We start from the raw sequence: 72,089 nt of genomic DNA, 5'->3' as shown, positions 1-72,089 counted from the left end.
CAAAACGCGTCTTTTGACACCTCTCTCGATATTTTTGGTCGGGTTTTAGCAGTTGTGAGATAAAGTAAACAATTACCTTTTTTTCATATGTATAAAATATATATATATATATATTTTTTTTTTCAAAAATTGTTATCGCCAACGTTTTTAGCGGACATTTTTGGGTCGGACAGGGTATACATGAAAATTGTACAATGAAATGAAAATTTTTTTGTAGGTCATGAAAAAAACCCTTAAAAATCAAAGTTGAAAAAAACTCAAAAAAAATTAAATTTCGCGAGCTCGAGAATTAATTTTTTGGGTATGCGTAGTGCAACTTTTTTCCTGAGCCTAAACCCTATCGAAAAACCGATGGCTCGATATCAGTTAATAAATCGACCCAGTCTAATGTATATGCCTTAGCATATAGGCGTTTTCTAGTGATATGTATAACGTGTGTCCGTGACCGTGCATTGTTCTCAAAGCATACAGCACGCATTAACTGTAAATCCATAGGATTCGCTTGCTTGGTGTGCTCAGTGGGGGATCTGAAGGGAGATAGAAGGGCATGTTTTAAACAAAAGTTATAAACAAATAACAGTTTTCAAATAAAACTATTAGGCCTTTTGAAAAAATAGTTTCGTTTTACCTCGCAGCTATGTTCAAAAGATTTCGGGTCATTCCGCCAGAAAAGACACCATGAATAACAAGTAAGGAAGGCTAAGTTCGGGTGTAACCGAACATAACATACTCAGTTGAGAGCTATGGAGACAAAATAAGGAAAATCAATCTGGGGTAACCCTGGAATGTGGTTGTATAACATGTGTATCAAATGAAAGGTATTAAAGAGTATTTTAAGAGAGAGTAGGCCATAGTTCTATGGATGAACGCCATTTAGGGATATCGCCATAAAGGTAGACCAGGGCTGACTCTAGAATTTGTTTGTACGATATGGGTATCAAATGAAAGGTGTTACTGAGCATTTTAAGAGGGAGTGGGCCTTAGGTCTATCGGTGGACGCCTTTTCGAGATGTCCCCATTAAGGTGGACCAGGGGTGATTCTATAATGTGTTTGTACGATATGGGTATCAAATGAAAGCTGTTAATGAGTATTTTGAAAAGGAGTGATCCTTAGTTCCATAGGTGGACGCCGTTTCGAGATATCGCCATAAAGGTGGACCAGGGGTGTCTGTACGATATGTGCATCAAACGAAAGGTGTTACTGAGCATTTTAAGAGGGAGTGGGCATTAGGTCTATAGGTGGACGCCCTTTCGAGATATCGCCATTAGGGTGGGCCAGGGGTGACTCTAGAATGTTTGTACGATATGGGTATCAAACGAAAGGTGTTACTGAGCATTTTAAGAGGGAGTGGGCATTAGGTCTATAGGTGGACGCCTTTTCGAGATATCGCCATTAGGGTGGGCCAGGGGTGACTCTAGAATGTGTTTGTACGATATGGGTATCAAATGAAAGGTGGTAATGAGTATTTTAAAAGGGAGTAATCCTTAGTTCTATAGGTGGACGCCTTTTCGAGATATCGCCATAAAGCTGGACCAAGGGTGACTCTAGAATGTTTGTACGGTATGGGTATCAAACGAAAGGTGTTACTGAACATTTTAAGAGGGAGTGGACATTAGGTCTATAGGTGGACGCCTTTTCGAGATATCGCCATTAGGGTGGGCCAGGGTGACTCTAGAATGTGTTTGTACGATATGGGTATCAAATGAAAGGTGGCAATGAGTATTTTAAAAGGGAGTAATCCTTAGTTCTATAGGTGGACGCCTTTTCGAAATATCGCCATTAGGGTGGGCCAGGTGTGACTCTAGAATGTTTGTACGATATGGGTATCAAACGAAAGCTGTTACTGAGCATTTTAAGAGGGAGTGGGCATTAGGTCTATAGGTGGACGCCTTTTCGAGATATCGCCATTAGGGTGGGCCAGGGGTGACTCTAGAATGTTTGTACGATATGGGTATCAAACGAAAGGTGTTACTGAGCATTTTAAGAGGGAGTGGACACTAGGTCTATAGGTGGACGCCTTTTCGAGATATCGCCATTAGGGTGGGCCAGGGGTGACTCTAGAATGTTTGTACGATATGGGTATCAAACGAAAGGTGTTACTGAGCATTTTAAGAGGGAGGGGGCATTAGGTCTATAGGTGGACGCCTTTTCGAGATATCGCCATTAGGGTGGGACAGGGGTGACTCTGGTATGTTTTTGTACGATATGGATATCAAATTAAAGGTATTAATGAGGGTTTTAAAAGCGAGTGGCCCTTAGATGTATATGTGAAGGCGTTCTCGCGATATCGACCAAAATGTGGACCAGGTGATCCAGAAAATCATCTGTCGGGTACTGCTAATTTATTTATATATGCAATACCACTAACAGTATTCCTGCCAAGATTCCAAGGGCTGTTGATTTCGCCTTGTAGAAAGTTTTCATTTTCTTCTACTTAATATGGTAGGTGTCACACCCATTTTACAAAGGTTTTTCCAAAGTTATATTTTGCGTCAATAAACCAATCCAATTACCATGTTTCATCCCTTTTTTCGTGTTTGGTATAGAATTATGGCATTTTTTTCATTTTTCGTAATTTTCGATATCGATAAAGTGGGCGTGGTTATGGTCAGATTTCGCCCATTTTTTATACCAAGAAAAAGTGAGCTCAGGTAAGTACGTGGGCTAAGTTTAGTAAAGATATATCGGATTTTGCTCAAGTTATTGTGTTAATGGCCGAGCGGAAGGACAGACGGTGGACTGTGTATAAAAACTGGGCGTGGCTTCCACCGATTTCGCCCATTTTCACAGAGAACAGTTACCGTCATAGAATCTATGCTCCTACCAAATTTGAGAAGGATTGGTAAATTTTTGTTCGACTTATGGCAATAAAAGTATTCTAGACAAACTAAATGAAAATGGGCGGAGCCACGCCCATTTTGAAATTTTCTTTTATTTTTGTATTTTGTTGCATCATATCATTACTGGAGTTGAATTTTGACTTAATTTACTTATATACATTAAAGATATTAAATTTTTTGTTAAAATTTGAATTTCAAAAATGTTTTTTTTAAAAAGTGGGCGTGTTCTTCATCCAATTTTGCTAATTTTTATTTAGCACATATAGAGTAATAGTAGTAACGTTCCTGCCAAATTTCATCATGATATCTTCAACGACTACCAAATTACAGCTTGCAAAACTTTTAAATTACCTTCTTGTAAAAGTGGGCGGTGCCACGCCCATTGTCCAAAGTCTTACTAATTTTCTATTCTGCGTCATAAGTTCAACCCATCTACCAAGTTTCGTCGCTTTATCTGTCTTTTGTAATGAGTTATCGCACTTTTTCGGTTTTTCGAAATTTTCGATATCGAAAAAGTGGGCGTGGTTATAGTCCGATATCGTTCATTTTAAATAGCGATCTGAGATGAGTGCTCAGGAACCTACATACCAAATTTCATCAAGATACCTCGAAATTTACTCAAGTTATCGTGTTAACGGACGGACGGACGGACATGGCTCAATCAAATTTTTTTTCGATCCTGATTATTTTGATATATGGAAGTCTATATCTATCTCGATTCCTTTATATATGTACAACCAACCGTTATCCAATCAAACTTAATATACTCTGTGAGCTCTGCTCAACTGAGTATAAAAACTGGAATAAGTTGATTGTCTATCAATGCATGTAAAAAAGGTTAAGCGGTCAAATACCTACATTCTCTAGAGACCCCATTCAGTTGAAGTTTATTTACATATATATATGTGCTGTAGTTCCACTTGTCCCGCACGTCACAAACTAAAATGATGTTTTTCTTCTTCTTTGTGAAACATACAAGTCACATTAAGATACAAATTGGATGTTGGTTACTCATAAAAACATTTGGATTAGACAATTTTGAAAAAATGTCGATAGTTTGTCTAAAATTGTAACGTGACGTCATCTACTTACATGGACGAATGATTTCATAGTCTACCGTCACTATTAGACAGTAGCAGAGAACGAAAATCGACGCTTATGATGGCACAACGCCGAAACCGGTTTGTCTCGAAAACAAATTTGACAGGGATGACGGAAAATCGTTCCAATATACATCATTTATCCACCCTGTCCGAAAATCAACAAAATAAAATAAGTCAGAAAGTATCAACTTTTTTTAAGTGTATTATACGTCTAAGTAGTATATTTAATTAGCTTTGTACCGAATAATTTAAGCGATAAAGTTTCAAAACTGCTATAATTACCAGTAAAAAAAATAATTTGAAGTTTGAGTCAAAGTGGAGTCAAAAGGGCACATCTGTCACTAGGGAATACCCTTCACTTAGATGACAAAACAGTACTAAGGAAATATGAGCCCATAAGTGAAAAATCATACATTTATCTAAAAAAAGAACGGTATTATTAAGTTAATCCTACCTTTAAAAATAAAGAGAAGACGGTCAATGGTACTGAGAAAAAAAGTCGTACCTAACATGGGGGAAACACTTGCTTAAATTGGGGAAAGTTTCTATAGAATCAGAAAAAAAATTTTATTTTTACTTCCATTGTATTAGTTTCGTTTGAATTTTTTCCTCCAATTTCCATTCAAACTTCCTGGAGAGCTTGAAACTGGAACCCTCATGGCGGCCCGATGAAAATTAAACATGAGGAAACAAATTTTGCTAGGTGGTCCAGTCGTTGGGAAAAAACGTCCGAACTTAGAAATTTTGCTTTCGAATTTTAAGGAACTTCCCGATAACTCAGAGATGAGATCCGAAACTTTGAACGAAAATTTGGGTATTACGAGGTTTCAGTATTTAGGATAAAATGGTTTTCTAGATGGGACAGCGATCGAGATATTAAGAGAAATTTGTATCAATTAAGCGGGGATTATCATCATTGCTTTTAGATGTATGAAAACATTTATTTGGAGCAATTTTAAGGAAGAAGAATGCCCCTCAAACGACGACATATTGCGGTTAGCTGAGGCCCAAAATGTCGGTTTGAGTACCAGGAACTGGAGAATCCTCAACCGGATACGAAATTCCACGGTGGCGGAAGTTACAGTAGCCGTCGATCCGCTGTCTTCCGAGCTAATAAAGCAACGCAACTACTTGATTTTCTGTGGGTTTGACAGAGTCAAGTTGGGGCCCAAAAACAAGCCATCCCTGCCCCTGGTAAATATAAATACCAGCGGCAGTGACAATAAGTGTGAATCCCACTCACGGTTGGCGATGACAAACCCTACTGTTCGAAGAACCTAAAGGTATCTAGTAGGCATTTACCTACTGAACAGCAGGATTTGCCGAGTCAATCGGACACCCCCAAAAAACCTTCACAAGAAGAGCCCAGACATTCTGGGTCTACTGTTGGCCCACAAAGGCTAAACGAGGCAGCGACAGTCCGCCAGCCTGTCCCCCAAAACCTGAGAACAAGACAACAGGAGAGGGAACAATAAAGGACGAGGACGAATGGCGGAAGAAGCAGTAATGTCGCGTAGCAATAGGGAAAGGCCGCACCGACCATAACTAGTGTCTCCCCTCCCTACAAAGTGCAAAAGCAAAGACTTCTGAAATGTCTTCAGGTGAATCTTCACCACGCCAAGGCAGCTTCAGACGTCCTAATTAAAAAAATCGCAGAGGAAGGTCTGGGAATAGTCTTCATCCAGGAGCCCTGGATTCAACATGGTGCCGTAAAAGGCCTGAACAGAACTGATGGTAAGTTAATGTATGCCACCAGTTCCCGCCCATTCCAACCCCAAGAGGCGAACAATAGGCAATTTTGGCGAATTTGGACAATAGCCCTCATCAAATACTCTCAGCAGAGTGGCACACCATGGTGTCGGTTACAATTAAAATAATTTTTTATACTCATCGTGCTTTGCACACAGAGTGAATTAACTTTGATTGGATAACGGTTGGTTATACAGGTATAAAGCAATCGGGATATATATATCAAAATTATCAGTATCGAAAAAAATTTGACTGAGCCATGTCCGTCCGTCCGTCCGTCTGACCGTTAAGTTGGTAAATTGAGCAAATTTTGAGCTATCTTGATGAAATATGGTATGTAGGTTCCTGAGTACTGCCCTCAGATCGCTATTTAAAATGAACGATATCGGACTATAACCACGCCCACTTTTTCGATATCGAAAATTCATTACCAAAGACGGATAAAGCGATGATGACCTTATGACGCAGAATAGAAAGTTAGTAAAATTTTGGACAAGGGGCGTGGCACCGCCCACTTTTAAAAGAAGGTAATTTAAAAGATTTGCAAGCTGTAATTTGGCAGTCGTTGAATATATCATGATGAAATTTGGCAGGAGCGTTACTACTATTACTATATATATGTGCTAAATAAAAATTAGCAGAATCGGATGAAGAACACGCCCACTTAAAAAAAATATAATTTAAAAGTCAAATTTCAACAAAAAATTTAATATCTTTATAATATATAAGTAAATTATGTCAACATTCAACTCCAGTAATGATATGGTGCTACAAAATACAAAAATAAAATAAAATTTCAAAATGGGCGTGGCTCCGCCCTTTTTCATTTAATTTGTCTAGAATAACTTTAATGCCATAAGTCGAACAAAAATTTACCAATCCCTATGAAATTTGGTAGGGGCATACACGATAACTGTTTTCTGTGAGAATGGGCGAAATCCGTTATAAGCCACGCCCAGTTTTTATACACAGTGGACCGTCTGTCCTTCCGCTCGGCCGTTAACACGATAACTTGAGCAAAAACGGATATATCTTTACTAAACTTAGTTCACGTATGACCACGCCCACTTTTTCAATATCGAAAATTACGAAAATGAAAAAAAAAATGCCATAATTCTATACCAAATACGAAAAAAGGGATGAAACATGGTAATTGGATTGGTTTATTGACGCTAAATATAACTTTAGAAATACTTCGTAAAATGGGTGTGACACCTACCATATTAGGTAGAAGAAAATAAAAAAGTTCTGCAGGGCGAGATTAAATGCCCTTGGAATTTTGACAGGAATACTGTTCGTTGTATTATATATATAAATAAATTAGCGGTACACGACAGATGATGTTCTGGGTCACCCTGGTCCACATTTTTGTCGATATCTCGAAAACGCCTTCACATATACTCCCTTTTAAAACCCTCGTTATTACCTTTAGTTTGATACCCATATCATACAAACACATTATAGAGTCACCCCTGGTCCACCTTTATGGCGTTATCTCGAAAGGGGCGTCCACCTATAGAACTAAGGCCCACTGCCTTTTAAATAAACATTAACACCTTTCATTTGATACCCATCGTACAAACGCATTCTAGAGTCGTCACTGGTCCACTTTTATAGCGATATCTCGAAAAGGCATCCACCTATATAACTAAGTCCTAATCCCTTTTAAAATACTCATTAACACCTTTCATTTGATACCCATATCGTACTAACACATTCTAGAGTCACCTCTGGCCCACCTTTGTGACGATATCTCGAAAAGGCGTCCATCTATAGAACTAAGGACCACTCCCTTTTAAAATACTAATTTACACCTTTCATTTGATACCCATATCGTGCAAACGCATTCTAGAGTCACCCCTGTTCTACCTTTATGGCGATATCTCAAAAAGGCGTCCACCTATAGAACTTAGAATTACTCCCTTTTAAAATACTCATTAACACCTATCATTTGATACCCATATCGTACAAACACATTCTAGAGTCACCCCTGGTCCACCTTTATGGCGATATCCCGAAATGGCATCCAACTATAGAACTATGGCCCACTCCCTTTTAAAATACTCATTAAAACCTTTCCTATGATACCCATATCGCACAAACACATTCCTGAGTCACCCCTGCCCACCTTTAATGCGATATCCCGAAATGGCGTCCACATATAGAACTAAGGCCCACTCCCTTTTAAATAATCATTAGCACCTTTCGTTTGATACACATTTCGTACAAACGCATTCTAGAGTCACCCCTGGTCCACCTTTATGGCGATATCACGAAAAGGCGTCCACCTATAGAACTAAGAATCACTCCCTTTTAAAATACTCATTACCACCCTTCATTTGATACCTTTATAATACAACCACATTCTAGAGTCACCCCTGGTTCACCTTTATGGCGATATCCTGAAATGGCTTCCACTTATATAACTAACCACCCCCTTTTAAAATACTCTTTAAACCTTCCATTTGATACCCATGTCATACAAACACATTCCAGGGTTACCCTAGGATCATTTTCCGACATGGTGGTTTTCCCGTATTTTGTCTCCAAAGCTCTCAGCTGAGTATGTAATGTTCGGTTACACCCGAACTTAGCCTTCCTTACTTGTTTTTAATTGTATTTCGGTATAGTTTATTTAAAGTCTTTCAAATCTCTTTGTTTTAACAAATTTCAAAGAATGAAAATTTTTGATTCAATGTTCAACATTGAAAAATAATATTTAGATACATATTGAAAATTAGAAAAATTCAAAGTAATAAATTTACAAAATTAAATTAAATTAACACAATTCATCTATTACTAACACCCCACAATACTCCACCTTCCAGAGATTTATAGTTAAATAAATTAAAAGTAACTCTCTTTTTTGTTTTTGTGTCATTAAAATATGTAATATCAACCATAGTTGGTGTCAATGGATTAATGGGAAAACTATTAATTTCATTATTTATTTCTACTTTAAAATTTTTAACATCTTTTTCAATAACTCTATATGGTCCATCTTATGGATCTTGTAAGGAGCGTTTGCTTAAAACTCGAAAAAAAGACAAATTTACAATCTTTTGCATCAAAAATACCTGTAGAATTTTTATGATGTTGTAGATTTGATTTAACATTGTTAAAATGCTCACGTAAACTACTTAAAACCTCTGATGAAGTGGTATTCTCAGAAGTTGAGACAACAAGTTCACCAGGTATCCTCAAATTGTGTCCAAAAACCATTTCTGTTGGATTAGCTGAAATATCTTCTTTTAAAATTGATCACAAACCTAAAAGTAGTATCCCTAACTCTTCGTACCAATCTCTGCTACCATTTCTAGCCATTATTGAAGACTTAATTTGCCTATGAAAACGTTCTACCATTCTATTAGCTTGAGGATAGTAAGAAGACGTTGATATTTGATGGCTTCCAAGCAGTTTAGTTAATTCTGAAAAAAATTCGACGTAAATTGAGCACCTTGATCTGTAGTTATTTTCAATGGAACCCCGAAAATTTAAATGTATTCATTAAAAAAATTTCTGGCAATCGTTCCCGCAGAAATATCCCTTAATGCATATGCCTCTGGCCAGCGTGTAAACCTATAAATTATACTAAAAATATAAAGATATCCTTTTGAAACAGGTATTGCAATTTTTGTAATTGGTAATTTTGTATGACGATAAATTTTTGACTTCTTACAACTTATGCACTCAGACCATAAATTAATTTGTTTATTCACATTTGGTCAAAAATATTTCTTAACTATTAATCTACGCGTAGGTTTTGTACCGGGATGTGTGATTCCATGTGATGTATCAAAAATTGTTTTCCGCAGGACTTTCTCCTGAAATTTCACACCATATGCTAATAATTAACAAAGGAATTTCTATCAATTTAAGATTTCGGAAAGTTTAACCAGATATTAATTCTTTAAGTTCGTTATCTTGTTGCTCTCTTTGTAAAACTTTAAAATTTAGATCAGCATTTTTGATTGCATCTACCTCAAAAGCTCGTGGCAAAGTGTCAGCTACTATTTTATATTTTCCTTTAATGTACTGAATATTGTTAGTGAACTGTGCAATAAACTCAAGGTGTCTCGTTTGCCTAGGGATGCGTTCTGTTTTCTAATTTAAAGCAAAAGTTAATGGTTTGTGGTCCGTGTAAATCGTTAATTGTCGCCCTTCTAAAAGGTATTTAAAATGCTCGATATTTAAATAAATGGCTAATAGTTCTCGATCGAATGCGCTATACTTCGTCTCTGATGGAGAAAGCTTTTTCGAATAAAAACCTTACGGCTTAGATATAACATTAAAGTGTTGTTTTATAACACCACCAATTACCGTGTTCGATGCATCAACATTTAAAGAAGGCTTTGCATCTTCATTAAAATGATTTAGTAATACCTTAGATGCAAACTTTTCTTTAATAAATTCAAAGGTTTTAGTTGATGTGTCGTCCCATATTAATGGTTAATCAAGTTTTTTTGTTTGTTCTATTAATTAAAATATATATTATATTCGTGTACTCAGCAAGAGTTGGAATATACCTATAGGTAATAATTTACCATTCCTATAAATTTTTGTGCCTGTTTAATAGTTTTCGGACGTTCAAAATTACATATGGCTGCTGTTTCCTCATCGGATCGCCTAATTTCAGAACTAGAAATATTGTGCCCTAAAAAGTCAAAATTGTTCACACCAAAAATACATTTACTAGGCTTAATATTTAACCCATATTCGGGTAGTCGTTCGAAAAGTACGCGTAAATAAGTAAGTCATAAATGTATGCAAATACGAAATCTAGACCGTTAACAATCTCGTTAATAAACCTCTGGAAGGTTTGTGATGAATTTCTTTATTCAAAAGGCATACGTAACAAGTAAGGAAGGCTAAGTTCGGTTGTAACCGGACATTACATACTCAGCTGAGAACTTTGGAGACAAAATAAGGGGAAAATAGGGTAACCCTGGAATGTGTTTGTATGACATGGGTATCAAATGGGAGGTATTAAAGAGTATTTTAAAAGGGAGTGTGCCATAGTTATTATAGGTGGACGACATTTCGGGATATCGCCGTAAAGGTGGGAACGGGTGACTCTAGAATGCGTTTGTACGATATGGGTATCAAATGACAGGCGTTAATGATTATTTAAAAGGGAGTGGACCTTAGTTCTCTAGGTGGACGCCTTTTTTGAGATATCGCCATAAAGGTGGACCAGGGGTGGCTCTAGAATGTGTTTGCACGATATGGGAATCAAATGAAAGGTGTTAATAAGTATTTTAAAAGGGAGTGGGCCTTAGTTCTATAGGTGGACGCCTTTTTGAGATATCGCTATAGAGGTGGACCAGGGGCGACTCTAGAATTTGTTTGTACGATATGGGTATCAAATGAAAGGTGTTAATAAGTGTTTTAAAAGGAGCGGGCCTTAGTTTTATAGGTGGACGCCTTTTCGAGATATCGCCATAAAGGTGGGCCAGGGGTGACTCTAGAATGTGTTTGTACGATATGGATATCAAATGAAAGGTGTTAATGAGTATTTTAAAAGGAAGTGGGCCTTAGTTCTATAGGTGGACGCCTTTTTGAGATATCGCCATAAAGGTGGACCAGGGGTGACTCTAGAATGCGTTTGTACGATATCGGTATCAAATGAAAGGTGTTAATGATTATTTAAAAGGGAGTGGGCCTTAGTTGCATTGGTGGACGCCTTTTCGAGATATCGCCATAAAGGTTGGCCAGGGGTGACTCTAGAACGTGTTTGTACGATATGGGTATCAAATGAAAGGTGTTAATGATTATTTTAAAAGGAAGTGGGCCTTATTTTTATAGGTGGACGCCTTTTCGAGATATCGCCATAAAGGTGGACAAGGGGTGACTCTAGAATACGTTTGTACGATATGGGTACCAAATGAAAGTTGTTAATGATTATTTAAAAGACAGTGGGCCTTAGTTCTATAGGTGGACGCCTTTTCGAGAGTTCGCCATAAAGGTGGACCAGGGGTGACCCTAAAATGTATCAAATTAAAAGTATTAATGAGGGTTTTAAAAGGGAGTGGCCCTTAGTTGTATATGTGAAGGCATTTGCGAGATATCGACCAAAATGTGGAGAAGGGTGACCCAGAACATCATCTGTCGGGTATTGCTAATTTATTTATATATGTAATACCACGAACAGTATTCCTGCCAAAATTCCAAGGGCTTTTGATTTCGCCCTGCAGAACTTTTTCGTTTTCTTCTACTTAATATGGTAGGTGTAACAACCATTTTACAAAGTTTTTTCTAAAGTTATATTTTGCGTCAATAAACAGGTACAATTACTATGTTTCATCCCTTTTTTCGTATTTGTTATAGAATTATGGCATTTTTTCATTTTTCGTAATTTTCGATATCAAGAAAGTGGACGTGGTTATAGTCGGATTTCGGCCATTTTTTATACCAAGGTAAAGTGAGTTCAGATAAATACGTGAACTAAGTTTAGTAAAGATATATCGATTTTTGCTCAAGTTATCGTGTTAGCGTCCAATTCAATTCAATTTATTTCTAAAATATTAGTACAGTAATATTTACATCCCTTTTTGCACAATAGGAAAATAACACTCAGGTCCAGAAAATAGTTAGAAATAGTTGACGATAAATTAACGATAAATTAAATTAAATCAATCAATAAGTATATTAAAACAAGTAACAAAAGATAAGAACAAAGTACATTATGTAAATGGTTCAATTTGTGAAAAGGTATTTATATAGGATATCCTTGAAGTTACTTCCGTTCAATTTGCTTTTTATGCCAGCAGGTATTGAATTCCAAATTCTAACAGCATTGATGAAAAACATTCTAGTAGAGTTCGTAAGGTTAAAATATGGCAACATGAGATAAGATAATTTGGAGTCCTCGTATACATTAAACGAAATAGAAATATACAGTTCCTGGCTTTTAAATAGGGAGCGGTGTCACATCCCAGTAGCGATGTTCTCCATGCAGGTGTTCTCCAGCAGGTCAAATCTACTCTCCGCGACAAAACATTAGCGCACTACACATTTTTTATTACAACTTTTAATAAAGAAATTTTTTTAGCTTTTATATTCTACAGTTAAACAGTGTGAACAGTTAACAGAGTGAAAGTATTCATCAAAATAGTAGCAAGAGACAGGTATTGTTTACGAATAGGGTCCGCGTAAAATCGTGGCGCCCGAACGACGCCACAAAACTATAGCACACATTTAGTTTGTGAATGTCTAGCAAACGGTTAATACGTGTTATTTTCGTTTTGTGAATACTATACGTACTGTAAAGTATTTCGTATTTAAAATATCAATTTATTTTTTCATCATGCCTCGCGGTAAAAAAAACTTAGTATAGTTGAAATAAACACTATCAAGAATTTAAAAAAACAAAAATTTAATATGTTACAAATAGCAAATACAATAATTAGATCTAGAAAAGTCATCATGAATTACTTAAAAGATCTAGAAAATTACATTAAAAATACAGGAGGGCGGCCACGAGCTATAAGTGATAGAGATAGACGAGCAATTTTGCGAGTTGTTTCAAATTCTACGTTAACAACGAATCAAATCGCTTCTGCAGCTGGTGTAAAGACGAATGTAAGGAATGTTCAAAGTCTCCTACATGATGCTAAGCATTTAAGCAGAAAGAAAATATTGCAGAAACCGCCTTTAAGTGAAGAACACAAGAAAGAACGATACAATTTGCCGAATAACAAATCGCATGGAAAAAAAGTGGCGTCATGTAATACTTTCGGATGAAAAGAAATTCAATTTAGATGGCCCTGATGGGTATAAGTATTACTATCATGATTTAAGAAAAAAATTTTAGTCGCAGGCAGTTTGGTGGAGGAAGTGTTATGTGTTGGGTTGCTATAGGCTTTGACGGAAAGACTGAAATAAAATTTATCTCTGGGAAAATAAATAGTAAGGGTTACATTAAATTGATCGACGAACAATTAGCCAAATATGGAACACAAATTGGTGGTCAAAATTATATTTTTCAGCGAGATAATGCTGCAGTTCATACTGCAAAACTCGCAAGAGACTATTTTTCAGAACGTAATATTCAAAATTTAAAGTGGCCAGCGCACTCCCCTGATTTAAATATTATTGAAAATTGTTGGGGTAAACTAGTACGTGCTGTGTACTTAAATGGTAAATAATATAACAATGGTGAACATTTAAAAAATGCTATCCAAGATGAGTGGGAAAAGTTAGATCAAGATTATATTAAAAGCCTATATGAGACGCTGCCAAAGAGACTTATTGAAGTTGTAAAAAATAACGGGGGATACACCCATTTGCTAAAATAAAAATAAAAAAATATAATCAGTTTTTTGTTTATTTTTACCTAATTGTGCTATAGTTTTGTCGCGTCGTTCGGGCGCCGCGATTTTACGCGGACCCTACACGTACGCAATAGCTGTCTGTTACTACTATTTACATGAATACCTTCACTCACCGTCTTTAATTGTAGAATATAAAAGCTAAAAAATTTTTTTATTAAAAGTTGTCATAAAAAATGTGTGGTGTGCTAAAGTTTTGTCGCGGAGTGTACGTATTCCATATACATAACGCGTAATGTCATTAAATGCAATATCAACTTTATACGCCGACTGAGAGTCAATCTTGCTATATACCAGTTCAGAGTAGGTTAGGGTAGGCAAAATAATTTGACGGCAATCCTCTTTCGAATATGAATTGAAGTAAATGGTGCTGACTGCCTCAGGTTACGTAGAGTAACATACACTTTGCCTACAGCTGAACTTATGTGGTTTACAAAACTTAAATTTGTGTTATTAACGAAGCCCACGTTGATGATTTTTCAACTATTTCAAGAGAGTTTTTGTTTAAATCAGGCATGCTTAACCAACGAAACGATATCATTTCGTTACGATAATCAACGTTAATAAACGAAACGAAGTCATTTCGTTTCGTTTATTAACGTTAAGATCGTCAAATTAACGAAATGATTTCGTTTCGTTTTCTGCCATATCAAAACGAAATCAAATCGTTTATGTTGATTATTAATTTCAAACTATGCTGGCAAAGCTGATTGATGGCGGAGTCATTAAAGGTGAAAGCATTATCCAAGCTGATTGCAACTTTTCTCATGAATTTTGACAGTACGAACATTTCTCAGAGTATTTTTGACATTACCACCAACGAATTACACAAACAAATTACATAGAGTTTGTGTGTGTATGTGCGCTCGTTGTTGCCACCTTACGGCTTCACCATGGCTATAGCATTGCCAGCACAATTCAAACATAAAGTATCACGTTTTCGTTAACGTTTTTAACGTTAACGAAAGCTTTTCGTTTCGGTTAAAAACGAGATACAATTTATCTTGATAATTTCTTTATCGATAATATTTCGAAGTGTTTCAACGGAAACGGTGGACATTTTTTGATAAACGATTAGCTTAACGTTAAGGTGCATCCCTGGTTTAAATTAATATTAGGGATACTAGTAAGATTTATTTTATTTTTGAAAACTGGTAAGACATACGACTTATTTCAGTTAAGTTGAAGGCCATTTCGTGTAGATAGCTAGTAAATCCTCATTCAGCTTTACCGTTATTGCATTAATATTATCAAAACGACCAGATAGCTGGACGTCATCAGCATATGCATGCATACTTACATGCCGACAGGCTAAAAATATATCGTTTATAAATACACTAAAAAGTAGTGGACCTAGAATAGACCCTTGAGGAACGCCACAAGGTATGGTTTTGACCGTTGATGAAAGTTCGCAAATCTTGACTCTTTGACACCTATCCGTTAAGTAACTCCTCATAAGAAAAATATCAGCTTTACCAAATCCATAATAGTACGTAAGCTTAGAGCAAAGTAATAAATGATCAACAGAGTCGAACGCTTTAGAGAAGTCAAGTAAACATAGGAGGAATATTCCACCTTTTTCATAAGCCATACGCAATCGTCCAATATTTTTAACCATACCTGTTGAACAACCACGACCTGCCCTAAGCCCAGATTGATAAGGGGAAAGTAGACTTTTTGCTGTAATGTTAGCCGTAATTTGTTCAGCCATTATTGACTCAAGAACTTTCGACAAGGCGGGAAGAACACTAATTGGACGAAAGTCACCCGGAGAACAGGCGCGCTTATTTTTTGCAATGGGACGTACGTAGGCAATTTTCCACGAATTAGGGAAGCAAGATGTTGTAATACAATGATTAATAATGTGCGTCAGCGTGCTGACGATATTGGGCATAATCAACTTCAAAAATGTAATAGGTAAGCCACCTTCGCCAACAGTGTTAGATTTTATATTATTGAGGCATTTAGCGACATGGAGCTCCGATAGAATTGAGAATGCGAAAGGTACGTCAAAGTATTTGATAGAAGGATACGGAACAAACTGAGGTGTGGAACTATTATTCGAAGCACTAGATAAAAACACCTCATTCAAACTATCAGCGTTTAACGTAGATTCTTTTGTATACTTACATCTTATTCGAAGACTCTTAATGTTGTTGTTGTAGCAGTGTTTCGCCCCACTTAACAGCCGCGACCGATCACAAATTGTCATCAATATCCTCTAACGGGAGTCCAAGGAAACTTGCTGTTTCAACAGGGGTGGGCCATAAGGAAAGGGGTGTTAGAGGCGTTGGTTCCACATTACAATTAAAGAGATGGTTGGTGTCATGTGGGGACACATTGCAAGCGGGGCATATATTTTGTATGTCGGGGTTGATTCTGGTTAGGTAAGGGTTTAACCTGTTACAGTATCCAGAACGAAGTTGAGTAAGAGTGACACGCGTTTCCCTGGGGAGTATGCGTACCTCTTCCGTGAGTTTTGGGTACTTTTCTTTGAGTACTGGATTCACCGGGCAATTCCCGGCATAAAGGTCCTACGCCTGTTTGTGGAGTTCACCAAGGACCTGCTTGTGTTTTTTCGCTTCATACGGCTGGGTTCTCAGGTGCCGTATTTCCTCAAAATGCTTACGGCGATGACTCCTTAAGCCCCTAGGCGGTGCTGGTTCATCAATCAGATGTCTGTTGGGATGCTCAGGTTTCTGGGTATTAAACAGGAACTGTTTGGTCAGCATCTCATTTCTCTTCCTGATGGGGAGTATTCTCACCTCATTATGCAGATGGTGTTCTGGTGACATAAGAAGACAACCCGTGGCAATTCTGAGAGCAGTACTTTGGCAGGCCTGTAGCTTCTTCCAGTGGGTAACTTTTAGGCTTGGCGACCATATGGGTGATGCGTAGCACGTAATCGGCTGGCTAATTGCTTTGTATGTAGTCATGAGCGTTTCTTTATCTTTTCCCCAGGTACTGCCAGCGAGGGATTTGAGGATTTTGTTACGGCTCTGAATTCTCGGAACAATTGCGGCTGCGTGCTCACCAAAATGTAGATCCTGATCAAACGTCACACCCAAGATTTTGGGGTGCAGGACAGTCGGTAGCGTAGTGCCATCGACGTGGATGTTCAAAATGGTCGACATTTGGGACGTCCATGTTGTAAATAAGGTCGCGGAAGATTTAGGCGGTGATAATGCCAGCTTTCGCGAGGCGAAAAAACTGGAGAGATCAGGGAGGTAGCCGTATTGATATTAACCGCAATTGATTTAAACCGGTATTGATTTAAACCGCAATTTATCTGGGTGATAATGGCATTTAGCGCGGTGGTAGTGCTATGGAGTTTTCTGAAGCCATGCTGATGAGAGGCTAGCTGCACATTTGCTTGGAAATAAGGGAGCAAAATGGCTTCAAGCGTCTTTGCTACTGGCGATAGGAGAGATATCGGACGATACGACTCTCCTATGTTAGCTGGTTTCCCAGGCTTTAGTAGCGGGACCATCTTGGCCATTTTCCATTTCTCGGGTATGACAAAGGTGAAAAGAGACAGGTTGAAGACATGCGCTAAATATTTGAAACCCTCTTTCCCTAGGTTTTTAAGCATCGGCATGGCTATGCCGTCTGGGCCCACTGCTTTGGATGGTTTAGCGCGACCAATGGCGGCCTCAACCTCTTTAGCGGTGATGGTGATTGGTGACGCGCTCAATTTGTGTTTATGTGCGTGTCTGTTGGCCCTCCGTCTATCTTTGTCGACCCTAGAATGCATTATATATTGCCGGCAGAAAGCGCTCGCGCATTTTTTCGCATCCCACAGCACTTTGTCGCCAAAAGCGATGGAAACTTTGTCTTTGTGCTTAGTCGGATTCGATAGTGACTTTACGGTGGACCAAAGTTTACCCACATCGGTAGAGAGGTTACAACCTCTTAGGTGCTCCTCCCATTTCGCCCGCTTGTGTTCATCCACAAGCAATCTGATGCGTTGGTTTATAAGGTCACGTTCTCTCGCTAAGTTTGCGGCCTCCGGCGGGAAGTGGGGCCGGATTTCGGGAATTCTCCTGGCGGGAATGAAATGTGCCGGGGCGGATTCAATGACCTTGCGGAAGGCACGCTCCCCTTGGCGGGCATCAGTCGTGATAGGGAGGGTAGCAAAGAGGTTGTCTGTAAAAGATTTATATTCTTCCCACTTTCCTTTTTTGAAGTTTATGAAAGTGCGTTTTTCGGTGACGATGAATTCGGCGGTACGCTCGAGCGAAGTAAGTATAGGCAGGTGGTCGGATGCCAATGTTACCATCGGCTGCCAGTTGACGCAGTTTACGAGTTCTGCGCTCACGATTGAGGTATCTGGCGAACTGTGACAGCTTCCTACCATACGTGTGGGAGCGTCTCCGTTTATTGTGCAGAACGTCGTTTCTTCTATTTGATCCGCCAACATCTCACCCCTACTGTCCGTCCGCAAACTTGAATGGCTTAGATCGTGATGGGCATTGAAATGGCCTAAGATAATGCGATTGTTGCCAGTGAGTAAGGCTCTGATATTAGGGCGGTATCCACTGGGGCAACAGGTGGTAGGAGGGATGTAGATGTTGATGATTTCTAGGTTTGCATCGCCTGACCGGACAGATAGGCCTTCACGTTCTAAGACATTGTCCCTGCGGTCGATGCCAGGATCAAATATATAATATTGCACAGAGTGGTGTATGATAAACGCGAGGCCGCCTCCATTTCCGCTCTCGTGATCTTTTCTGTGGACATTATACCCAGAGCAGGTCTGCAATGCAGATCTTGCTGTGAGTTTAGTCTCTTGAATCGCAGCAATGCGGATTTTGTGCCGCTTCATGAAATCGACTATCTCCGTAATCTTCCCAGTTAGTCCATTACAGTTTAACTGCAGAATTCTGAAGTGCATAAGGGGAGACGCCGCCACTCTGGGGGTAAGTGACGGGTGACTACGCCTGGGTTGTGGAAGGGCAGGACGCGATTGCTGTTGTGGCCCTGGAACTGGGCGTTCTTGGGCAAGCATTGGGGTACCCGTTTGATTTGCGTTTGCGACCTGGCAACATGGCGCGATGAAACCCGTCGGGGGTTGCCGTCGCGGAGACCAGAACATCTAGGAATGTGGCACCACCCAAGGCAGGAGCTGCATTGGGCGGATGTCGCAAACATATATATTCTGTGCTGGAAAACGGTGCAAACGGAGGTTGGGACTAAGAGTCTGTTTCCCTGACCTACACGATTGCTGCCGGAAAAGAGGGGGGGGGGGGGGGGGGGGGGGAGAAGACGGGGGCAGGGGCTGATGCTCAGCATTGCTACCGACTCTACTACGAAGATAGTAGTTATGAGTGGTAGCAGCTGTTTGAGTTGTTGGCGCAGTGGGGCGCGAGCAGCCGTGGGTACTTATTGTGGCTTCCTGAGCAGCGGGGCTGCTGGAAGGTAGTGGGGGGGGGGGGGAGAGGGGGCGCTTTGGCGTAGACTACTGGACGCCCTTTGGCGTGAACAGAAAGGAGCCACAAAAGATTTATAAAAGTTACGTGGAAGTCGGGTTTTGGGATCAAGCCCAGAACAACCTGTCCGATGCAACCATCCCTTATACGAGACACACTGAACAGAGTATGACCGTCCTAAAAAGATTCTTTTCCGGCAGATGCAGCAAAACCATTTCTCAGGATCGAGGTCAGGAGACGGACCCGGATTGGATTCGATACCTTCCCGGAGCAAGGGAATATTTTTATTTATTTATTTATTTATTATTTAAAGTCGACGACAAACTATGGTCGACTGCATAATATAAAATATATATAAATATACAACTCAAAAGATAAAATTTAAGATATATCGAGATTTCAACAATGTTATATTACAAACAAAGAAATATTAATGAACATTACTATTTAATTTAAGAATATAATAATAATAAGAAATATGAGCAGAAATAAGATGTTATGCCGAAATCTTATACTGGCGGAATGCATCAAATTCCGCTCAGCATGATTTCGGAATGCAGTGAATTCTAATCTCCCTGTTGGAATGCAACAAGATTCCAATCAGCATGTCATGGGAATCCGGCAGTGCTAAGAGTAGTGTAATGAGGATACGCCATCACAAGGCATAAAAAAGTAACATGACCTGTGTTGTTGGAATGCACCAGATTCCGATCAGCTCGATGCCTGACCTATAAGATTATACTGCCGGAATGCATACGATTCCGGTCAGTGACTCATGAAAAAGCATGTTTTTTACGTTTTTGGAATGCACCAGATTCCAATCAACACAGTACTGTCTTGTTCCTTCTTAATGATACATGTTGATAAATGTTCCTCCATCATTAAGCGAGATAGTTCCTGTTTTTTATGGAAGGAATAAAATGCCGGCAAATTAAATTAGCTTGTATCTCTTAAATTAGATAGGCAAGTATTGCATTACGTATAGTGGCAAAAGTACATTCAAGACTGATACAGCTATACAAGTCATTGTAGTGCGTGCACCAGATAAGAAGAGGATTATTTTTACCAAAGTTTCGTCAACAAAGGGGTAAATAGAAAGGAACGTAGTGTCTGGATACTCTAGGGGGAACCGCAAAAAACAAGCGGCTGAGGAGCTCCGCAGAATCAATTTCTCCAATAATGAGCTTATGGATGAACAATACCCCCAGTAATATTCTCCGATTTTCCAGAGTGGGTAAGTTAATAAGAAGAAGTCTACTTCTGTATGGAGGAAGGTGGAGACTGAGTCCCAATTAAGGCCGCGCAATGCAAATATCAAAAATTGCTTTTTAACTGACTCAAGACGCTTTATATGTTTTGGGAAACAGGGGACCAAACGCATGAGCAATACTCGAGTATTGGACGAACCAGCGATGTGGAAAGAACCTTAGTGAGGTACGGATCATCGAACTCTTTAGCCCATCTTTTAACGAATCCAAGTAAACCCAACGCTTTGTTGGCTATAGATGAAATATGCATGTTAAAATTCAATTTCGGATCAAAAAGGAAACCTAGATCATTTGCAATAGATATACGCTCCAAAGGCGTACCATCTATTACATAAGATTTCAATGCTGTCTACACTCGGTGAAATGTCATATGCTTACATTTAGAGCAATTTAAAGCTAGTAAATTTGTTGTACACCAACATTGGAACGAGTCCAAGTCGACCTGAAGAAGAGCCAAGGAGCTCAAATCGGTAGGACAGTAAGTGTAGCAAAGTTTTACATCATCCGCATACATTATAGTATGGGAATATAATATTGTCTGTGGCAAGTCATTAATGAAAAGGGCAAAGAGCAAATGGCCCATATGACTTCCCTCGGGTACGCCGGAGGAAACTCCGAACGATTCCGACAGATTGCACTTGAACAGGACTTTTTGGGTCCGGTTAGAAAGATAGCTTTTCAGCCACATTAATAGGTGAAACGGAAAGCCCATTAAATCAAGCTTATGAATAAGCAACTCATGGTTGACGGTATCAAATGCTTTGCTGAAGTCCGTGTAGATGACATCCGTTTGCTTGTTCGCTAAAAATCCATCCATAACTATAGAGGTGAATACAAGCAAATTTGTAGTGATTGACCTTTGACGAATAAAACCGTGTTGGCATGGAGATAAAATACTAGAACACTGATATTGGAGTTGACTGGTAACAATCTGTTCAAAGACTTTAGGAAAGACTGAAAGTTTAGCAATACCCCTGTAGTTTTCAACTTTTGACCTACTACCTTTTTTATGCAGGGGTATAATAAAAGACTGTTTCGAAAGTGCCGGGAATGACGCAGATCCCAGAGATAGCTCAAATAATTTTAAAATAAGGTCATACATGTTTTCGGCGCAGTACCTAAGCACGCAACTAGGAACACCGTCCGGTCCCGGAGAAAAGGTGGGCTTCAAAGATTGAAGACTCTGAAGAACAATATTACCATCAATAGCAGGATTCTTAATGTAATTCGAGCTATCTAAGCGATAGGGATATTGACCGGAATGAAAACCACTGGATGAATACGTGGACTTAAATAACTCAGAAAATAGTTCAGCAACGTCGTCATCAGTGCAAGCTTTTTTACCTCCAAAGGTTAATGAGGAAGGATACCCAGAAGTTTTCCGCTTTGAATTTACGAAACTCTAAAACTTTTTTGGATTTCTAAAAAATTGGGCTTTACAACAACTCAAGTAATTTTTATAACAAAGCTGATTAAGACGGTGAAATTTAGAACGAACTATTAGATATTTAGAGAGGTCTGCAGATGCTCCAGATTTCTTGAATCTCTTATAAAGCCTAGATTTAATGTTATTAAGTCTGATAAGTTGCCTTGAAAACCAAGGGGGCTTATTCGAACATAGGGTATAGCGAGTAGGAATGCAGGTATCAAAGAAGCCATCAAGTGTACTGTAAAATATAGAGATAGTCGAATCGACATCAGTGCAAGCATAGAGATCCGACCAGTCATGGGAAGCCAACTGATCATTGAGCATAATGAAATTCGCTTTGTAGAAGCATCTAGATCGGGGACGAGACTGTACTTGAATCCTACGGGGTAGGCTGATATCAAGTGATATCTCTAGCGTAGGGTGAAGAGGGTCTTCTGGAAGGGGTAAAGGTGGTATTTGCGTAAGATCAGTACCCACCGAGCCATCCACTAATACTAAATCCAGCATTTTATTTCCACTATTTGGAATATTGTTAATCTGTAAAAGAGATGAGTCTAACAAGCAATTGAGAAACTCATGTTGAGCAGTGGGAGTTAAAAAGTTTGAATCACTTATATTAACCCAACTAACTGTTGGCAAGTTAAAGCCACCAACAACAACAAGTCGATCGTTATCTCCCAACTTCGAATGCAAATCGCAGATGGCCGAGCTATGACTAGCATAAACATCCATATCCGAACGAGGTGGTATATACGAACAGCAAACAATTACGCTATAGCTACCGAATGAAAGCCTAACTGCTATGAATTCAATATGAGAGATATTGTCCAGCGAAATCAACTCAGATGATAGGTTAGATTCAACAGCAATAAGGACACCTCCCGCTCTAGAGATGCGATCACGCCGATAAACAGCATATTTATTTGAAAAAACCTCAGAATTGTAATTATCAGGCTTTAACCAGGTCTCCGTAAAAGCTACAACTTGTGCAGAAAAGTTGAAAGAATTAAGGAAGAATGGAACAAGTTTTGATCGTAAACCACGAACATTTTGGTAATTAATGAGAAGACGGGAAAGATCAGCAATTACCTTTGTGTTGTTATTACTGTGTTCGTCATACCGTTTTTTGGCTGTAATAAAACAGGTTCGGCCCTCGCCTTTCTCGTGAACAAGTGAACCACAGTATGCTTAGGGCAAAAAAAGGAATCAAGTACCTTATCGAAATATTCATCTGAAAGGGATATTTTAAATGAGGAGATGTCTCTCTCATATTTAAAGTTAAATTTATACACATTGATGTTACTAGTGGGTGCAACACCAAGTTTAGAGCAAACGTAACGAGCAATGTCATTTTCGGGAAGCGAGGCGTGTAATCGGGACACAAATACAGCCCTACGAGGTGGCACGGCAGTCACCTGCAAAGGAGTAGCGGATAGCGCACCAGAGAGCTGCGAAGGTGCGGCCGTTATAGAACAGTTGACAGAAAACGCATTGCTTGACCTAGCGTTGGTTATCGAGCCCGTCAAAGAAGTACTATTTTTTTCAGGAACACTTGTATCGCTAGCAACAACCCCAGTATGGGTAACTGTTGTTGTTGGAGCTAAAGATACCGGTGGAGGTGTAGGATGAATTGGGGAGTCCAGCGAAATCAACATTGGTGACGTAGAACAAACAGCCGCAAAGGTACCACTATTAGTTCGTGCATCGTTTAATTTGCCAGAGATCGTCTCACTGGAAGTCTCGACACAACCTTGTGGAGATTCTTGTGGAGATTCCTGAGCTGCATTGTTCATAACGTCTTTGGTAAGCCTGTTCGTATCAGAGTGGAAATCTCTGAAGTGTACACACCATTTTCCCCGAAGTTATGAAAAATAAAGTTCTTTGCTTATTTGTTAAGTATTTACCAATACAACAATATCCCACCCAAAATTTTTTTAAAAACTAAATTGATTATTACTTATTTTTGCAGATAAATATTTTATTAGCTCTTTCTTGAAAAATTCATTACTCACATACTTTGAATTGAAAAAATATGAAAATTTACATACATAGTTCACTATAAGGGAGCTTTATGAAAAAATTAAAAAAAAAATATTTTTGTCCTTTTTTTAATAAATTTTTTATAAACAAATAGGGGTTTGACCCACTGCCACGCCTTGAATTTTAAAATTTTTTAATGGGTTATGTTGGAAATATGATGAGTAACATGATATCACAAATTTGTTTTGTGCTCTCAACGGAAAGTATTAAAAAATAATTGTTTCTCTTACGCATCGCACTGCTGCGAACATGCGGGCGGCCGATATGCTCTCATTTCTCCATTCGCGCTAAGCGAGTTATAGTAATTTACATAGGCACATACAAACATATGTACATAACAATAAAATGCTTATTTGACTATTGCGTACTCTATTTTCAAACACTTCTTATTTTGTTCTTACATATTTATGTACTTATTAATTGGCATAACTAAAAAATATTCTTACAGATAATCATACATACATATGTACTTACAAACGCGCGTACATACATATAGATGCAATTCACAAAAATTAACGGTAAAGAACGCATGTAAAATAAGAGTTGTACATTGTTATTTACAATGATGGGTAAAATTAGTTTAGAGTAATCCTTTGATTGAATAAAGACGTTGCTCATTTAAGCCGCGCGGTTATTTCACCTTGATTTTGGTGTTGAAGTGAATATTCTATATAGTATAAACAGTACGGTGTAAATTCGAGTGATGGGTCGATCGAAGTATAAGTGCTGCAACCCATTGCTAAAAAGAAAGCATAATAGCGTTTATAATAATTTGTACAGAGTCACCGATGACTGGGACATAAAATTTAAGTGCTTTGTTGATTCGTACATGTGCAATGCTTGTCGAAGGGGTGTTTATAAAAAAACACATTAACTTGTTTTTGACACCGCTGAAAGTGATAAATGTAACATTGATATCGTGATTGAGAGTGATGTTGACGATGAAAAGTCTGATCCTACTTTTGAATTCAGTGAAGTCGAAAATGTTTCAAAACTTCAAAATATTAATAATTTTTTGCGCGATTTCGGCGAAACTGCGATTAAAAAAAAAAGATTTTCTCAAGTAATAAAGAAAGGTAATAAAAATATTTCTAGCCTACTAAACAAAAAAGGATATGATGAGAGTGCAAATAATTCTGAGAAGCAGTATATAGCTAACATTAAAACTGCTTTATCTGAAAATCATACTAAATGTGAGAAAATTAAAGTATTAACTACTCTCCCAGAGAATTGGTCCTTTAATAGAATACGTACAGTATTTCAGGTACAGATGTTTTAATAAAAATTTCTTTACGAAATAAAAAAATTTTTGTCTCTATTTGAATATAGGTACCTAGAAGAATGGCCCTTCGTGCCAAGAAACTAAAAAAAAATTTTGGGTATGGTTCTTTACCGCCACGTAAGGTCGGTAAAAAAATTCCTAATGAGACCGTGAAAAAGGTACGACAGTTTTATTTTATGGACGACGTGAGTAGAGTTCAACCAGATTTGAATGATTATAAATCAGTTTCTCAAAATGGCTTCCGTACTCAGGAGCAACGAAGATTATTATTATTTAATATCGGAGATCTTCATGTGAAATTTCAAGAACAATTTCCTGAAATACGAGTCTCTCTGTCGACATTACTACTCAGATGGAGCGGGGTCACAATATACAAATAAGTTCAACTTTAATAATCTTGCACATCATAAAAAGGGTTTTGGGGTCGATGCAGAGTGGAATTTTTTCGCGACATCGCACGGTAAGGGAGCTTGTGATTGTTAGGGAGGTACGATAAAAAGGCAAGCACGGCGAAAAACCTTACAACGAATAGATGGTGATTACATCACAATGCCCTACAGTCTTTTTTCATGGGCGAAAACTTTTTATAAAAATATCAGTTTCGAATTTTGTACACAAACTGAGCACAATGTGCATAAAGCTGCATTAAAGCCACGATTTGAGCAAGCAGAGTCAATAAAAGATACTCGTTCATACCATTGTTATCGCTCTCTAAATGAACAAAAAGTTTCTTGCGCGCTTTTTTCAGATGCTTCATGTGACACGTCCATTACATGTGTCGTAACCAAAAAAATTCAAGAAGCTAAAAATTCCAAGGAAAAGACAACTACAACAGCAATTTCATTTAAAACCTCCCAGAAAAATAGGCGCTGAAAAAGGCGCTGTTTAGGCCTAGAGCTAAAACTTTTAAACTTCGCCGGTCACCCTCGTAATTTGTTTAGTTAACATTGGCGGTATGTTAAATCATGTTAAATCATCGCTGGAAGAAATAAACAGTTCGACCGGTAAAATTGGCAAGATCAAATCCTGCATTCTTTCACTTGTTTTAAAACTTCATCGCAGCGAGACGTGTTCCAGCCAGATCCAGCAATTAGAGGTAATCTGTTAAATACATACATATATATATATTAATTATTGAATTTGACCAAATACTTGAAAATAAAGTAATTATTAATATTAAATATTAATACTGCACTTTTCTTTTCATTTCATTTTGGTTGAACTAAATACTTGTCCGAGCGCTGCGTCCGGTCAAGACATTGGTCCATCATCGCCTCTCTTACAACCAGCAAATTCATTACAGTCCACTCAGCACCAGTTTGCAGTCCACTCAACAACAGCATCCTTGAGTGAACCAATAATATAACCACTGGCAATAATTCGGAGGAGCAGCAACAACAAAACAATTTTTAGTTCCTGATCTACCTATTAAATAAAGATAAAAGGTACGTGGTTAATTTTAGTGGTGCAAATTAACAAAACAAAAAAAAACAAAAAAAAAAACAATTAATAAATAAAATAATCAGTGTTCAAGTGAATTAACAAATTTGATTGAAAAGTGCGAGGGATTTTGCGTGCAAAGTGAGTTAGTGTTTACAAATAGCCCTTTTGTCTATCAGGTTTTACCCCCCGCCAGTGGTAAGGTACTCCTGACACAGCCTAAGGGTGTTGAGAGTTTATAAACTCACATATTTGTACAACTTGTGTTTTTGGAAAATATATTTAAAGCTGCAAGTATTTTCATTTTCGGGAATAAATTTATTTCATAGTGCTTTTCGCTACTTGCACCCTTTGGTATTTAGCTTTCCAAAAACAACAACAATTCACTATGAATATAACCTCACTTTGCCTTATAATTGTACTTAATAATTTTCAAAAGTTTTTTTTTCTCACAAAAATCACTTCAAACGTCACAATAAATTTGGTATTAAATATTGCTTTGATTATTTGAATAATTCATTCGAGTGAATAAAATAGTTAAAGTTAAAGTTCAGTTAATTTGGTTACAAATAGCCCTTTTGTCTATCAGGTTTCACCCCCCACCAGTGGTAAGGTACTCCTGACACAGCCTAAGAGTCTTCATAGTTTTAAAAACTCACATATTTGTACATCTTGTGTTTTTTGGAAAACACATTTAAAACTGCAAGTATTTTAATTTTCTGGAATAAATCTATTCCATATTACTTCTCGCTACTTGCACCTTTTTTGTAGTTAACATACCAAAAACAACAACACTGCATTGTGAACAGAACACCACTTGGCTTTGATTGCACTTTAATAATTTTTTCTTCCACAAGAATCACTTCTCACTTTACACGAATTTTATAAAACATTAATTTATTTATTAATATTGGAAGATTATTATATTTCTCTCCAAATAAAGCATTTTTTGTTCGTTTTCATATTCACTTGGCATTTTTATAAACATATATACATACACACATACAAATTTTCGTTTTTTGGGTGGCGAGCAATATATATATATATGTATATATAAGCGTTCTTAGAGCACTCTATTAGGGTGGCTCAAGAAATTATTGAAAAATATAAAATTTAAATTTTTGATCTTTTTATTTTTTGCGATCTTGGTGATTTTAATTTGGTTGTTTTGTTGGCAGGCGTTTGTTACACACGTCCATATTGGGTTTTTTTTTTTTTTTTGTACAGATTTTGACTCTGCGCTATCTTATAGTTTGGAAAAGAGAAGTTTTCCTTGTAGTTTTTATTCTTGTTGTTTTTGCACACCTTAATATGGAGGCATACACTCGTTTGGCTGACTCAGTCCAAGAGTTCGAAATGGGATTCATGGCCATAGCCGCAAGCGACCACTCCACCTTTTCCCTGAAACTTCAGGAAGAGGAGTTGAAATCCATGGGGGCGAAAGCGAAAGAAGCTTTTGAGCAATTGCTAATTGACGATAAAATTACTGCCGCTAATATTTTGTCAATTAGAAAGAAAAATAAGTCAGGTTACGCAGTGTTTGTCCGTTGCATGAGTAAAATAAATAAGCTCATGCATAATTTAGAAAAGCAGCAAAAAGAAGAGGATTTTTCTCTTATTTTAAACAAACGGCTTTCACCATTCAAAAACTGTTTTACCTTACACAAAAGACACAAGGTGAGGCGCAAGAAATTGTCAGGAAATGTGAACTGACAAATGACGGCTTCAACGTAGCCTGGAAAAACCTTTGCGATAGATATGAGAATAAGAGAATCCTGATCAATACCCAACTAAAAGTTTTATTCAGTCTTCAAGCAGTTGAGACTGAATGCGGCACGTCAATTAAAAGGCTGCAACGAGATATAAACAATTGTATATCCTCACTTGAATGTCATCACATTGACATTTCGACCTGGGACCCAATCACCACATATCTTTGTTCAACGAAATTACCTGATGTTACCCTGTCACTGTGGGAACAGTCAGTTGAAAACATGACAGAAACTTCCAAGTGGGCGGACATGCACCGATTTCTGTCAAATCGTTTCCAAACTTTAGAATCGGTCTCGGGTTTAAGAGGAATCATGCCAAAGCCTACGCCAAAGGTGCAAAGCAATACGCATTCCTCTAAACCACCGCAAAAGAAGCTTGGTGCTTTTCAAGCTAGCGTCGCGAAAAATGCATGTAAAATGTGCCAAAGTACCGACCATAAACTACACTCGTGCCCTAAGATTAAAAACTTAGCACTATCCGATAGAATAGCCTTTGTCAAAAAGAATGGTTGTTGCCTCAATTGTCTCATGATGTGTCATACGGTGTCGAGATGCACGAGTCCTCGCAACTGCTTCACATGCCACCAAAGACATCATACTCTTTTGCATCTGCCGACAGAAAAATCAACAAAGAATACAAAGGTGAATGAAACCACCGATTCGGCCGATGATTTGCCAGGCACATCTGCGCAGGCTCAATCGAAAAATAAGTTTGCAAAACAAGGAAAGGCAGATAAAACCGTTAATTTAAAATCAAATTTCGCAAATACGAGTAAAGGTGTATTATTAGGGACGGCTCGTGTAACCATTCATTATAATGGTGTAGATTTTTCAGCCAGCGCTCTCATAGACTCTGGCTCTGAATGTTCTTTTATTACGGATAGACTTAGGCGCAGAACAATTGCGATCACCAGTTGACCCACTTATTTCTATAGATGCTGTGGTATTAGTCTTACCACACTTAACAGGTTATTTGCCAACTTACGATGTAAGTGCGCTAACACAGCAAGCATTTCCTGATCTGGTTTTGGCGGATAAAAGATTCTTCGTCAATGAGCAAGTCGATCTTGTTCTAGGAGGAGATTTATATCCGCAAATTATCTTGAGCGGTATTAAGAAGAATATTCTAAATACTCTTTTAGCCCAGGAAACTGTGTTTGGCTGGATACTGACTGGTCGTGCTCCTTTTTTAATGAAGTTGCCCTAGACAAGCAGGTAAGCACTTTTTGGGAACTCGAAGATTTGCCCAAAACTAAAGCCCTCACAACGGAAGAATCCTACTGTGAGGAACTTTACAAGCGGACAACTCGACGGGGCTCTGACGGAAGATACACCGTGTCACTTCCATTTAGGTCAGAATTCCCCGCTGAGCTAAGCCTGGGCCCATCGTTAAGGATAGCGTGCTCTCAGTTCTACAAGAATGAGACAAGACTTAAGAAAAATCCAGAGTTGCAGAGGGAATATAACAGGGTGATAATGGAGTATGAATCCATGGGTCATATGACAAAAATAAAAGAAATTCAGTCGGCCGATGCGGTCGACAATTACTATTTACCTCACCATGCGGTTATTAAGGAGGAAAGTATCTCAACGAAAGTTAGGGTAGTTTTTAATGCGTCTTCATCCACCTCGAATGGTGTAAGTTTGAATGACATTCTTCTGCCGGGCCCAGTGCTTCAGGCGGATTTACCCACCTTAATTCTCCGCTGGAGACTTTTTAGATACGTCTTCAATAGCGATATTGAGAAGATGTATAGGCAAATCCGAGTAGATGCCAATCAAACAAAATACCAACGAATAGTCTTCCGCTCAAGCCCAACTGATCCCATCAGTTTATATGAGCTTGAAACGGTTACTTTCGGTGTCAATTGTGCGCCTTATTTGGCAATAAGGACTTTATTTCAACTGGCTGCTGACTCCGAAAGTTCTCATCCAATAGCCTCGAATATTTTGCGAACAAATATGTATGTCGACGACGTTCTCTCGGGTGGGCATACTATTGACTCTGCGATAAGACCAAGGGATGAAATTTCTAGGGTTTTAAAATCAGCTGGGTTCCCATTGCGAAAATGGACCGCGAATAGTAGTGAAATATTCCAAGGCATTCCAAAAGCTCACTTATTGAGCAACGATTTTCTAGAATTCGAGGGTTCTAGTAGCGTGAAAGCTTTGGGTATTCGGTGGAATGCGCATTCCGATCAATTTTATTTCACAACAAAGCCAATTGAGGGCGAAAATAAGACCACAAAAATATCAATACTGTCTACAATCGCGAAACTCTTCGATCCATTAGGGTGGCTAGCACCAACTATTATTGTCGCAAAAATGATAATGCAAAATATTCGGTTGGAGGGGACTGGTTGGGATGAAACCGTATCTCTTTCAACATTAGACCGGTGGCAAAACTTCACTTCAAATTATAAGGAAATAGATAAAATACGGATACCTCGACGGGTATCATTTTCTCCAACAGGGAATATAGAAATTCACGGATTTTGCGACGCCTCCGAAAAGGCATACGCGGCAGCAGTCTACCTACGTGTCAAAAATGATGACAGTGTACTTGTCAACTTACTTTTAGCTAAAACCAAAGTGGCTCCAGTCAAAACGATTTCTCTTCCACGACTGGAGCTGTGTGGGGCAGTACTACTTGCGGAAATCGTCGAATCAATCATAACTAACCTCAATTTAAGCCACCTTACTTTTCGTCTTTGGACTGATTCCACCATTGCTTTGGCTTGGATTCGTAAACCACCATGCTCATGGTCAACCTTCGTCGCCCATCGGATAACAAAAATCATCGACAAGGTTGGAAACAAGAACTGGTCTCATGTGGACTCAGGTACAAATCCCGCAGACTAAGTGTTCAGTCGCAAGTTGGCTCCTTTGTAATTACTTTAACCAATCTTAACTGCATTTTGTTTCAAACCCGATTACCGGATTTCGCAACACATTTTACAGCACTAGCGTATTATATGCATAAACACCTACAAATATACAAAGGTACATAACGTAATTGACATCAGGCGACTTTAGTGCCGCTATCATTCCGGTAAATTATCAAATATTCTCTTCGATGTAAAGAAAAATTGAAGTTAGTTTTTAAGTCAGTAATTATTGAATTCTCGAAACGTGCGGAAATATATAATATTATTACGTTACTAAATAAAGTGTGTTTTTTCATTACTAAAATATAGAAAATTCAACATCGAATTTAACATTGGCGATCCTGCCAGGAGACGGTTTTTATTGAACACATCTGTTTAAGCGTGTATGCAATTATATACCAAGACATTTGTGAATACTTTCATTATACAAATTTCTCAAATATACTGCAAATATGTCAGAAGCCAAGGTGGCTAAATTAAAAATTAAACGTGAGACTCTAATAGCTCAACAGCAGCGTTAAAGGAGTTCATCGACTCCAAATTATCCCAGGCAACTCTTCCGGAACTTGAAACGAGATTTCAAGCTTTAGAAAGATACTACCTTGCGTTTGAAGGCATACAAAGCAGCATTGAGGAATTGGAGCCGGGTGAGGATATAGAAATTCGAGGCACCTTCGAAGAGCTTTACTTCGTTCTTCGTCCAACTCTTATGGTTGCCATAAAAGAGTGCAAGGATGAAGCTGATAAGGATACTATCCCAAAGGACAAAACTGAAACGGTTGCCAGTAAGAAATTGAGATTGCCAGAAATCTCCCTACCAACTTTCTCCGGTGATTATACTCAATGGCTATCGTACTACGACACGTTCTCTGCCTTGGTGCATCGCAATAGTGCGCTAGATAACGTAACACGGTTTCATTATCTACGGTCTTCCCTTAAGGAGGCTGCGTTATGACGTATACAATCAATCGAAGTAACCTCTGACAACTACGAAATAGCACTGAAATCGCTTGTCGAACGATATCAAAGGCGCAACATCATTGTTCGGGAGCACATACGACAGCTTTTCAACGTGTCTTCAATCGCTAACAAATCTTCGTCATCGGCGCTAAGGGAGTTAATCGATTCGGTAAATATTCACCTCAGAGCATTATCAACTTTAGGAAGACCAGTGGCACACTGGGATGATTTAGTCATAGAAATAGTTCTACCAAAATTGGATAACTCGACGCTTGAAAAGTGGAATGACGAAGCTCCCACTGATAGACTTCCAACATTAGACGAACTTTTTAAATTTCTCGAGAAGAGATGTACTCATTTAGAAGAAAGAGCGGGAGCATCTCATTCTACTTCACAGCAGTGCATCAATGCTCCCAAACCCTTTAAACCCGCTCGCTCTTTGCAGCAGCGCTCCGCACTTGTCGCTTCCGAAAATATAAAGGCCCAGCGTAAATGTACGTTCTGTAGCGGCATAAATCATATTATTTATCGCTGCAAAAAATTTCTTTTGTTAACTCCGAAGCAAAGATTTGATGCTGTCCATCAGCGAAATCTTTGCAATAATTGCCTAAAAACGGACCATACCCACCTGAATTGCGCGTCGGAAAGGTGCAGAGTCTGCAAACGTAGTCATCATACATTACTCCACACCAACTCTCTTTATCAAAACGCAGGGCCAGTTGTTGAACCCTCTTCGGCTACTGCCTTGCCTAACAATCCTCATACGGAATGACAATTAGCTTCATTTTCTCCTGCTTCCAACAGCATGATTACCGCCAATACCTGTGCTCCTACTATCAATTATACGGCTTTCACGGCGCCAGCTAGTTTATCAGCTATTGTAAATAAACCTAAGAGTATAATCATACTGGCCACAGCTCTTGTTCACGTGACAAACAACTGGGGCATCCCTATACTGTGTCGAGCCCTATTAGACTCCGGGTCACAACTTAATTTTGTATCAGAAGGTCTTGCTGTACAATTGGGAATTCGTCGTAAATTTGCACAAGCTTATATTAGTGGCATTGGTGATTATAACGTAAGCATACGGCATTCAATTGGTACTAGTATAACCTCAATTACATCCGCTTATTCAGCTGATTTAACATTTCTCATATTGCCACGCATTAGTGAACAGCAACCTGAGTGTCATTTCAATATATCGCATTGGAATTTACCTTCAAGTATACAGCTCGCAGACCCATTATTTTTTAAGCCTCAAAAAATGTATATGTTGTTGGGAGCAGAAATTTATATAGAGTTGCTAATAAATGAGCAAATTCGCTTAGCCGACCATTTACCTATTTTGCAAAACACAAAGTTAGGATGGATAGTCACGGGAAGACTACCCGCTAACAAACAATCAAGCCTACTCGCTAAGAAGGCAACAACGACATCAGTTGCATCTTTAGAACAGCTGCTTCGACAATTTTGGGAAATTGAGACACACACACATGCCGAAAAAATGCTCACACTAGAAGAAAAATTGTGCGAAGCCCATTTCTCGTCAACAGTAAAGCGAGCAACTGATGGCAGATGTGTCGTTAGCCTGCCCTTTAGACAGCCACCATCGGTATTGGGTGATTCAGTCACCACAGCTAAGCGTCGGTTCTTCGCTCTAGAACGTAGATTAGGTAAAGATTCCAATATAAGGCAACAATATATACAATTCATAAGCGACTACGAAAATCTCCATCATATGAAGCGCATCGGGAATTATGCAGCCTTTATTGCCAACAAACAATTGGTTGAAAATTGTTACTTTTTACCTCACCACTGTGTTGTCAAGGAAGAGAGTTCGTCTACGAAACTCCGTGTAGTGTTTGACGGTTCATCAAAAACCACCACCAGCGTTTCACTTAATGACATTTTAATGACTGGTCCTACAGTTCAAGCTGATTTGTTTTCTGTTATTCTTCGCTTTAGATCCTATCGCTACGTTTTCACATCAGATATAAGCAAGATGTACAGACAGATATTGGTACGACCTGAGGATTGCCGATATCAGCTGATTCTGTGGCGCGAAAATCCACTGGCTGAACTCGGTGTGTACCAGTTAAACACTGTCACCTACGGTACATCATCTGCCCCATTTTTGGCCACGCGCTGTCTGACAATGATTGCAGAGAATAGTCTGCATCAGTTTCCATTGGCTTCTACAGCCTTAACAAAGGAAACATATGTCGACGACATAATGACTGGAGCCAATTCGCTTCAAGAGATTACCTCGCATATGGCGGACCTTCAGCTACTGCTGGGTGAGGCAGGATTTGAGCTTAGAAAATATTGTTCTAATACACCAGAGCTGTTAAGACATATTCCTGAAGCTCACAGAGAGCCACTAATGAAAATTGGCGGCAATAACGTTGTTAAAACACTCGGGCTAATTTGGTTGCCACCCACGGACGAATTTACCTATAACATTTCCTTTGTACGCCCAGCTACAATAACTAAAAGAACGGTTTTGTCTGACCTTGGAAGAATTTTTGATCCGCTTGGGTTGATTTGGCCCGTTGTTGTACGAGGAAAGATATTTATGCAGGAATTGTGGAAACTTAACATATCGTGGGATCAATCTCTACCAGATATGTTCGCTAAGCGCTGGACCGAATATGTGAACCAACTTGAGGCTATGAATCCGATACAAATTCCAAGACAAATTATTTGCTCAAACGCAGAAAATATTGTGCAAGTGCATGCATTCTCTGACAGTAGCGAAGCAGCGTACGGAGCATGCTGCTATCTTCGGAGTATGACCTTAAACGGTCAGGTTTGCGTTCGGCTGATTTGCTCGAAATCCCGAGTAGCACCAACGAAATCAACATCAATTGCCAAACTTGAACTCCAAGCAGCTTTATTGGCAGCCGAGCTAGTCGAACGAATTTTGAATATCATCCCAATTGATATCAACAAGAGAGATCTACACTGACTGCAAAATTGTCCTAGCCTGGATTGCCAAACCGTCATACACTTGGACCACGTTTGTCGCGAATAGAGTCGCTAAAATCCAGGAACTGACAAGAAGCGATGAATGGGGGTATGTTACCAGCAAACAAAACCCAGCCGACATTATTTCACGTGGCGCATCTCCAACAGAATTTATGCAATCAGCCTTGTGGAACGGCGGACCGGAATTTTTAAGCGATTCAGATTTCCAGATTCAACAACCACTACCAGAAGAACAAACAAATGTACCTGAACTACGGCCTAATAAACTAGTGCTCCTCGCAGCGAATTCACCCTATTGCGACATTACAGCGAATATAAATCATAGGCAATCAATAGATCGACTAGAACGTATTATCTCTTATTGTTTTCGTTTTGTTCGCAATTGTAAAACATCGTCTGAGAATCGTGCAAGAGGTCCTCTCACTGCAGCCGAATTGGACACAGCTCGCGCAGCTTTAATTATAAATTCTCAACGTACCCACCTTACAGCTGAATTCAACGCGCTGTCAAGGCAGAACAATGTTAGTAAAAGTAGCAAACTTAGAAGCCTGGACCCGTTCCTGGATGAAGAGGGCCTTATCCGAGTTGGAGGTCGCCTTCGACATAGTAATTTAGGTTATCAGGCTAAGCACCAAATAATTCTACCAAAAATTGTACTCTCACAAAAATTTTAATACTCTCGTATCATTTCAAGCATCTGCACGCGGGGCCACAAACACTTCTGTCTTTATTACGGCAACGTTATTGGCCCATCGACGGCAAAAGGTTATGCAACAACACGGTACATCGATGCATTAGATGCTTCCGAACAAAACCAATAAGACAAGATCCATTCATGGGTGACCTTCCAAGGGAGCGAGTGCAGCCTGGTCGCGCTTTCTTAATCACCGGAATTGACTTCTGTGGGCCGATAATGGTTCACTCTCAAGTACGAGGCAGAGTACCCGTGAAGGCATATTTGGCAATATTTGTGTGCTTTACTACTAAGGCTGTGCATATAGAGGCAGTGAGCGATCTTTCTACTGCCGCATTTATCGCTGCCCTACGTCGTTTTATTGCGCGAAGAGGTCTATGCACAACAATTTTCAGCGATAATGCTACAAATTTTGTAGGAGCGAAAAATGAGCTCAACGAATTAAACCGCTTATTTCAATCCGAACCTCATAAACAAGCACTGTTACAATTATGTCAGCAAAATAGGATTGAATGGCGCACGATTCCACCAAAATCTCCACATTTAGGCGGCCTTTGGGAAGCCGCGGTAAAGCAAGCAAAATATCACCTCGTGAGAGTCATTGCAAACGCTTCCCTCTCCTTTGAAGAGTTATCTACAATATCAGCTCAAATAGAGGCAATATTAAACTCTCGTCCCCTAGTGCCATTACCCGCCGATCCTTCTGATCTTGAAGCATTGACCCCGGGACATTTCCTAATCGGAGAGCCTTTAACTTCATTTCCAGAGCCAGATTTAACTGATGCCAACTATAATCGTTTAGGTCGCTTTCGTCTACAACAACTGCAGCAGATATTTTGGCGTAGATGGTCGACCGACTACCTGCATTTGCTTCAGCAACGCCACAAATGGACATCCAATGGCAGCACATTACGTCCTGATATGCTCGTGCTAATACAAGATGACAATTTGCCCCCATACAAATGGTTACTGGGTCGAGTGATTTCAACAATTCCCGGTCAAGATGGTGTCCACCGTGTAGCCGAAATCAGAACAAAACTTGGTACTTATAAGCGGACCATAACAAAATTATATCCACTGCCTTTAGATGATTGAAAATACTTAAGTATCTTTCAAGGAGGGCGGCATGTTCAGTCGCAAGTTGGCTCCTTTGTAATTACTTTAACCAATCTTAACTGCATTTCGTTTCAAACCCGATTACCGGATTTCGCAACACATTTTACAGCACTAGCGTATTATATGCATAAACACCTACAAATATACAAAGGTACATAACGTAATTGACATCAGACGACTTTAGTGCCGCTATCATTCCGGTAAATTATCAAATATTCTCTTCGATGTAAAGAAAAATTTAAGTTAGTTTTTAAGTCAGTAACTATTGAATTCTCGAAACGTGCGGAAATATATAATATTATTACGTTACTAAATAAGGTGTGTTTTTTCATTACTAAAATATAGAAAATTCAACATCGAATTTAACACTTAGCAAGCAGAGGTGTATCAGCTCAGGATTTAGTCAACAACACGCTGTGGTGCCAGGGACCTTCTTGGCTCCAAGAAAATGAGGAAAATTGGCCAACTCAAGATACGGATTTCACAACAAACATTGAGGAAAAAAGAGTGCATGTTCATGCAGCAACAACTACGGACAACATTAGTGACATTCTTGATAGGTTTTTTAGTCTACCGCGAGCTTTGAGGGTAATCTCATACGTGTTAAGATTTCTTCAAAGAACCCATCCGAAAACGAAAACTTCGAGCCAGCCGGACTCTTGCTTAATTTCATCAGATGAAATTAAATCTACGACTACCCGCCTCATTAAAATCGCTCAGAATCAACACTACGGAGCAGAAATAGGTAAATTGAAAGCTAAAGAACCACTTGAGTCAAAAAGCGAAATACTTCCATTAAATCCATTCCTTGATCAAGACGAAGTTGTGAGAATGGGCGGGCGACCTGAAATTAAGCAGAAATTAAAAGCCTTGCATCAAACATTCTGCAAAAGATGGAAAACCGAATATCTTTCGGAACTACAGAAAAGGACAAATTGGAAACATCCGAAATCAAATATAAAAGTTGGAGATATGGTGGTCATCAGAGAGGATAACCTACCGCCAAACGAATGGAGGCTGGAGAGAGTAGTAAATTTACACCCGGGTTCCGATAACCGGGTACGAGTCGTCGACGTTCGTACAGAAAGAGGACAAGTGACAAGACTACTTGTCAAACTAGTACTACTCCCATCAGCTAACACAGAAACGGAGGACCCTACTACATCAAATTCGGCATAAAGTATTAAAACCCAAACATGCTAACATTAAATTTAACTTTTAACAGAAAAAATTCGGAGACAAAAAAATGATTTCTGGCACAGCCGAATGCGTGTTAGTTTATATGTACATATGTATGGTTTGTTATACACACATCAGGGTATGTTATTTTTTTCCTACTTTTTGGTACCCAACATTTTCACTTCTTTTCGCCACTTCTTTCAAAGCTTATGGCTAATCCGATTGTCTGCTGGGTGCGAAAACCATAAATCACATATGGACATATGTACATAAAAATGTGCGCACACATTAGGCCAATCATATATAACTAGTTGAAAAAAGAAAAAAAAAATTATTTCCCACACATAGTCGTTAGACATTGCTAAATTTAGGGGAACCCACTAATTTGTCAATATATAAATCATTCTTTCTCTTCATGTAAAGTACATGAGAGTGGTCAAAAAAAAAATAAAAATTTCTGTTTCTCACTTTTTTCAATTTTCGATTTTTTTGGCTGATGTAATAGAAAAAAGGATATCACAATGGTAAAGGTATCGGCACGTAGACATCTCATCCTCTACCAATACCATTGCATACACCCTCCTTAGTATAAAGTACATAATTTTTTAATTTATTTTTTTCACCCGGTGGCAAAACTTTTTTCACCCGAATAGGTCATCCGGATACACGACACATTTTTTTTGTCGCTGCTATCCTGCAACTGGAATAGTTTGAGATATATTTTGTTAATAACGACTAAAATTTTATTCGAAAAAAAAAATTTTTTTTTTCTTAGGACGCCCTCATACAATCCACGCTATCAGCGTCATACGATTAGTCGCTATTCAATGGAGTGCTAAAAACACAAAAAACAAGACTTTACACGATAAGAGTAAATTATTTTACTTATAATTAATGGCCGTTAGGCTTTTTATGTGTTTTGGGAAGGGGTTAGTTCTTTTTTCAAATTTTTTTTTTTTTTTTCCTCTTTAGGTACGTACATATGTATGTACGGACATATTGTCACTTTAGCACTTTTCCTTTCAAACATTTTTGTTTTTCATCCGCACGCATTTACACTACCACTTTCTATAATTTTGGCACTTTTTATTTCGAAACCCGCACTATTTTCGCGACGAACACTTTTTCACGCCACAAGTTTTTTTTTCTAAACCGGCGACCATTCACAAATTAATTAAACTTATGTATGAGATTAGGTTATCGAAACCAAATCGATTTCGATAACCTCCCACCTCAAGTATATGGTGGTCAAGCATGTTAAGGTGCGTGGAGACCATCAAACAAGGTTGTCAGTCAAAATGCAATCTTGTGAAAAATAGCTATCAATGACCTTTAACAGTACTTTCACGCTATTATCTTGTTTTTTTTTTGTTTTGCGGGCCCAAGGATATCATTTGCAAGTCAAATGAATATGTTTGGCGAGTCAATAAATATGTTCCATGATAGCTTAAGAGTTTTACTGTAAAACCTGTGAACCCTATTGCCAACAACCACCATTTAGAATTCAATTATTGCTCGCCACTCCAGAAGTGTATACTTTTTTTTTTTTGAAAACAAAAAATATATTATTTATTGCAGAAATGACACGCTTCACTGCCATACGCAAAAAATACGAAGCAAATTTATACTCCTTGTTCTGTCGGGTGTGTGAAAACAGGCACCCATTACGAGTTTGCCCAAGATTTCGTGCAAGTAAGCCAGAAGAGCGATGGATTATTGCCATCAAAAAATACTACTGTACCAACTGCCTGTCGTCGTTGCATACGGCAGCGAAGTGCACTCATGAAGGCAGATGTAAAAAATGCGGTGACGATCACCACACCATGTTGCACATGAAAGATGATGACAGACCAAAGAGAAATGAACCGAGTGAAAGCGATGCAATTTCTTTGTGTGCATCTGAGGTCGGAGCGGAATCCTGGCATCTCCGCCACGACTCAGATTATGATTTACAAGATGCTGGAGCGGAAACATCTGCTTTCCGCCCAGCAGAGGTGTTTGGAGTGGAATCGCGTGCATTCCACCCAGTCCCCACGCGCGAACCGGAACCACAGCGCTTCCGGCCGCTTCTGCAACATTAAGGACAAGGCGGACTGGAAATGAAAACTTTCCAACCGCGGAAAAACCCGCGTCGTGCAGCCCGAGCCCACAAACGCGCACATAATGATTTCAAATACCAGCAGGGGAGAGTGGAATCTCGTGCATTCCACATCCCGATACAGTTTCGATCGGGAGACATAATGGACCAAAGAATGCCACCCCAGCATATCCAGTGCCTCACATCGATCACACCGACAGCGATGGTGGAGATTGAGATACGAGGTTGTTTACGGCCAGTGCGCGCACTGATCGATCCATGCGCTACAACCACACTTATCTCCACGGCGTTAGCACGAGGACTGTGCTTACATAAGGACTGGATAGGCAACCAGATGGGGTGCTTTATTCGGTTGCGGGGGAAGCATGGCCAGTCAGTGACCATCACCACGCATGCGGTCTGCGTAAACAATTTTAAAAGAAGAACTCCTGTGAGGAATATGGATGTGGCGATAGCGAGCCACTACTGCAACTTGAAGCTCGCTGACCCGCAATTCCATGTGGCCGCACCAGTAGAACTGGTTTTAGGTGCGGAAATGTATCCAAAAATTTTGCTGGGCGCAATTGCTGCTGGCACATTGGGCCCACTTTTGGCTCAGAATACAGTATTCGAGTGGGTCTTATCGGGCGCATGCTGAATGTTTTTTACTTTTTTTATCCATTTATTATATTGTAGAGTATCGTATAAACTTGTAATGAAATTCTGATGAGATACGATGAATTGAATTTAAATAATAAAACTTATTGCACCATTGAAAATTTGCCACGTTTTTTATTTAATTTCCTCCTTTCCTCTAGACTTTAGGTGACAACATTGGGACCGGAGCTAGAGATAGTTTTATACTCAGTTTTAAGCAACTCCTGGAACTCGTGGTTGGAATACGTCCTTTGTTAATTACCTTGCGTCTCGCAAGGGGGCCGGCATGTTTAGGCCTAGAGCTAAAACTTTTAAACTTCGCCGGTCGCCCTCGTAATTTGTTTAGTTAACATTGGCGGTCGAACTTTACGCTTGCTATGTTAAATCATCGCTGGAAGAAATAAACAGTTCGACCGGTAAAATTGGCAAGATCAAATCCTGCATTCTGTCACTTGTTTTAAAACTTCATCGCAGCGAGACGTGTTCCAGCCAGATCCAGCAATTAGAGGTAATCTGTTAAATACATACATATATATATATATATTAATTATTGAATTTGACCAAATACTTGAAAATAAAGTAATTATTAATATTAAATATTAATACTGCACTTTTCTTTTCATTTCATTTTGGTTGAACTAAATACTTGTCCGAGCGCTGCCTCCGGTCAAGACAGGCGCTAAAAAAGCTTCTCCCAACCGCAAGCATAATGCTTCACAGCGGGCGCTCGAATGTTCGTAGCAGTGCGACGCGTAAGAGAAACAATTATTTTTTAATACTTTCCGTTGAGAGCACAAAACAAATTTGTGATATGATGTTACTCATCATATTTCCAACATAACCCATTAAAAAATTTTAAAATTCAAGGCGGGGCAGTGGGTTAAACCCCTATTTGTTTATAAAAAAATTATTAAAAAAAGGACAAAAATATTTTTTTTTAAATTTTTTTTATTTATTCATAAAGGTAAGTTAACTATGTCTGTAAATTTTCATATTTTTTCAATTCAAAGTATGTGAGTAATGAATTTTTCAAGAAAGAGCGCAAAAATAAGTAATAAACAGTTTAATTTTTAAAAAAATTTTGGGTGGGATATTGTTGTATTGGTAAATACTTAACAAATAAGCAAAGATTTTTAATTTTCATAACATCGGGGAAAATGGTGTGTACACTTCAGAGATTTTCACTAATCAGTCAACGCGGTTGAAGGGACATTCGTAGGAGGACAGCTTTGCCCCTGACTCGAAGACAAGTTGGAGTCATTGTTGAGCATGCATTTCTTACGTTTTGGGGATTCAGATATCACTTTCAATTTTTTAAAGTGAGCCTCCATCGTTTTGAATCTTTCGTTAAGGTCACGAAACCCAATAAAAATGTTGTTGAACTCTTTCTGAGTTTGCCTCATAAAAGCTCGCATGTCATTTTCTACGGAACGACAATCATGACATGTCCAGTTCATTCCAATTTGCTGGATATTAGGTCAACCACCCGACCACCTATGTGAGAGAAACCAGCACATATAACATGAGCCATATTATCACAAAGCCAACAACAAATAAAGGATCACCACGGGAAATTTTCGTTTGATTGGTGCACTTCTTGACACAGGAATCCAACATAATTACAAAGTTAAACAAACACAAAAGAAAAATACGCAAAAGAAACTATAAGTATAGGATAAATTGAACAGCTGTTCAAAAATTATGGGCGAGAGTTATTTTGGAGCACTGGATGCAAATCGCAAGACAGCGTATAGCTAGCAGCGAACACAACAGAAAGCAAAAAGGGCACACAATGACTTGCTAATACCAGCTATCAACAAAAAGGTATGCAGTTATCACAAATTTTTGTGAAAATCTATGATATATGAACACACGGACTGAATGTTTAAATTGCACAAAAAGCCACTATGCATATTGCACTGTGTAAAGATTTAATACGAAATTAAACTTATAAACTGTTTTCTATTATATTAATAAATATTTATAAAAGATAAAACTTGTTTACAAAGTAAAAAGAATAACAACTCGAAGAGCGATCAAAAACACGTCCGCGCACGGCAAGGTTACCAGATAACAACAAACAATATGGAGCAGTCCTGCTGTAAGGAGCTGCGGGAGGATGACAATTTGTGGGAGGGACGCAACAAATTAAATGGGGTTACACTGAAATGACAGTCCTTGGTCGGGAAAAATCCCGAGTCGCTCCGGTACATAGAACCGACTGCCTTGGGAAGCGGAAGACTCTTAATATTGCGCCAAAGTAAGCTTGAAGGAAGGGAGGGATCAAGTTTACCCTGAAAATAACGTTGTTTTTCTTTCCTAACAATTAAAGTGGAAGAAGCTTTACTGGGCTTATAGGAGTCCATTTTATTTACATCAATCATTTCCGCTTCCCTGGCTTTTTCTAGAAGCTCATGAAATAAATTTACGCTTTTTCCTGGAACTCTCCTTGCGAAAAAATTATATTTAACATTGTTGCCTCATTTAGTGTTTCCCTTACCTGCATATTATTGCATATGAAAACATCTATTGATTAGTTATCTACAATAATTTCGGCAAATATGTATACGCCAGTCTGGTTTTGGTGGAGAAAACGCTTTTCGAATAAGTCCAATGGCTTCCTTGAAGGACCTAGCCTCATTTTTAACACCTTGCCATCAGCTTGCCGCATAACCTTCTAACATCAATGGTAAACTAACCAAAGCTCGATCATCAGTAACATGTTCAGCATCTTTATATACGAGTACTAGCAGAACCGTCAGACGTTGTTTTGCCCTAAATTTGATCTATCTGCATACATTTTAATAAGCTTTTTCCGTCTAGCCCTGCCCTCTTCCCTCTTCACTTTTTCTTAATACTTTTATTCTCTCCTCCCTCCGTCTTTTTCGCTTCACCTATCTCTATCTTCGTCTCACTCTATCTGTTTGTCAGTCTCCTTCCCTCTTTTCTATTCTCTGAAATTTTTCCCATTCTTCTTCATCCCGTATTGCCAGTCCCAGAGGGTGGTATGTATTTTGTTCCAGTCCCATTCCGAGTCCCAGTCCCACTCTGAGTCTCAGTCCTAGTCCTAGTCCTAATCCCAGTCCCAGCCCGTCTCTGGTCTACTTCCCGGAAAAAAAAGGATCGTAAATACTAATATAGGCAAATTTATGTACCAAATTTCAGGCAAATCGAATTGAACGTATGTAAATACATATGTAGGTATTATTAATTCATGTCTTTATTTCGGCTTCGCATGCATATTTATCAGTTTTGCCAGGTTGATGCGACTAAATCGACTATCACAATGAAAATTACTTTAAAGCTCCCAGCAACTGCTTTCATTTGATATCTATATTACAGACACATTCTAGGGGTATCCGGGTCCAGGTTTTGGCCTATATCTCGAGACCCTAGTCACCCAGGGGTATAAAGATTACTCTGCACTAAAGCGCACATAAACAGCTTCAATTTGATACCCATAATGTAAAACCACATCCTAGTGTTACCCTGGTCCACGTTTTGGCCTATATTTCGAGACCATAGTCACCAATAGGTATGAAAATTTCCCTGTACTAAAGCTCTCATCAATAGCTTTCATTTGTTATCCATATCCTATAAACATATTCTAGGAGCACCCGCGTCCACGTTTTGGCCTATATCACGAGACCCTAGTCACCCAGGGGTATAAAGATTACTATGTACTAAAGCACACATCAACAGCTTCAATTTGATACCCATAATGTAAAAACACATCCTTGTGTTAGCCACAAATACATAGGTATGAAAATTATCATGTACTAAAGCACTCATCAACAACTTTCATTTGTTATCCATGTTGTATTACCACTTTCTAGGGGTACCCGGGTCCACGTTTTGGCCTCAATCTCGAGACCCTAGTCACCAATTGGTATGAAAACTACCCTTTACTAAAGCACTCATCAACAGCTTTCATTTGTTATCCATATTCTATAAACACATTCTAGGGTTATCCGCGTCCACGTTTTGGCCTATATCTCGAGACCCTAGTCACCCACGGGTACGAAAAATACTCCGTATCAAAGTAATCATAAACAGCTTCCATTTGATACCCATATTGGACAAACATATCCCAGGATTACCCAAGTCCACATTTTGATCTCAAAACCCTAGCCAGATCGGGATAAAAAGTATCCTATGTCTGTCTCCTGGTGCTAAGCTACCCCTCCACTAATTTTCAGCCAAATCTTTTCAGCCGTTCTTGAGTTATAAATATTGTAACTAACACCACTTCCTTTTATATATATATGTATATACATCACATTAGAAACTTCAAAAATAACAGCATTTCTCCACTATTTAATAGATGTTATTACACATAAAAACCTTCCTCTTCAAGCACTCTATCAACTAAAAAAAAGCGCATCAAAATCCGTTGCGTAGTTTTAAAGGTTTGACCATAGGGACATAGGGACAGAAAAATCGACTCTGTTTTATACTACGTAGTGATAGTGATACATGCAAAAATACCAAAAAATAAAACTTTGTTTAAGAATTTTAAGGAAATGTTGAATATTTTTAACGAAAGAGTATTTTTCGAGAGATGTATGCATTCTTAACCATTTATTATTATTTGTGTATGTACATACATATGTATGTCAAGCTGATATGAAAACACATACATACCTATAAACCTACGGCCGAAGTTACATAACGCAGCGAATTCTATTGTATATACGTATGTGTCGCATCATGTCTCACTCAAAAGTAATTTGATCGCACAGTTGACACCGGACAATCACTCACATTAATTTTTTGGTAAAAATGTTACTTTTGTTCAAACAATTTGGGTGATATAAGAAAGGAATCAAGTATTTTTTTTTTTTTTTTGATGCAGAACGAAGGTAAATATTTCAAAGTTTTACTGAAAAGTAGAATTTTTCAAATCCATCCTTCCGTTTATGAGTTATAGCTGTGTAAACAAAAATTTTATGATTTTTAACTACATTTTACAATTTGCCACGCCCCTATAATATATACCTTCAATTTATATTAACTGTACCATCTCATGTATCTAAGCTTTCAAATGCAAAAAACCGTTTTAAAATCGGAGTATTCTGTTTGAAGTTATGTGCATACATGGCATTTAGCGACTTTATTTTATAAGATTTAAGATTTATAGATGGTAGCAATAAAATCTTCGACTTGGCTAATACTTTGACTACCAATAAATCGCGTATTTCATTTACTAAATGTTGCTCTATGTTCTTGGTTGATATGCCAATAGCTTACGAAACTGATTTTCCGTAAATTCAAGATGCGAAGAAGCATTCATGTTAGAGTTTGGTCTCTGATTTGTGATGTTAGTATTAGCATTTGAAGTGGTATTTTGCAGAACATTTCCAGTGCCTTTCTTAAGCAACCATAACCACGATAACGGGCAACACCGTTTAAGAGTGACCAATAGAATGCAACAGCATTGTAACCACTGAGTAGAGCACTTGTATTCGCTAATTGCTCAAAGTTTTACAGAAGCAGTTGTCGGTTTTTGTGTTCCAAATGATTTTGTTAGACGCCAATTTAGGGAAGAGGGGTTAGTTCGCCAAAGCCACAAATGTCTACTGTTGTGCAGATAATATTGAGATGTCGATCTTGTAATGAAATAAAGCGGAGTAATCGTAGCTCAGCAACCGCGCTGTCGTTTAATAACTCCAAATATTATTTGCCGACAGAGCCACGAATGGCTACTGTCACCTTAGTAATATTGGTGATATTTTTTCTATACTAAATTCAACAGCGAATAATTATTCATGTGCTTTATTTGATTGTCCCTGACATTGTGGATAAGTACAAGTGTATTGATTTATTTCTGACAGGCTCTCGTTTAAGTTAGCATAACGGGGAAAATCTGGGTTGCCATTGTTGTTTCGGTTGAAAATGGTCAATTAGAGTTCTGTCCAGAAACGTTAAAGATTGAAACAGGGTTGTCACATACAAAATATTAATAGAGAAACTCAATCTTTAAATATACTTAGATCTTGGCAAAAAATTTGCGCATAATAAAGACCTATAAATTAAAAAAAAAATATTTATCGATGTGGCAAAGAGTTGTATTACACGGAATATATTTGTATCAACATCAAAATTTCATAAATTGTATATGGCCTTTTAATCACAAAAAAAAAAAACAAAAATTCACCCAAACGATTACAGGCTAAATTGTAGCCGAATTCAAAATTATCAACACACCCTAGTGCCTACCTACTGCCTACCCTATATTCGGAAGTTCAGCGTTTGTATGCATGGTTCATTGGCCACTGCACCATAAAAAAAATGTATTTTGTCTTACAGGACCCCTTTGGAAGGTTTTCTTGATGATTTACAGGCGCCATTTAAATTTACCAAGAAACATTAATCTAACATATATAAAGAAAACATAAAACAGCCTATTGTACGAAGGAATGGCTTTGCTTCCGCTATTTGCACTTTCAGAGTTATTTGGTTGCACTGCAGTAACTTTTTGGTTGCGGTCTCCACTGCTGTAATTCACACTGTTATCAGATTATAGGTGAGGAAATTATATGTATAGGTGACTGGTATAAGAAATTTCCCTGGGTTGGCAAAGCTTTTGGTCATATGGCAATAAAATATTATTCCACATCCATATGCTGTCCTTTTTAATTTGACGACCGAATTAAATTTTTTTGAGACCTTTGGCCTTTTAATCTTTTAACAAAAGGATTTTTTTAAAAGAAGGAAAAAACTCGGTATTTACTCACTTTTCGCACATAGGGAACTACAATTTAAATAACTTATATATTTTTGTTTGTACAGTGGACCGCGCACATCAGGCATGCTTAATGCAATGTTAAATATAACTCATCTCTTTTCAACAGTTTACCCTTTTCATAGAGAGAAACCCAGAAGAGGCACCGTTTTCCTGTGCCGTTTTCCTTTGTAATCCTCAATACTCAACCGCAACCATTATAACCCTATATCTATCCCTTTCCTATATTCACCACGCTCGGCACCGTCTGGCAACCCTTGGAATAGAGCTTTTGCAAATTTCCCTATTGTGAACATACCTCGTGTTTTAAAATTCTCTTGTTTTGTTAAATTTTGTTTGCGTGCTCTAATTTACTCGTGTTAAATAATTTTAGTTTCGGGTTGTTAAATTAAGTAACTTAAGTGCGCGAGTGTTATTTTATGAAAGGGGAGCAAGGCGGCTCCTCAGTGTGATCTAAATGCACTTCAAACCTATGGTCCCATAGAGCAGGGACCCAAAATATTTGCGAAAAAGATGCAAAAGTTTTGAGCAGCGACACGTCCGAAATCATCAGTTGGGACGTTCAACGACGACCAAAAGCCTCAAGCACATTAATAAAAGGTAATAAAGTGAAAATTTCAATTATAAATATTTGCAGCTGAAGTTGACAATTTTCATGTGATTTATGTATCTTACAAAAGGGTTTGACCACTGGTGGACCGGATCCTTGGTGTTGGTGTGTATCACCACTTTGGACATCTGCGTTCGCCTACCACCGTTTGTGCAAAAAAAAAAAAGGTTTTATGTTTCAATAATAGATTTTATCACGTGCAGCAATTGATTAAGTTTCCTTTTCTTTCTCTTATCATTACAGAGCGACATTTGGGAGCCTTCGGCTTTAGGTCCTTGCTACCATGCTACCACACTCGAGCGGGACAAGGTGCGCTCAAATCCCAACGCGGAATTATATAATATATATAATACAAGAATCTGGAAACAGCATTTTTAAATAGAATAAAAAAAAACAATGTTATCGCCAAAAAACGTATCATATACTCAAACTTTTTTCAAATGCATATTTTTGCCTGACCTTTTGGTTTATTTCCACTCACAGAAGTTTTGGTTGTTTTGCATCGATCTGGCGCTTTGGCAGGCCCATAATATAGCAATGAGACTCCTTGACATTTTCTTCGCTTTGAAGCGATGAAATAGTTGTAAATACTCCTTTGAGATTTTCTCAACTTTTTGGGGGATGATCCCCCCTTTTTAAAAACCCCACCCCCACCCACAGGAGTCTTATAGTTTGATCACAATTTAATATTAAGTTTACCGAAAAATGCAAGGAAACGCAGTGAATTGAGCAAATATGGTGCTAACTGACTTCAAAATATGTATAAATAAAAAACGACTCAATTTGTTTTAAGCCTTATATGTATGTGTGATATCTCGCGTTTTTTTATTCAAAATTTTCAATTTTTTTATGAAATGAACGTAAATTATTTAAAAACAAGTAAAGGTGTCTAACTTCGGGTGTAACCGAACATTATATATTCAGCGTGAGCTTCAATTGTACATTTCATTTCAGATATATTACTTTTCTACATAACACGTGGCACCGCCCGTTTAAAAAAAATGTCTCTCCATTTCCTCTTACAATAAAACTTGATAACTGAAATATCATTGATTCAAAACTATTTTTTGCTAAGTTATAACTTATTATTCTAGTCTACGACTCTTTTAAATTTCTTTTATATCTAAGCTGCCGTGGTCTTTAACCGATCCCGTCCATTTTTACCAGAAATATTTCCTGCTATAGAAAATCTGTGTGCCCAATTTCATTACGTTATGTTAATTTTTTTCGAGTTATGGCTCCCGAAACATAGAAAATTGTTAGTCATAAAAGGGGCGGTGACACACCCATTTTCAAAAATTTTAGTGTTTTCCATTTATACAAAGCTCTTTTTCGCAAAGATATAGCTTATTATTTTCGTCTACGTCAAAGCATTCATTATAGTAGAGGCAACCTCTGCCGAATTTTGTTACGATAGGTTTAACGACTTTTGATTTATGATTCATAATATTTGAAAAATTGGTTTTATCACAAGTGGGCGGTGCCACGCCCATTTTAATCAATTTTTTCAAATTTTTATCAAAAGTCTCAATATCAGTCCACATGTCAAATTTCAACATTCTGGGGGTATTATTTACTAAATAATCAGGTTTTTTGTGTTTTCCAAAATGTTATATATATATAAAAAGTGGGCGTGGTTATCATCCGATTTCGATCGTTTTCAATACCAATCTAATCGCGCGATTTATTATTCCATATTTTAAATTTTTTATAAAATAAACGTAAATTATTTAAAAAAAAGATGATAAAAAATTTTAAGGACTACCTTTATATAAATGGACCAAAAAATAGAAGGCAATTTTCTTTTAATACAGACATAGTCTTGTTGAATTTTGACTAAAAAACTTTAACAATAGCTCTTGTAAAGAATCTTGGGATTTAAAACTATAAAGGTGGAGCGCAGTCTTTCAATTTAAGGCAAACCATGTACTTGGGATTTACTAATTGATTATTTAAAATTTAAACACGCACTCTACCTTTATAATTTTAAATCCCAAAATTCTTTTACAAGAGCTATTGTTAAAGTTTTTTAGTCAAAATTTAACAAGACTATGTATGTATTAAAGGAAAAATTGCCTTCTATTTTTTGGTCCATTTATATAAAGGTAGTCCCTAAAATTTTTTTATCATCTTTTCATTTTCAACTTTTTAGTACTGCCTAAAAAAAGGCAATTGCAACTTTGATTAGTAATATAAGTAATTCCTAAGTGAAAATTCTTATCTTTATTTATTTGTTCAAAATAGCAAAATTTAATAGAATTAGTGGAATTTTCGCTGACAACACTGGCGAAAACAACAGAATTCCACCTCGCATCATAACAAGAGAATTGCACCTCGTTTGTCCCCTACTTAATTTGCACAGCTGAAAATCGTGGTGAAATTAGCATACGTCTGAAAGTCTAAAGGAATCGTGGTGAAAGCCGCGTACGCCTAAAAGTATGCAAGGACGTGCATTGAGTTGGGTCTTCAACGAGGTGGAATTCTGCAACGCCTGCAACACTCAGGAGGCTAGCCATGAAGGTATGGCCTAATCTGCTAAATCTGCAGACATTGGGGCTTTTTCGGTAACCGTATCGGTAACCTTATAACAGCTGATTCGACCAACCTTATGGGAATCAATGCAATCGATTATTGGTGCCGCTAAGGTCGTAACCGTATCGTAGCCAACCAATCGGTTTTTGGTTTACCGTCGTAACGATAAACAGCTGATTACGTTAGGGATACGACTACAGCGATACGACAAACGGCACCAATGACTCCGCTTTAAATAGTTCGACTTGTGCGTTACGTAGCTCAAATTTTTTGATCAGGCATTGCGCTGTCACCGAGTTTTAAACTATATTTCAGGTTTCAAGTCTCTAGATATCCAGGAAGTTAGTTAAAAACCGATTGCAAGATTTCCAATTTAAAACTAGTTTTCTCAATATCTCGATCCATGCGCCACCTTGCGGAATTTTTTTGATAAAATATTGCATCGTGACCTGGTTCTGACTTACGGCTCAAGTTTCATATCTCCAGCTCACCGGCAAGTTGCTCAAAAATCGATCGCAAGATTCCCTCGTTTTTCAGGGATTTGTAGTTATCTCAATATCACGCCACCTAGCGGAACTTTGTTTTCTACAAATTGTGACAATACAACTATGTGCTAAGTTACAAGTCTCTAGGTAACCGGGAAGATAGTTAAAAATGGACTGAAATATTCCCAAATTATATATCGATCCATGCGCCACCTAGGGGAATTTTTTTGATAAAATATTGCATTCTCACCGGGTTCTGACTGACGGCTCAAGTTTCATATCTCCAGTTCACCGGGAAGTTGCTCAAAAACCGATTGCAAGATTCCCCTCGTTTTTCAGGGATTTGTAGTTATATCAATTAGCGCGCCACCCAGCGGAATTTTGCTTTATGTTAATTGTATTGTCACTGGGCCTTGAACAATGTGCTAAGTTACCAGTCTCTAGATAACCAGGAAGTTGGTTAAAAATGGATTGAAAGATTACCAAATTAAAATAAATTTTCCTCATATCTCGATAGATGTGCCACCTAGCTGCATTTTTTTGATAAAATATTGCGTTGTCACCGGGTTCTGACTTACGGCATAAGTTTCAAGTCTCTAGCTCACCGGCTCGTTACTCAAAAATCGATCGCAAAATTCCCCCATTTTTCAGGGATTTGTAGTTATCTCAATTAGCACGCCACCTAGCGGCACTTTGTTTTCTATGAATTGTATTGTCAGCGAGTCTCGAACTATGTGCTAATTTAAAAGTCTCTAGGTAACCGGGAAGTTAGTTAAAAATGGATTGAAAGACTCCCAAGTTAAAATTAATTTTCCTAATATCTCGATCCATGCGCCACCTAGCAGATTTTTTTGAAAAAATATTGCATTGTCACCGGGTTCTAACTTACGGCTCAAATTTCATATCTCCAGCTCACCGGGAAGTTACTCAAAAATCGATTGCAAAATTCTCTGGGTTTTTGCAGGGATTTTCAGGGATTTTCGTTTATCTCGATTCGTCTGCCACCTGGCGGCATTTTGTTTTCCACGAATTATAGTGCCATCGACTCGCAAACTATGTGCTAAATTTCAGGTCTCGGGATAACCGAGAAGTTAGTTAAAAGTCGATCGCAAAATTTCCATTTTAAGATTAATTTTCTGTATATCTCGATTTGTGCACCACATAGCGCATTTTTTGTCACTTGCATTGTAATGTCTCTCAGACCTGAAGTACGTTCTAAGTATTAAGTGTCTAGCTCAACGGGAAGTTACCGAAAAAAACTTTTCCGTGGGTCAAAAATTCGTATGGAAATGAGGGGACAAACATGACAGCGACTTAATATAAAGGTATAAATAAAAAATAAGAAGGCGCTTAACATCCGCTACATGCTGTTCCTCGTTTTTGGAGAAGATAATGACGTCGTCGACATAAACGTGGCAGCATTTGCCAATTTTCTCGCAGAACGTCATCAATTACCCGTTGAAAAAAGCTGGGCGCGTTCTTAAGACCGAATGGAAGACGACAGAACTCGTACTTTCCATTATTAACTGAAAAGGCAATTTTTCCCTGTCTCGTTCAGCAAGTTTTATCTGGTGAAACCCAGATTTCAGAGTGGTAAACAAGGATGACCTTCCCAAATTAGCCAAGATGACCGAGGTATCGGGAATCGGGTACTTGTCATTAACCGTTTTTTCATTCAATTTTCTAAAATCAATAAGCAGACGCATGTTTTTCTCACCCGATTCGGTAATCCCCTTCTTTCCAACGACCCATATTGGATTATTATAAGGCGACCGTAAAGGTCTTATTATGCCATTACGGAGAATATCAGACATTTCCCCTTTGAGAAAGTCAGCTGAAGCCATTGGGTACGGGTATGCTCTGCAATAGACAGGGTCGTCATTAGTTGTTCTTATGGTCCCTATGACCTTTGTATTATAGGGAAGGAATTCATTTGGGGTTGCAAAAGCTCCCGAACATTCCTTTATTAGTGTTGAGATTCGATCCTCATGACTACTATTGCGTTGTATCGCACTCACGTCGCGACAAGGGAAATGTTTGAGGGTTTCGGTTTTACCCTCATAGTGGATAACCCCGTTCCTCATGTCCAAATCTGCGCCTATATCCTTGAGGAAATCGAACTCTATGATGACATCAAAAGTCGGCAAGGATGGCAGAAATAAAATTGCGCATTTTTTCCAAAGAAATGTATAGTGCATTTATTTGAAGAAGCGTTTTAGTTTCATGAGATCCTCCCGATGATCGGTTACCGAGCGACAGTTTTTTGTTTTCACAGTTCGCCTTTGGAATAATCTACCAATAGCGATTAGAGGTTTGATAAACTCAACCCGGTTCAAACACGAAGTTATGCAACACTTTGCCAAATGATTTATTGTTTTTCTTCAAATATTATCTGGTTATAAACTTCAGCTTAGTTATCTACTTAACTGATTAACGATTATTTTGTTTTTGAGTATTTGTATGTGTTGTGTAAAATTATCACTTATTATCCAGGTAACCTGATATCAATGCTTACATGAATAGGTTTCAATATTATACGTTTTTATTTAAAATGTTAGTGTGTAAGATATCATGTACTGTAAATATAAACAACGGCTGTTGTGTGTGATTAAAGAATAAAGAATAAAGGGCCTCTCTGTTTTCTTGATCCCCTTAAGAAAATCCTGATTCCTAACGTAATTTTTCGCGGTACCTGTATCTATCAAAAATATTAGTTCCCCTCCCGCGAACGATCTGCTGATGTAGGGCGGGAGGGACCTTGTCTTGCCTTGCCAAGTAGGAATCTTCGAATTGTATGTTATCCTCGCTATCCACGTTTTGGCCAACAGGCAAATCCTCGTCATAAGCTTGCCCCTCAACCCCTCATTCCAGCGCTCCCAGGTGATTTACACGCTGTTGCTTTGGTAACGTCTTTCTATCGCTTTCAACTCTCCTCTTGTGAGCCCCCTCACAATTTCTTAGTGCCCCTGGGTCCGGTAGAATTAAAAGGATTTCTTTGGGGCAGGCTACCCGCGGTAGGTCCCGATTGAATCGTTTGACGCGGCGGTTGACTGCTTTGCCTATAGTGTGAAATGGCAGGATCAACTTCGATCGGCACCCTACATCCTGACGTCCTGCTTCGCTTCTCCGATATTGCGGATAATATTGGGTATTGTGCTGAGCTTTCCGCTGCAAAGTCCCTAAAGACCGCTCATTCCTATTGAAGAAGGATTGTGCAAATGAAGACCTTGCTTGATTGGCTTCCAGCTCTTGTGCAAGAGCCAAAGCCGTAGGCATGTCAGTAGGCCTCGAGGAAAACAAAATATCACGTAAAAGCCTGTTGAGTCTCGAAATAAACACACGCAGTGCCTCCTGGCGTTACTTTTGATTTAAAGTGCCTATAAGTTCAAAATTCACGCTATAACTCATCACCGTTTTATTTACAAGAAGCGTTAACTTCCGTTCCACGTCATCGTAGAACTGTAAAATCTTTTTACCACCCTGCCTTAACGGCGACATCTTTTGTTCGATCATATGAACTGGTCTCTTGTCAGAATACGTAAAATCTAGCCAGGCGATAATTGCCTTAAAATTTAAAACCGTATTAAGGGATGCGCCCACCGTGGTGTGATGGTAGCGTGCTCCGCCTACCACAACGTATGCCCTGGGTTCACACCCCGGGCAAAGCAACATCAAAATTTTAGAAATAAAGTTTTTCAATTAGAAGAAAATTTTTCTAAGCGGGGTCGCCCCTCGGCAGTGTTTGGCAAGCGCTCCGTGTATTTCTGCCATGAAAAGCTCTCAGTGAAAACTAATCTGCCTTGCAGATGCCGTTCGGAGTCGGCATAAAACATGTAGGTCCCGTCCGACCAATTTGTAGGGAAAATCAAGAGGAGCACGATGCAAATTGGAAGAGATCGGCCTTAGATCTCTTCGGAGGTTATCCCGCCTTACATTTATTTTTATTTATTTTTTATTAAGGGATGCGGGGACAGTATTGGCTGCCCCGTTAACCTTATTTCTGATTATAGCCACCGCCTGATAGTGACGAGAACTGCCGTGATAGGCTTCATATAATTTGTACGCAGCCTGAGCTGAGTTCCTCACACTGAACGTTTCATGTAATTGTTACAGGTAAATATTCCACAACTGCAGCAGTGGTAGTTTCTAAAGCTGCAAGTCTGTTAGTAAGTGTGTCAATAATTCCCTGAAAGTATCTCTTCGCTTGTTCACTAGCAGTCCTTACGGCTGCTGTTATTAAAGCCTGCAAAGTTTCCGCATCCATCGTCAATACTCACAAGCACAAAAACACAACAACAACAAAAACTTGGAAAAAAAACAAACAAATATCAACTCAATCAAGAGAACCCAATCAAAAACTTTAATTGTGTCCTCAGCAAGGATCTGGCAAGACGATATTGGCCTCCCTCTTCAACTAGACAAACCAAAGGAATACAACCTCCTTTATCAATCAATAGGCTTATACCAATTTTTGAATTGAAAAAAAAAATATATATATATAGTATTATTTTTATTGTTTTAGAACTCGTTTGTCAATTAATCAGCTTACACCAATTTTTTAAATTCGAAAAAAATTTATAGATTACCTCTATAGCACTAAAAACATTGTCTCAGTTTTTGTTGAACACTCTACTTACGTATTTAATTTAATTTTTATCATCTTAGTTATAAGCTTCCCACGGTGGCAGCGTAATAGTAATTTCCCATATTCCGCGTTGGCAACGTCTCTGCTTGACGTGCAAAGCCTTTTCAAATCAAGTTTTGACTCTCTGGCGTATCAGTTCGCAAATGTTACACTCACTACCCGGATTGTGTGAGTATTACGGCCACGTTAAACAAACGCCTTCTTATGAAGATTTTTTACGTTTAATAGGTTAGGTTAGGTTGAACTGGCCGGTCCATGAGGACCTCACATAGACTGATTGAGTCCGTAGAGTTACCAGAAGTTTTTTTTAACGACCAAACTGAAAAACCCTATCAAAAACCAGGACCTATGTTATAAAATAACTCCGCCCTCTTGGCAAATACTAGAAGCTTCCTAGGACTTAAGCCACTTGCTGCTTCTAGATCTGACAGCTGTATCACTCCTAATAGCTGGAGTCTTAGCCTGGAAAGTGCAGGGCACGAGCACAGAACGTGCTCGATCGTTTCCTCCTCCAACCCGCACTTCCTACATCTGCTATCACTGACCAAGCCTAATTTAAAGGCATGTGACACAAGCAGGCAGTGTCCAGTCAGAATACCCCCATGAGTCTACAGTCCTCCCTTTTTAATGAAAGAAGCAACTGTGTTAGTCTAAGGTTGTAAGACCTACACATAATCTTCGACACTTTACAGCCCCGCGCTTGAACCCACGCCTTTCCCGCTTGGTCGATCATGTACACCTCTCGCCTTCACTTAATCTTTCCCAATCTAATTGGGACGTCTACGGAGGAAGCTTCAAGGGATGCACCCTCTTTAGCTAGTTCGTCCGCTTTTTCATTCCCATCTAATCCCATATGCCCTGGTACCCAATATAGATGTATTCTTCTCCCTGTCCCGATTCTCTCCAGAGACTGCTTACACTATAACATGCACTTAGATGCTGTGCTATGCGAGATTATTGCCTTAATTGCTGCTCCACTGTCAATATAAAATTTAACAAGGTTGCAGCTTAAGCTATTCTCTTCCAGGGTTTCTACTGCTTTGGTTACGGCTAATATTTCCGCTTGGAAAATGCTACAGTAATCCGGCAGCCTGTAGGTTCTGCTTATTTCCGGATCAGCGCAGTATACCGCAGACCCTACTCCTTCCACTATTTTGGAACAATCGGTGTACACATGTATCGCCTCGTCCGCCATTTGCGCACCCTTGCGCCAACCGTCCACCTCTATTGTGGCCTCAAGATCTCCCTCGAAGTGCAGATAGGGAATCAGGTAGTCTGTGCGTCGTGTAATTGGTGACGCTATACTACTATGGCCATATGGTCGGCGCTCAAACTGCCCCGAAGCACCGAGCCTGGTTGCGGTCGTTAATGCTCTGTTCTTTGCTACCAGGTCTACAGGTGGAATATGGCATACAGTGAAGCCGCCGGGGTTGTTTTCAGGGCCCCGTAATGCCAAGCGTCGATAGTCTGCATACCCCCTCTAATTTTTTGAGGTATGTTGTTTTTTATGTGGCTTTCCACCAAACAAGAACTCCATAGTATAGAATAGGGCTTACAATCGCTGTAAAAACCCGATGAGAAAGAGAGGGCGATAGGCCTCACGTACACCCCAGCATTGGTTTACATGCATAGAGTGCCGTTGAGGCCTTCTTGACCCTGTCCTCCACGTTGAGCTTCCATGACAGCTTACTGTCTAGGATGATTCCTAGATACTTTGTGCAAGGTTTCTCCTGTAAGGTCACCCCTCCTAACTCAGGCCTGGTCCAATTTGGGATCTTGTACCTCTTTGTAAACAAGACCGTATCCGTCTTCTCCGCATTGACTTTCAACCCGACATTAGATGCCCAGGTATGAATATCCCGAAGCGCCCGATCCATCAAGGAACTAATCGTTGGAAGGCACTTTCCACCTATGACAATTGCAACGTCATCTGCATAAGCCGTAAGTTTTACGGGTCCCTCATCGAATTGCCTGAGAAGTTGGTTGATGACCAGCGTCCACAGCAGAGTTGATAGCACCCCTCCCTGCGGCGTGCCCCTGTCTACTGATTTCGTGGCCTCGTACAATCCCCATTGTGATGTAATCTTTCTGCAATTTAATATGCAGCCGATCCATCTGATTAAGGCTTGATGTACTTTAATGTAATTAAGAACATCCATAATCGCCCATTTTGCAACATTATTGAAAGCCCCGCCAATGTCCAAGAAGACTCCTAGAGCATACTCCTTATATTCCAGGGATTCCTCTATGCTTATTACCGCCCTATGCAATGCGGTGTCTACCAACTTGCCTTTGGTATACGCATGCTGTGTTGTGGAGAGCAGCTTTTCATCCACGTTGGATTTTATGTACACATCTATCAGCCTCTCAAAGGTTTTGAGCAGAAATGATGTTAAGCTAATGGGTCTATAGTCTTTGGGATACACGTGAACGATCTTCCCCGCCTTTGGTAGAAAAGCTACACGAGCAGTTCTCCAAGAGTGCGGTACATGATTCAATCTTATGCACCCGTCGAATATTATTTTAAGCCATTCCACGACCGCCATACTTGAAACTCTGGGCCCGGAGATTTAAACTTAGACAACATTTTCACTGCCCATTCTATCTTGGTATCGGTCACCAAGCCCGGCACTACTAGCTGCGTGATCGAAGTGCGAGTGAGGTCTGCTGGCTCTTCTAAACCATCTCCCGATGGGAAATGTGTGTCGAGAAGCACCTCAAGGGATTCCTCACTATTACGTGACCATTCACCGTTCTCTTTCTTTATTAGTCCCTGGACTATGTTTCCCTTTGCTAGTACTTTTTTCAACTGTGCTGTTTCGCTGGTGCACTCTATGTCCGTACAGAAGCTTTTTCATGAGTTTCTCTTCGCCCTGCTAATTTCACGCTTGTAGATCCTCAGTAGATCCCTGTACTCGTCCCGACACGCTTCGCTTTCCGCGGTCTTTGCGAGCTTAAACATTTCCTTTACCTGTTTCTTAGAAGACTCAGCTCATTGTTCCACCATGGCGGCTTTGCTTTTCTTCTGAATCTTCTTAGAGGGAAAGCTTTGTTATACGCAGTCATAAGCGTCCTTGTTAGGAATTCATTCGACTCCTCCAGTTCCTCTACATTAGCAACCTCTTTGGGTTGTCCCAGTTTCGTTTCTACATGTTTCTGGAATTTAGTCCAATTCGTTGCCCTAGGGTTTCTAAAGGTTCCTCCCTTCTCTACCCTCTTTAGTGGGATGCTGAAGCTTATATACGCATGGTCGGAGAAGGATGGTCTATCGAGAACCATCCAATCATACCTTGATATATCACGCTCGGAGCTCAATGTAATATCCAGAACATTGATGGATGTTGGACCAATGTATGTAGGGACATTTCCCCTGTTGGCTATCTGCAAATTGGTTTGCAGGATGTAACAAAATAGAGATTCGCCTCTCTCGTTCGTATCTGCTCCTCCCCACGCATTGTGGTGCGCATTTGCATCTGCGCCTATGACCAACCGCCCTTTGCGCCCTTCCTCCTGTACTAGCCTTTTGCACTCCATCGGTGGAACCTCCGCAGCATGGGCCATGTAGCAGGATGCCAGGATAAATGTCTGCTTATTCTTTTGCTCAACGGCCACCGCTACGAGATCCTCAGTGGTGTAATTAGGCAGCATATATGAATGCAGCTGCTTCCTTACCATTACTACAGCTCGCACCCGTTCATCCGTTTGCGCGTAGTAAACGCCAAATCAGCGTGCGCTAAGTCCAGAAACCTTTCCTCCCGATGAGAGCCAAGGCTCCTGGATCAGCGTCACGTCAAACGAACCCTCCTCAAGGGTTAGGAGGAGTTCGCTCGACGCCACTTTACTGTGTTGGAGGTTTATCTGTAGGACTCGCAGCACCATTTGGCTGTTTGTCCCCCTCCAGCACCTTCGTCTTGACGTCGTGGTCCTCCCCTTGCCCTTTTGGTTTAGAGTATTCGAGGCCCCCTTCAGCCTCCTGTGACTGTTGTGCCGGGCGTTCCTCTGTGCGAGTCAAAGCGCCATTTAGCGGTTTGTCCTCTTCTAGCACGTTCGTGGCTGTCTTTTTTCCCTTAGACTTTTGAGGTCCTTTTCGACCTCAGCGTGTTAGGGTTTTTATCCTCGGGACTTCTTTTCCCGAGTCGCATGTAAATTTTGCCAGTGCCTAAGGACATTTTGCCAAGCTGCGTGTACAAAATATCCTCCGCCTGCATGATTATTTGGAAGGTGTATAACTGACCATCCTAGGTAGGCCGAGATACATTAAGTACCTTCCGATCCTGTGTCGCTATGTTCGGATTCTGATTCTGCAGAAGTCGCAGTGTATCCTCCTTTATCACGCATGGTATCCATACATTAACTTTTGGTACCGTGGGGATTTGCGCTTTATCCACCACCTCAAACCGCGCGTTCGTGCCTTGCCTTTGGAGGTTTGGAACCACTTCCTCCAGCCACCGCAAGCTCGCGATGTTGTCGCGCGCTATCATCTTTACCCCATTATACCATCCCCCCAATCAAAGGTTGGAAGGGGCTTACTTTGTTGTTCCCGCATCATCTTAAGCATTAAGCTAATAATCTCCCTTTCCACAGATCACCACCTTTCAGTAGTCATTTGTCCGAAAGGACTGATATGATCAACTAGCGCCACAGTCAGTGACTGCTTTACCATATCACTCATCTTCTCGGGAAAAGCAGGAGTCTTAGTGTTATCTCCCTTTGGCACCTCCTAGAAATCCGGAGTCTTAGCGTTAACTCCCTTTAGCGCCTCCGATAAAGCCGGAGTAATAGCGTTATCTCCCTTTGGCTGATCTCCTACTAACGTAGTTGGGACTTTCTTCTGACTCGCAGCTTTCGAGGTAGTTGCTACCTCGCTATTGTAGCCCATCTGTCTTACAGCTTTGGGCCTACTTGTCTTGTTTATGCGACTGCCCTGCCTCGCGGCTCTAGGACTGGGTCCTTTCTGCCTCTTGAAAGCAGGCTTGTCGCCTTCCACCGGACGTTGCCTTTTCATTCTGCCATTCGACGCTTCTTCCTCCTCGTACCGGTTGCCGAACCGAGGGTTTCTCGCAGCAAACCTTCTGAACTGCCATCGACCTACTTCTACCGCTTCATGGGCCCATTCCAAGCGCTCGATTTCCGCTTCTGTTGGGTCGACCACTGCTCCCAAGCGTTGTACAATTCTTAGTGCTGCACGGTACTGCGAGAGAGCTCTTTAACTTTCTCTGCTCCGTACCCTTCTCCACTCTTCTACTCCCTTTCCATTTGTGTGCTTCTTCAACACGGAGATCATTGGATCAGCACTACTCTCGCTCCCCGTGTCCGACGCTTCGCTAAATTCGTATTTGTCGTCCTTGGATTGCGACTCAGTCCTCCTCTTTACATCGTCCTTATTGCAATCAGTTAATGAGTCGTTCATCTTTGTCGTACGACTACCTGCCCGACAAGGCGCGCTCAGCGGTCCAGTATTCTATACGGGGAAAGAACCGTCCGCCACAGCAGCGCCCCTTACTGTGGTAAGGCCATAAGAAGGCTCCGTTCGAATACAGCCGAATTTTTCACCTGGCTGTAATTCGTCCAATAGACACGGTCCGCATAACACCCTGGATTAGGGGGTTGGCAGTTCTTGGTCACCGACATCCCGCCGCCCTCCTATGAGGCGAAACGGCGTAGATGTCAGTCCTAAACAGCTCCGCCTCATAGTCGGGCGCTATGGAGTTCGGCTAAGCCCTCACAGCAACGACAAGGTGTCTACCCTAGTGAGGGTCCGTTTAATAAATGTTGATCCTTTAACAAGGATATTTTTCGCGTGGCCCCACGTTGGGCGCGAGTAAAACCATTCGTTAGAAATGAAAATTTTTGTTTTATTTTTTAGTTATTTATTTATGCTTATAATAGGAGCAGCCGTTAGTGATTGTTACAAATCGCGAGTCTGTCTGAGAGTGACTCCAAACAAAATCTGAAGTAAGCAGCTAAGCAAAAAATACCCTACCAGCCAACTAACACATAAACAATACATAAACCAACTTTAATTAAAATTTAAAAGTAATCACTTCGCTCATACTTGTAATTTCGAATATGATCAAAAATTTGCATTAAGAAAGTGTTATGTAAACTTTTAGTTGATATAACAACACATCACGATGAAATTGAAATGTTATGGCTGAGTCACCTGAACTTTTTCATATAGGTGCGTTCAATGTAATCTTATATATGACAGCAACATCGCCGCAATCACCGAAGATATTTCGTTTGTAAATATAAACATTCTCACTATACAAGATAAATACTTGCTAACATATTTTGTCTCTTATTCTTTTGTCAAAGTGCAGTTTTTATACTCAGTTGAGCAGAGCTCACAGAGTATAATAAGTTTGATTGGATAACGGTTGGTTGTACATATATAAAGGAATCGAGATAGATATAGACTTCCATATATCAAAATAATCAGGATCGAAAAAAAATTTGATTTAGCCATGTCCGTCCGTCCGTCCGTCCGTTAACACGATAACTTGAGTAAATTTCGAGGTATCTTGATGAAATTTGGTATGTAGGTTCCAGAGCACTCATCTCAGATTGCTATTAAAAATGAACGATATCGGACTATAACCACGCCCACTTTTTCGATATCGAAAATTTCGAAAAACCGAAAAAGTGCGATAATTCATTTCAAAAGACAGATAAAGCGACGAACCTTGATAGATGAGTTGAACTTATGACGCAGAATAGAAAATTAGTAAAATTTTGGACAATGGGCGTGGCACCGTCCACTTTTAAAAGAAGGTAATTTAAAATTTTTGCAAGCTGTAATTTGGCAGTCGTTGAAGATAGCATGATGAAATTTGGCAGGAACGTTACTCCTATTACTATATGTACGCTTAATAAAAATTAGCAAAATCTGAGAAGGACCACGCCCACTTTAAAAAAAAATATTTTTTTTAAGTAAAATTTTAACAAAAAATTTAATATCTTTACAATATATAAGTAAATTATGTCAACATTCAACTCCAGTAATGATATGGTGCAACAAAATACAAAAATAAAAGAAAATTTCAAAATGGGCGTGGCTCCGCCCTTTTTCATTTAATTTGTCTAGGATACTTTTAACGCCATAAGTCGAACAAAAATTAACCAATCCTTTTGAAATTTGGTAGGGGCATAGATTTTATGACGTTAACTGTTTTCTGTGAAAATGGGCGAAATCGGTTGATGCCACGCCCAGTTTTTATACACAGTCGTCCGTCTGTCCTTCCGCATGGCCGTTAACACGATAACTTGAGCAAAAATCGACATATCTTTAATGAACTTAGTTCACGTGCTTACTTGAACTCACTTTATCTTGGTATGAAAAATGAACGAATTCCGACTATGACCACGCCCACTTTTTCGATATCGAAAATTATGAAAAATGAAAAAATGCCTTAATTCTATACCAAATACGAAAAAAGGGATGAAACATGGTAAGGTAATTGGATTGTTTTATTGACGCGAAATATAACTTTAGAAAAAAACTTTATAAAATGGTTGTGAAACCTACCATATTAAGTAGAAGAAAATGAAAAAGTTCTGCAGGGCGAAATAAAAAACCCTTAAAATCTTGGCAGGTATTACATATATAAATAAATTAGCGGTATCCAATAGATGATGTTCTGGGTCACCATGGTCCACATTTTGGTCGATATCTGGAAAACGCCTTCACATATACAATTACCACCACTCCATTTTAAAACTCTCATTAATACCTTTAATTTGATACCCATATCGTACAAACTCATTCTAGAGTCACCCCTGGTCCACTTTATGGCGATATTTCAAAAAGGCGAACACCTATAGAACGAAGGCCCACTCCCTTTTAAAAATACTCATTAACACCTTTCATTTGATACCCATATCGTAGAAACATATTCTAAAGTCACCCCTGTTCCACATTTATGGCGATATCTCGAAAAGGCGTCCACCTATAGAACTAAGCCCCGCGCCCTTTTAAAATACTCATTAACACCTTTCATTTGATACCCATATCGTACAAACATATTCTGAAGTCACCCCTGGTCCACCTTTATGGCGATATTTCGAAAAGGCGAACACCTATAGAACGAAGGCCCACTCCCTTTTAAAAATACTCATTAACACCTTTCATTTGATACCCATATCGTACAAACAAAGTCTAGAGTCACCACTGGTTCACCTTTATTGCGATACCTCGCAAAGGCGTCCACCTATAGAACTAAGGCCCACTCCCTTTTAAAATACTCATTAACTCCTTTCGTTTGATACCCATATTGCACAAACGAATTCTAGAGTCACCCTGGCCCACCTTTATGGCGATATCTCAAAACGGCGTCCACCTATGGAACTAAGGATTACTCCCTTTTAAAAAAACTCATTAACACCTTTCTTTTGATGCCCATATTGTACAAACAAATTCTAGGGTCACCCCCGCTCCACCTTTATGGCGATATCTCGAAACGGCGTCCACCTATGGAACTAAGGATTACTCCGTTTTAAAATACTCATTAACACCTTTCTTTTGATACCCATATTGTACAAACAAATTCTAGGGTCATCCCTGGTCCAGCTTTATGGCGATATCTCGAAAATGCGACCACCTATACAACAACCACCACTCCCTTTTAAAACCTTCATTAATACCTTTAATTTGATACCCATATCGTACAAACACATTCTAGAGTCACCCCTGGTTCACCGTTATGGCGATATTTCGAAACGGCGTCCACCTATAGAACTAAGGCCCACTCCCTTTTAAAATACTCATTAACACCTTTCGTTTGATGCCCATATTGTACAAACAAATTCTAGGATCATCCCTGGTCCACCTTTATGGCGATATCTCAAAACGGCGTCCACCTATGGAAATAAGGATTACTCCCTTTTAAAATACTCATTAGCACCTATCTTTTGATACCCATATTGTACAAACAAATTCTAGGGCCACCCCTGGTCCACCTTTATGGCGATATCTCGAAACGGCGTCCACCTATGAAACTAAGGATTACTCCCTTTTAAAATACTCATTAACACCTTTCATTTGCGTTTGTACGATACGCATTCTAGAGTCACCCCTGGTCCACCTTTATGGCGATATCTCGGAAAGGCGACCACCTATACAACAACCACCACTCCCTTTTAAAACCCTCATTAATACCTTTAATTTGATACCCATATCGTACAAACACATTCTAGAGTCACCCCTGGTCCACCTTTATGGCGATATTTCGAAACGGCATCCACCTATAGAACTAAGGCCCACTCCCTTTTAAAATACTCATTAACACCATTCGTTTGATGCCCATATTGTACAAACAAATTCTGGGGTCACCCCTGGTCCACCTTTGTGGCGATATCTCGAAACGGCGTCCACCTATGGAACTAAGGATTACTCCCTTTTAAAATACTCATTAACACCTTTCATTTGATACCCATATCGTACAAACGCATTCTAGAGTCAACCCTGATCCACCTTTATGGCTATATCCCTAAATGGCGTCCACCTATAGAACTATGGCCCATTCCCTCATAAAATACTTTTTAATGCCTTTCATTTGATACACATGTCATACAAACACATTCCAGGGTTTCCCTCGGTTCATTTTCCTACATGGTCATTTTCCCTTATGTTGTTACCATAGCTCTCAACTGAGTATGTAATGTTCGGTTACACCCGAACTTAACCTTCCTTACTTGTTAATTGTAAAAAACGTTGGAAAAGTACCAAAGAGTGGGAAAAAAATGTATATGCAAAGTGTGGAAGCACAATTAGCCAAAGCAAATGTCGAATTCTTTTTCCTATGCTTTTCTTGTAACAAAAGTTAGAAGTTAGAAGCAAATTTTCCATGTCATATGGATGCCAGTGTCGCTCAATCTGCTATTCTCCATAAAAATACGCGCGATCTAATCATCATGCATTAGATTGCGTTAAACTCTTCTATATGAAAAACCGCTTATGTGGCGGAGCATTTAATAACCGCGAGCAAAAAACAAAAAGACAGGTAGGTAAGGCAATGGAGCAATAGAAAGATTTTTGACTTGTATTTATTCACAATGATCGGCCTTTAGAATTTTTAATAGACAGAACAGCCAAGTTACATAACATGTCTTGTCTCAAAGAGTTTCTTAAGTGTATTTTTATCAAGTTTAGTTTTGAAAATGATTGTTCAACATAGTTGTAGTCTCAGGAATTGTAATGCAGTGTTTACTTCAGCACAGCTGAAAGACAAAATGATTTTTTATTATTAATAAATCAGAAAGATCTCTTATAGACGACGATTTTTCTATTTATTCTCTGAAAGTGGGTTGAAATCTGACAATTTCTCTGGCAAATGATTCAGATATGTCTTTTTTAAACGGTCTTATTTAGCTTGACTTGACAGGCCGGCCGGCCGACATGAATTTTGTGTTAAAATTTAAGTAACTTCCCGATAAGCTATAAGCTTCAAATTTGGAGTATAGTTCAGAACCCGATGACAATGCAATAATAAGAAAAAAACCCCGATAGGTGGCGCATGGAACGAAATATTTTAAAAAATCGTATTTGTGGTCCGATTTGGCTCATATTTGGCACACATAATATATATGTAGGGTTTATATTATTTTATACTGCGACGAATATTAGTAACACTAACGGCCCGATTCTGTGCACTTGACAAATTGTCAATACGTTGACAATCAAGATTTTTATCAAGTTGACAAATATTTCTATTCTGTACATAACTTGATAACTCTAAAAAGCTCTACGACCTGTGCTTTTCACCATACTGTGGTGACCTAAATAAAGTAAACCGAAATCAGCTGTTTAGTGCAACAATCGCGAAGTGGAATAAACGTAAGAATTAAATATTGCTCATTATTTTTTGGAACAAATATTTTAAAATCATGGTTTTTTCAAGGAAATCAAAAGTGGAACGTGCTACGCATCAGGGTTGAGTCATTTTGAAATGAAACAAATCAAAATAAAAAATAAAAAATTATTCATCATTTTAAATTTTTTGATTGATGAATAAATAGTTATTTTTTATTCAAGCATTTCTTGAATAATGAATAACATTTTCTCGTTATTTAAAATATTCTAATTGATGATACACGCCCATTCTTATTTTTGCAAATTTTGAATAAAGAGTTGAGTTATTATTCATTATTTACAAAATTTGGAATAACAATAAAATTTTAGCTTTTTTTCAGGTATTCAAATATAAAAAAATAAACCATTTGGGGTCATTCGTGGGTCATTCCGAGATCTTTTTGGGGACTCCCTCGGGGTCATTTCGGGATGGTTTTGGGGACTCCCTCGGGGTCATTTGGGGGACATTTCGGGATGGTTTTGGGGACTCCCTCGGGATCATTTCGGGGTCATTTGGGGGTCATTTCGGGATGGTTTTGAGGACTCCCTCGGGGTTATTTGGGGTCATTCCGGGATCTTTTGGTAACTCCCTCGGGGTCATTTGGGGGTCATTCGTGGGTCATTCCGGGATCTTTTTGGGGACTCTCTCGGGGTCATTTCGGGATAGTTTTGGGGTATCCCTCGGGGTCATTTGGAGGTCATTTCGGGATGGTTTTGGGGACTCCCTCGGGGTCATTTCGGGACGGTTTTGGGGACTCCCTCGGGGTCATTTCGGGTTATTCCGGAATTTTTTTGGGGACTCCCTCGGTCATTTGGGGGTCATTCGTGCGTCATTCCGGGATCTTTTTGGGGACTTCCTCGGGGTCATTTGGGGGTCATTCGTGGGTCATTCCGGGATCTTTTTGGGGACTCTCTCGGGGTAATTTCGGGATGGTTTTGGGGAACCCCTCGGGGTCATTTGGGGGTCATTTCGGGATGGTTTTCGGGAATCCCCCGGGGTTATTTCGGGGTCATTCCGGGATGATTTTGGGAACTCCCTCGGGGTAAATTCGGGATGGTTTTGGGGACTCCCTCGGGGTCCTCCCGGGGTCATTTGGGGTCATTCCGGGATGTTTTTGGGAACTCTCTCGGGGTCATTTCGGGATGATTTTGGGGACTCCCTCGGGGTCATTTGGGGGTCATTCGTGGGCCATTCCGGGATATTTTTGGGGACTCTGTCGGGGTCATTTCGGGATGATTTTGGAGACTCCCTCGGGGTCATTTGGGGGTCATTTGTGGGTCATTCCGGGATCTTTTTGGGGACTCACTCGGGATCATTTGGGGGTCATTTCGGGATGGTTTTGTTGTTACCTACTATGTGCTCGAAAGTATGAGTCCCCTTTCCACAGATGAAATGCTGTCATTCAGAAAATTATTAGATGGTGAATAACTTTAATTGGGAGCATGTGATTATTCTGTATTACAAAATTCTGTAAATTGCAAAAAAATTCTGCTTTCTAAAATTCTGCTTTTTCAAAATTCTGCATGTCTAATGCGAAAAATTCTGCTTTATTCAAGTTTTGTGATTTTCGTCATATGCAGAAGGGTTTACTACGCAGAAGGACATCGCCGTGGCGGTAGCCACGGTTATACCACACAGCCGGACTTGGCATGGCGTAGCTCAGGGTTATTTTTTATAAGCGCGGCCGAAGGCCGCCTATGCAGAAAAGTGTTCTACGCAAAATTACTGTGCATGGCGCAGCTGTTGTGGATCGGCCTTTTCCAGAATATTGATTTCCGGTATTTCGACTTCCGGAATTATGAATGCATGACCTCTTTAACATTGTTAATATTATATTTTAATACAGAATTTTGCAATACAAAATTTTGTAATACAGAATTTTGAAAGCAGAATTTTAAAAAAGCAGAATTTTGTTCAAGCAGAATTTTTTTGCAATTTACAGAATTTTGTCACCCAGAATTTTATAATACAGAATAATGACACGCTTCCAATTAAAGTTATTCACCATATATTAATTTTCTGAATGTCGATATTTCAACTGTGGATAGGGGACTCATACTTTCGAGCACATAGGCACCAACATTGTCTTCATATTTTTTCTGACGGCTCGAACGGTTAAATTTTTTTCTAGCACCAGATGGACTGTTCACCAGCTTTTCCCGGTTTTTCTGCACATATGGCTTATATTGATTTTCATAAGCTTCTGCGTGCGCTCTCTAGAAGAAAACATGCAAATTAAAACAAAATTTTTTCTTATTACGCAGATATCCAAGTTATGTCACTTGAGACTTTTTTAATGTTATGTAGGTCGTATCATACGGCTATCTTCAGCGGGTGATAGAGACGCAGGATGAGACCGTTATAGTACCTTTAAAATCAGGTGATCGAGTATATTTGTCCTGAAATGACCCCGAGAGAGTTCGCAAAAAGATCCCGGAATGACCCACGAATGACCCTCAAATGACCCGAGGGAGTCCCCAAAAAGATCCCGGAATGACCCCGAGAGAGTCCCAAACGGACCCCGAGGGAGTCCCCAAAACCATCCCAAAATGACCCCCAAATGACCCCGAGGGATTCCCCAAAACCTTCCCGAAATGACCCCGATAGAGTCTCCAAAAAGATCCCGGAATGACCCACGAATGACCCCTAATTGACCCCGAGGGAGTCCCCAAAAAGATCCCGGAATGACCCCAAATGACCCCGAGGGAGTCCCCAAAAAGATCCCGGAATGACCCACGAATGACCCCCAAATGACCCCGAGGGAGTCCCCAAAAAGATCCCGGAATGACCCCAAATGACCCCGAGGGAGTCCGCAAAACCATTCCGAAATGACCCCCAAATGACCCCGAGGGAGTCCCCAAAAAGATCCCGGAATGACGCACGAATGACCCCCAACTGACCCGAGGGAGTCCCCAAAAAGATACCGGAATGACCCCAAATGACCCCGAGGGAGTCCCCAAAATCATCCCGAAATGACGCCGAGGGAGTCCCCAAAATCATCCCGGAATGACCCCGAAATGACCCCGAGGAAGTCCCCAAAATCATCCCGGAATGACCCCCAAATGACACCGAGGGAGTCCCAAAAAGGTTACGGAATGACCCCGGAAGGACCCCGAGGTACTCCCCTAAACCATGCCAAAGTGTCCCAGAAATTACCCCCAAACGGCCCCCAAAAGCCCCTCGAATACTCCCCAAAATCATCTCAATATTACCCTAAGAAGCTTCAGAACTCACGCGAACTGATTACGCATATGGGTATATTTTCAGGGCATCTCGATGGTTTATTTTTTTATTTTTGAATACCTGAATAAAAACTAAAATTTTATTGTTATTCCAAATTTTGTAAATAATGAATAATAACTCAACTCTTTATTCAAAATTTGCAAAAATAAGAATGGGCGTTTATCATCAATTAGAATATTTTGAATAACGAGAAAATGTTATTCATTATTCAAGAAATGCTTGAATAAAAAATACCATGTTATTCATCACTCAAGTTTTCTTGAATAATGAATAAAAATTTATTTTTTATTTTGTCGTCAATGGTTATTCAAATTTGTTGATAACGCCCATCCCTGCTACGCATGAGCAATTGGAGCGATATGTCTCATTTTATGCTGCTAACCCCGAAATGGGAATAGGAAATAATAATCCGCAGCATTTTTTCGGGGTCATTTCGGCATGGCTTCGGAGACTCTCTCGGGGTCATCTGGGGGTATTTCCAGGCTCTTTTTGTGGACTCTCTCGGGGTAATTTGGGGGGGGACATTCCGGGATGGTTTTGGAGACTCCCTCGGGGTCATTTGGGGACATTCCGTGATCTTTTTGGGGACTCCCGCGGGGTGACCACTATATGACACCGGGACGACCCGATGGAGTCCCCAAAACCATTACGGAATATCCCCAAAATTACCCCGGGTAGTCGCTAAAACCATCCCAGAATGTCCCAAAATGACTCCTAGAAACCCCCCAAAACAGTTCTGGAATGGCCCCAAATTACCCCGAGGGAGTCCCCAAAACCATCCCAGAATGTTCCCCAAATGACTCCGAGGGAGTCCCCAAAACAATCCTAGAATGGCCCAATATGAGCCCGAGGGAGTCCCCAAAACCATCCCAGAATGTCCCCCAAATGACCCCGGGAGGATCCGATGGAGTCCCCAAAACCCTTCCGGAATGGCTCCCAAATGACCCCGAGAGAGCCCCAAAAAGATCCCAGAACGACCCCTGTATGACCCCGGAAGGACCCCGGGGGAGTCTCAAACACCATCCCGAAATTACCCCCAAAACCCCAGGAGGATCTTCCCACAATAATAGCAAAGGTAATAAATGTTCTTCCATTTTCTCTCACAATAACGGAATTCTAATTTAAATTTATCCGTATAAATTAAATTATCAAGAGCGTTTGCTTATTGACAATTTGTTAGCTCCGTATCAGTTTGATTTTAGCACGCTGTTGGTTGTGAAGTTAAGTGTTATTGTGAAGTAATTTCAAAGTAGTCTAATAAAGACCATTTTTGCATTATTGAATATTGGAGTTATTTATTCAACAGTTTAGCGATACGAACGTAAGCAGAAGGTTGTAAATTAGCGGAATTTCTCTAAATTCTTTACAATTGGTGTCATAAGAGGAATAGTTGAATAAATACCGAAGATTGCGAATACAACTTGGACATGGCAAAGTTGAGTGAATTGACGATCCAGCAACTGAAGGAGGAGTTGGAAGTCCGTGGATTGGCTACTACTGGCAATAAATCCCAGCTACAAAGAAGACTAAGGATAGCTATGGTATTTGAAGGAATAAATGCTGACGAGTATGTCTTTCATTCTGATAGCGACAAGATAACAACAAAAATGGAAGAAAAAACGAAACACCGCAGACAGTGATGGGCACAGATTTTAACATGACATTGGCTGCAATATCTGCACAAACATCGACAATGGCATCTCAGCTGGAGCCACAGGAGGCACGCATTTCAGAAAT

Source organism: Eurosta solidaginis, chromosome 1, assembly GCF_040869045.1.
Source record: "Eurosta solidaginis isolate ZX-2024a chromosome 1, ASM4086904v1, whole genome shotgun sequence".
Taxonomy (NCBI): domain Eukaryota; kingdom Metazoa; phylum Arthropoda; class Insecta; order Diptera; family Tephritidae; genus Eurosta; species Eurosta solidaginis.
This window is presented reverse-complemented; position numbering follows the sequence as displayed.